The 72,089-nt window shown below is 35.2% G+C and overlaps 1 protein-coding gene and 1 long non-coding RNA gene across 4 annotated transcripts in view; one reads left to right on the plus strand and one right to left on the minus strand.

Moving 5' to 3' along the window:
* The window catches only part of LOC127148527 (uncharacterized), a 737-nt gene extending 675 nt beyond the window's left edge, over positions 1-62 (minus strand). The window contains exon 1 of the long non-coding RNA XR_007819555.1: positions 1-62. This exon is cut by the window's left edge and continues 137 nt beyond it. This is a non-coding gene — a long non-coding RNA (uncharacterized LOC127148527).
* An 8,442-nt stretch (positions 63-8,504) lies between these two features.
* Positions 8,505-57,967, plus strand: LOC103502248 (signal peptide peptidase-like 5). Of its 3 annotated transcripts, none has more exons than XM_008466120.3 (14): positions 8,505-8,906; positions 13,349-13,507; positions 24,413-24,524; positions 29,441-29,560; positions 33,815-33,969; positions 34,412-34,591; positions 43,605-43,639; positions 43,735-43,891; positions 50,584-50,637; positions 50,707-50,799; positions 54,422-54,564; positions 55,749-55,819; positions 57,454-57,537; positions 57,675-57,967. In XM_008466120.3, the coding sequence occupies exons 1-14, from the start codon at positions 8,745-8,747 to the stop codon at positions 57,773-57,775; spliced, it is 1,626 nt and encodes a 541-aa protein (XP_008464342.2). In that variant the 5' UTR covers positions 8,505-8,744; the 3' UTR covers positions 57,776-57,967. The 3 variants fall into 3 exon arrangements, with proteins under 3 accessions (XP_008464342.2, XP_008464341.2, XP_050938540.1); XM_008466119.3 differs by having other exon boundaries at positions 8,611-8,906; positions 43,732-43,891; XM_051082583.1 differs by lacking the exon at positions 8,505-8,906 and adding an exon at positions 12,671-12,863 and having other exon boundaries at positions 43,732-43,891.
* Positions 57,968-72,089: the final 14,122 nt, after the last annotated feature.

A 72,089-nucleotide genomic window follows, 5' to 3' on the forward strand; every position in this document is an offset into this window, starting at 1 on the left:
CCTCGGATCCAGATTCTCCCGCAATACCACCTTCAAATGAACACTGGAAAAGAAACATAAGTAAAACATTCTGCAAGGAGCCATTGACCATGAATTCAGTCACGTAGCCAATGTCCCACCAGGGTCCATCCTGCACCACACCATAAAAGGCCACCACATTTGGATGGTGAAGCTTTGAAAGAATCTCAGTTTCATGTCAAAACTCTATCGTCTGAAATTTTCATATTCAATATGTGAAATTAGAAAAACATGATCATTCTGAAAATAATTATGACATAAATAGTAAAAAGAAAAATGATAATCTTATATGTTCTAAGATTAAAGAAAAAAGAAAAAAAGGAAGAAAGGAAGAAAGAAGAAAAGAAATTATCAGTAAGATTCCTGCCACTACTCTAACACACATAAGTTCCCCAGAATGCCAGTGAGGGGAATTGTTCATTGGTTCAACAGTTGGTAATGAAATTTTGAAACTGTAACTCGGTTTTCCCATCCTGCTTATTAGGAAATATTAAACCATCAAAGCATTGTCCAATTTACTACTAGAGATTAGAGAGATCAAATAACCTGTGAGAGATCATTCAAATTAACTCACCAATCTTTCTTGCTCCGAGGATCTACAAGTGAAACAACTTTTCTTTATCTGTTGCGGCTTCAACGAAGGCGGCGGGTTACGGTGGTCGGCATCCAGCGGCAGCGGTGAGATTGGATGGAGGCTTGAGATATTGAGATGGAGGTTTGAGATATTGAGATGGAGGCTTGAGATGGATTTGGAAGAGAAAGGGAGGAAGAGAAAGGGGGAAAATGAAATTACGGTTAGGAGGGAAATTTTATAAATTAATTTATTTTAATAAATTTTTTTATTAAAATAATTTTTAACAAACTAATTTTAATAAATTAATTATTACTACCAATGCCTTCACTTTTTATTTTTATTTTAATTGATTAAATAATTCATAAATATAACAATAAATTAAATAATTTTAAATTTAATTAATGACTACACCATTTGGTCTTTTGTATTTAATGGGTTTCCTTAAATAAATTTTAAATGTAAATGGATTTATTAATTTAATATTAGAAAAAAATTTGTTCAAGTTATGTACCTAACCATTTGACTTTACTTTAAAAAAAATAGAAATTAATAAGAAAAATGATAAAATTAGAGTAGTGTTAATTTAATTTGGGAATAGAGTGAATGGGATAAAAATGATGAATATCGTGTTTTAGTCCGTTAATGAGAGCCCGAATTTTGTGGTTAGTGAAAAATATTTTTTCTTGATGGACATTGTCAGTTTATTGATGGGCATTGCCCATGATCTTATCGCAAACCCAAAATTATAATTCTTTTTCTTGATGGGCATTGCCCATCAAGATATCATGTTTCTTGATGGACCTTGCCCATCGTTTTCTTTTATGTCCATCAAGAAACCTAACCCATCAAGAAAATTCTAAACCCATGAAGAAATCCAAAACAAATATGTTAATTTTTTTTTCGATGATGGCCATTGCAAATCAAGAAAATTCATCCCTTGATAGATCTTGTCCATCAAGAAAACCTAGCTATCTGGATGGGCATTGCCCGTCAACTAATATATTATCCATGATGTTTATTGTCAATCAAGAAATAGTTTTCTTGACGTTTTCGAACCATCAACGAAACTAAGGGAACTTTGCCCATCAAGGAAATTAATAATCCACATTTTTTTACGAATTTTCGTATTTCTTTAACAAAATATGGGAACTTTTCTTGACGTACATGACCGTCAAGATAAACATTGTATCAAGAAAAATATTTTTTTTATGGTCCTTTGCCATGACCATCAAGAAATCAAATTTTGCGTGTCATCAAGAAAGATCAAATTTGTAGTAGTGAATCCAGACATATTTGCAATTTGGAATAATCGATTAGATCATCCAAGATCTATAATGATGAGAACAATTATTCAAAATTCACATGGACATCCATTGAAGAACCAGAAGATTCTTCAACCAATGAATTATCATGTGATACCTGCTCTCAAGGAAAATTAATAATTAGACCATTATTAGCTAAAGTGGGAACTGAATCACATACATTTTTAGAAAGAATTCATGGTGATATTTGTTGACCTATTAACCCACCAAGTGGACCGTTTAAGTATTTTATGGTCTTAATATATACATCCAGCAGATGGTCGCATGTGTGCTTATTATTGAGTCGAAATCTTGCATTTGCAAAATTACTTCCTCAAATAATTAAGTTAAAGCAAAATTTTCTAATTATACAATTAAAAATATTTAATTTGATAATGGTGGTGAATTTACATCTTAAACATTTGATAATTATTGTATGTATATTGAGATTAGTGTTGAACATTCTCTAGCTCATGTTCATACACAAAATGGTTTAGCATAATCACGTTTGCACTTAATTGCTAGACCATTGCTTATGAGAGCTAAACTCCCTACATCTGTATGGGGACATGCTATTTTGCATGCTATGTCACTCATGCATATAATTAGGTTAGCAACTTATCACAAGTACTCACCATTACAATTAGCATATGACCATGAGCCAAATATTTCTCATTTGAGAATTTTTTTTTATGTTCAGTATATATTCTAATTGCTCCACCACGACATACTAAGATGGGTTCTCAAAAGAAGCTAGGAATATACGTTGGATTTGATTCTCCATCAATTATTAAATATCTATAACCTCTAACGGGTGATGTATTTACTACATAATTTGCTGATTGTCATTTTAATATGACAAATTTTTCAACATTAGGGGGAGGAATTAAGAAGTTAGAAAAAGAAATTACATGAAGTGTATTATTATTGTCTCATTTAGATCCTCGTACATTGAAGTTTAGAAATTTATTTATTTGCAAAATATAACAAATCAATTACCAGATGCATTTGTAGATGCAAAGAAAGTAATTAAATCACGTATAGCAACTGCAAATGTTCCACAACAAGTTGTCATTAATGAATTTGGAACACGCTAAAAGCGTGGTAGACCAGTAGGTTCCAAAGATAAAAATCATCGAAAAAGAAATCGAGTCAATAACTCAATTAGGGATGTGGATATTCTAGAAGAATCCAAAATTTGACTTCTGACAGAAATGTTGAAGAAAATAAAACAACTGAGAATAATAATGAGATTTCGATAAACTATGTCATAGCAAGAAAAAAGATGAAATCGAACTAATGTAGTTGTTGAAACATTTTTGCATATAATGTTGCTCTTGATATTATATCAGAAAATGAAGATCCTATACCAAAATCTGTGAAGAATGTTAACGAGAAAAGATTGATCTTTGTAGAAAGAAGCAATTGAAGCATAATTAAATTCACTCTCAAAACGACAAGTTTTTGGACCAATACTCCAAACACCAGAAGGTGTCAACCTTGTGAGATATAAATGGGTACGTATTTGTGAGAAAAAGAAATGAAAATAATGAGATCACAAGATATAAAACAATGGAAATAAACATATAAATCAAGTTCATGGGAAATATATTCAATAAAGTTACAATGATCATTATATGGATTGAAACAATCAGGACGAATGTGGTACAATCGCTTGAGTGAATATTTGTTGAAAAAAGGATATCAAAATAATCCAATGTGTCCATGCGTTTTTATAAAGAAGTCATAGTCAGGATTTGCTATTATAACTATATATGTTGATGATTTAAATATAATTGAAACTCCTGAAGAGCTTTCAAAGCAATAGAGTATCTCAAAAAAGAATTCAATATGAAAGATCACAGAAAAACCAAATTTTGCCTTGGTTTGTAAATTGAGCATCTAACAAATGAGATATTTGTTCATTAATCAATTCATACAAGAAAATTTTTAAAAATATTTTATATGGACAAGGCACATCCATTGAACATCCCAATGCAAGTTCGTTCATTAGATGTGAAAAAAGATATATTTCGACATCGCGATGATAATAAAGAACTTCTTGGTCCAAAAGTATCATATCTTAGTGCAATTGGTGCACTGATATATCTTGTTAATAATACAAGACCATATATTGTATTTTCAGTAAATTTATTAGCTAGATAGCATTCTCTCTAACGAAAAAACATTGGAATGAAATTAAACATATACTTCATTATCTCCGAGGAACAATCGTATGAGATTATTTTATTCAAATAAATCAAATTTTAACCTAGTTGGTTTTGCAGATTCTAGATATCTATCTAATCCACATAAAGCTAGATCTCAAACAGGTGATCTATTCACATGTAGAGGAACTGCTATATTTTGACGATTAGTAAAACAAACCATAACAGTCACCTTCTTAAATCATGTCGAAATTCTTATCATCCTGTATCCATGAGGCTAGCGAGAATGTATATGGTTAAGATCGATGACTCAACACATTCAGAAATCATGTGGTTTATCTTTTAGTAAACTCTTTCCAACAACATTATATGAAGACAACACGACATGTATAACTCAAATAAAAGGAGGTTATATTAAAGGTGATAAAATAAAGCATCCCAACAAAGCTTTTCTACACTCATGATCTTGAAGAAAATGATGATATCACAGTACAAAAAATTTGTTCAAAGGATAACCTAGCGAACTTATTTACAAAATTATTACCTACCGCAACCTTTGAAAAATTGGTGCACAATATTGAAATGTGGCAACTCCGAGATCTCAAATGATGTGTAATTACAAGAAACAGGGCCTTTTCCGACTTGTTAAAGCGTTAACATATATACCAAAAGGCATTGAGAAAGGATTTCTCGATGTTTATAGCAATGTTGAGAAGAAAGTCAGAAGTACTATGTAGGGGAGTAATTCCCGACACACAAACGTGAAGCCATTAGGAGTTCCTTTCTCCCGATGCCAGACATCGACAAAAGGTAACACCCAACGTTCCCATCTAGCATCGAGAGAAAGGAACTTTCAATGTGGCATCGGCAATGGCTTCCCCAATGATGTGCTTACAACATCGAGAGAAGGGTTCTTTATGCGTCGAGAGATAATTTTAATTTTTTTTCCAATTATTATGTTCAATTTTTTTATCATGAAATACTTTTTAAGTTTTGATCCGATTTAAATTCAATAACAACAAACACAAAACTAATAGAATCATTAAAATACGAAATTTTCATTTATATAATTAGAAACTAAATCTAATTTTTTGAACAATTACATGAAAAAGAAAAAAAGTACATCATCTTTCATCGCCCAAGACACCATCTTCAAAGAAGTCCACACCTACAATGACATGAAAGTAAATTTATATTCCTCATCTCAAATGCTCAAAATTACTCCATGAATAAGCTACATCTCATAAGTACCCAAACTCCCAACTTTCACTAAAACTAAGTTTAAACTAAAGAGTACCATAATTGTAGGATAGCCAGAACAAACTAACCACAAATTACTTCAATCTTTACGAGCTACCTACCACTTCCAACAAACAAAACTACCAACAAATTAAAAACTAATTTTAAATTAAATGCTACCACATAATAGCTAGAACAAATCAATCACAATGATCAATCTTTACAATTTAACTAACACTTCCAACAAACAAAACATAATAACAAATTAAAAACTAAAGGCTACAATAATTGCAGGATAGCCAGAACAAATCAATCAAAATGCTTCAATATTTACAATCTAACACTTCCAACAAACAAAAACATAATAACAAATCGACCACAAAGTCTAAATACTAAAGGCCTGCCTTTAATTCATTATACCCCATCCCCTAATTTCTCGATTTATTAAGTCTCTCAGTTTACCAAATTCAAAACCCCTAAACCTCTAAATCTTTATACCCCTAATAATTTCAACAATTTTCACCTCTAACAATTTTCAATATACATTTCAACCATTTTCAATATACATTCCAAAAAACATCAAACATTTCAATTATTTCAAAATCTAAATCTAAAACAATATATTTCTTTAACTTAAAAAAAAAAACCAAAACAACCAAAAAAGTTATCGGTATGATGAGCAATGGCGGCGAATAGGATGACGAGCAACAGGACAGTGAACGATGGTCCTTCTCTCTCGGTCTTTCTGTCTCTCTAACTCTTTAACTCTTTCTTTCTCTCTAACTTTTAAATTTGTGAACACATATTTGAAATTTTATAGGAGATCTCCTGATGCACAACGAAAATGTCGGGATCCCAACTATTCCTGACGCTGTAAGTAAAACGTCAGACATTGTACACATATTTTCGACGTCTTACTTATGACATTGATAATAGTGGCTCCACTGCCGATGCTATATGCATGGCGTCAGACAAAAGCAAACTAATTTTTAATTGTTTCCTTTTCCCCGGATGCGGTCAACATATACGTTTGGAGTAGTCACCTAATTCTCGAAAAATATACGCATGGCGTTGAAGAAAAGAAAACAATTAAATAATAATTTTATTTTCCTTGATGCCGTTCATGTATACGTCAGGAATAGCCATCTATTTACAGACATATATATGCATGGCATCGAGAAAAAGAAAATTGTTATTTAATTGTTTCCTTTTTCCTGACGTGTACGTGTACGTTGTTGTGGATTGAGTGGCCATTTCTGACGTCATGAAATCAACGTTAGGATAGATTGCGTCTACCAACACACGCCTTACAGTGTCAGCGAATGTGCTGTTACCCAACATTTCTTATTCCGACGGGATAAAATACTTTAGGATACCTTCGATTTCTTGTAGTGTGTCCATGGGCGGAATAAATTTTATTTATTGCAAGTATATATGAAATATGTACTATTTTTCCTTCACTAGGATTTTTTCTCATTGGGCTTTTCCCTAATAAGGTTTTGACGAGGTATGTTTCATATGTGTAATGGGCATCTAAGAGGGAGTACTATAAATATTAGATAAATATATAGATGCCCATTATCTATTGAAGCCATGTGTGTTAGTCTTATAGGCACTTAGTGTCCAAATAAAGGCACTTCGTTCATCCATGTGTCAAGTATCTATACACTCTTAGTGGCTAAGTAATCGACAACATACCTGCCACTTTTCCTATAAATACAAGGTTTTGGTGGATTTGTAAAGACACACCAATATTGGAGGATTTTTCCAAATTACTTGGAGAAAGTGGAAAATTATGAGATTTTAAATTTCTTAACTTTCTTATTTATATATTTATATATTATATTTTATTATTTTAATATTATATCTTCTCGGTTTCCGTATTCCGGTTGTGCATCGTTTTTACATCACTTGAACTTTTTGAATGTTTGTTTTTGTTTTTTTCTCTATTTTTTTGTTTCATTGTATGTTTTTTGTAGCTCCTTGAAGCATGAGTTTTCTACGTTTGTGTGATTTTTTTATCTTCTCATTTTAGTTTATCTGATCTCTTTATCCCTTGATTTTGTAAACAACCTATACAATTTCTTTTGAAGTATGTCTCTTACTTTTCTTTTGTATTTTGTTAACAATTTTGTCTGAGTAGACATTCACATTTTATCTAATTTATCTACTTTTTCTTATAATTAAGATGGATACATACTTTTAATTTAAAGGATATTTTAAAAAATAGCAAAATATTATAATTATTTACAAAATACTGCAAAATTCATTCAACTCTTTATTGCCAATTTGAAAATTTTGCTATAATATAAATATTTTTATTTTTTATGTTATTCATAATAATTTCCTTTTATCTTTCTATTTTCTTATTATAAATGCTAAATTTAAAGGGTTTTTTTTTCAAAAATAAAACAAAGTGCGAAAATATTTATACAGTATAGAACAATTTTTAAAAAAGAAAAACCCACAAGTTCACTAAGTGAAAAAATGATCTCGTACCCAGTCTAAATGAACTCTTAGTAACGATCTCTTAGCAACAATCCCTTAGCAACAATCTCGTAGCAAGTCTAAGCGATCTTGTACCCTTATACTAAGTCTAAACGATCTTGTAATATTCTACCTGGTCTAAACGACCTTATAGAAAGTTTAAACGATCCTATAGTTAGTCTAAATGATCTCATAGCAAGTCTAAACGATCTTGTACCCTTGTACCAAGTCTAAATGATCTGCTATCGTTCTACAAACGATTTGATCTTGTACCAAGAAGAAGAAGAATAAAAGATGGGAAATGAAGAAGAATATAGGACTTCTAGAAGAGGAAATGAATAAATTGATAAATATTTACCTAAATAACCATAATATTGTAAAATGAAGAAGTAATAGTATGAAGAAATTAATAATACGAGGAGGAGATGAATAAATCCTAAAAAAGAGGAAGAAAAAGAGTAAAAGAATGGACAACATTGTTAAAGGGCAAATCTGGAACTTTGGAAAATATTTTTTGATTTTGTTACCTGGGCCGTAAATATTTTGACATTTTGTTATATATTTTAAATTAACGAAATTTAAACTCATAAAAAAAAATCATTTTTTCTTGGAAAAGACATCATTTGACGTTTTCAAAATTTCAATCTTCTAAGTACTCAACTTGTTTCACTATATTTTATATTTACGTTAATTTTATTTGGACTTGCATATCTAGCGAGTATCCTCCACCGTAAACGTTCAAAAAGTCCCTCAAAACCATTCAAGAATAAAAAGACGAAGGGATGTGGGTCCCGCATATATATTGAACCACTTATGACGTCATTTCATCTTCGGCGGGTAAAAGATCCAGGGGAAGAATAAAAGCTCTCCGTTGCACTCTTCCCTCGTTCCCTCCCCTTCCCATTCGTTCGTTCATCCATTTCGTCCATCTGAATCTGAGGGAATCCGGGGGCTTACATGGCGTTCTCTTCTTCTCCGACGACACCTTCAATCATCCCTCTCTTATCACTCCTCTTTCTCATTTTTCTCTTACGCATCTCCTCTGTTTTTGCCGACGATGTCTCTCTCGATGACGATTCCGCTCCCAAGTCCGGAAATTGCAACAATCCCTTCGAATTGGTATTTTTTGTTATTGTAATTGTCATATTTCATATTTGCTTTTCTTCCGGTTTGATTGTTTTACTTCGCATTGGATTTACTCCATTTTTGTTTTCCTTTATTTTGGGTCGATCCAATTTTGGGATAGATGATCATGTTGTGAGGACTTGCCCATAATTTCTCAAAGGATTTAACTTAAACCATGAACAGCGAAATAAGGTTATCTTATGTGATTGAGATTACTGTCTTGAGTTTCATTCGCGTTTATTTTCAGGACTACAAATGGATTCCAAGTAATTGCTCTCGCTTGTTTTTTTTTGTTTGATTGTGATCTTCACAGTACTTTTCAATACCGATTCGCGCAAAAGTGGTTTGGATCAATATGCTTTGGAATCTCCTTTCTACTTGAAAGATATTAGGAGGGTGATTTTTGGGTTTGAAAGGAATGAAACTCCATGTCCAAGCGGTTTCACTAGTGCCTTCTGCTAGGATGACTTCTTGAAGGTCTTTTGTGAATTTTATGAGAGGGTTTCTCAACACCTCCTTAAATAAAATCTATGTTTGCTTATTCCTGGGGAGAAAAGGTGATGAAAGCCTAGCATTTCAAGTCCATTAGTCTGATTACGAGGGGTAAAGAAAATCATTTCTAAGGTCTTGGTTCAAACTCTTACTTCGAACTAGTAAGGACTTTCTTTTTCTCCGACAAGGAAGAGTCTTGGCCAATTTTTAATTCTTAAGGAGCCATACTAACATAATCAGCATACTCTTGGTGGATTTTGGGTGGGAAAGGATAGCATACATTTATTGGATAGTTTAAGGGTTGAGTGGCTGGAGTTTGGCTGGCCGACTTCTTGGAGAAAATCAAGGATGGTGGAAGAGATAGGTAGATGCATGAGCTTAACCCATGCCGATTGAACTTTACCAAAATGGGTCATCGGTGTGGCCCCGCGTCTCTCTAAAATGGCTGAATGGATGCGAGCTTTCTTGTACCCAAAAGTTGTTGTGAGAAGGTTCAGAAGGATATTGTAATGGGTTTGTGATGCAACTCAAAAGAGAATTTTATTAATGTTTAAAAGTTGTGAATACAAGAAGACAAATACTCTATTTATAACAAACTAATCCTAATCCTAATTAATAAAAGAAACTAATCCTTAATCCTAATTAATAAAAGAGAAGGAAAATTGGATGAATTGTGAAAATAATTGTGGAAGTGGGTATGGGAATGTGCCTTTGGGGATGGATCAGGAAGGAAAATTTGGGAACAAGTTTCATTGAAGGATTGCCCCTGTTTTAGTCTTTAATTTTGAGATTGTTTTTTTTTTGCCTCCCCATTTGTTTTTTGCTGTTTTTTCCGGTTCCATATTGTTTTCTGGACCTTTATAACAAGCTGAATGGTTTTGTTATTGTTTCTTTGTTGGTTCGTTTATGTTTGTATTCGGAATATGATGCTTGGCGCTAATGGGGTGTCAACCTAGTTGAGATGTCCGGGTGCTTCCTGATCCCTATAGGACTCCCTTGATTACTACTTCTTTATTGCTCTCTTTGTATCAATCTCTTGTACTTTGAGTTCTTATTCATAAAGAATTTTTTGTCTCCGTTTCCAAAAAATAAAAATGTTTCACGAAGTTGTTCATCTCGCACTGCTGCTTTGTCTTCTTTTATCTTGTGAACGATTGTGAATGGGTTGTCAGCTGTCTTCCGATTCTTTCCTTCGTCAACCAAGCAATTTTCTTCTTCTTTTTTTGTCGGGTGTTTATTTTCAGTCACCTTTGCCTTGTCGACAATTTCACCTAAGCACCCAAACGTAATTTTGCATGGGTTTCTTGATTTTTCCTCCAAATTAGGTCGCGCTCTCTCCATTTTGAAAATAGCTTCGTTTTCTTTTTCTTTATCTTTTTCTTCTTCCAAAGTGAGCTCTTTCTCGCACATTTTACCTTTTTTATTTAGGTCATCTTCTTCATTTTTTGTCCCTAAAGTGCTGTCAAATTGAGATGGCTTTCTAGCATCTTTCTTTTTGGATAATCGTTGAAAGGTTTTTCCCATGTTGTTTTTCTCTGTTTTTGTAGCCTTTTTTCTATTCTCTCATTATAGTTGGCCACAATCTGATTCTTTCACATATTTTTCTGATTTTGTTGATAAAACATTTGTTCATAATCTGGTGGTGAGCATCTCATTTTCATCATCTTCAACATTCGTTGCCAATTTCTTATTGGTCTTTTGCCCATCAACTTTGTATTCAACTGAATTTGATTCCACCAAACCAACGCCCTTGATTTCAACTTACAGACAATTAATTTTACTTTTTAACTTATGGTGTGTTCATATAATTGAAAAAGTTCTCAACATTCTTTATCCAATCTAGGAAAGTTTCTAAGTCCGAATTGCCACTGAATGAAGGTATGTGGATTTTATCTTCTTGTTTTTCTTCTTGAACTTGGTTATGATATATTATTAATATATCCTTCTTGCTTGAATTGGTCTATCACATTCTCTTTTGAATGAAAAAAATTCAGTCTTGAACTTGGATGGGTTCTTGGAATCTTGGAGTCCGAAAAACTATGTGGTCCCGCTCTTGTGAGTTTTCTGGTCTTCCACCGGTAGCAATCTTCGTTGGCCCAGACGGTTGCTCTGACACCAATTTGATGTAATTTAGATGTGAGAATTTTATTGATGTTTAAAAGTTGTGAATACAAGAAAACTATTTATAGCTAACTAATCATAATCCTAATTAATAAAAGAAATTAATCCTGAATTCTAATTAATAAAAGGAACTAATCCTATTCCTAATAAATAAAAGAAACTAATCCTAATCCTAATAGATTAAGAATTTGGCCATAATATTCTATTCCTACTACATCATAATGGGTTTTTATTGGTCAAATTGCTTGGCTTAACGCTTGTTGGTTGTAACATTCTGGGATTGTGGAGAAGATCCACACTCCTGTGGCAAGATTGACTTGTACTTTCATTTGGAAAAACGTATTAGTGAATATTTCGAATCTTTGGGTTGCGTGATAGAAGAAAGTATTATTCATCCATTTTTCAGTGTAAAGGGAAAGTTCCTTGAACATATGGTTTGAAGAGATTAGGTGTTTATTTATGGTTAAAGTAGGTCACGAGAGGAGGATTGAATCTGGATGTATGTTCGCGCCTCTCTTTCAACTTTTATGTTTAATTCTCAATGAAAGTTGTTGCTTTTATCAAAAATGAAAGAAGAATTTGTGTTTAATTCTCTCTTAACTGTAATGTTTAATTTTATTGTGGCATAAACATTACTTTTTGTGTTACTTCTTTGCTCTTTATTTCCTCATCTTTATCACTTATCATCGTTAAAAATTGTACAGTCTCGGATTGTCTGGTTAGCTTGGAGAATCTCGTGTCTTTTTCCTTTGGTTTTCGTCGTAATTTGACCAATAGAGAAGCGACGAAAGTGGCCTCTCTTCTTTCTTTGCTCGAGGGGTGAGACTTTAGGAGGGGAGTCGGGATATACGTTTTTGGTCTCCTAATCTTAGTAGGGGTTTCATGTGTAAATCATTGTTTAGCCTTTGGATTGATCCCTTCCCTCATATGGAGTTGGTTTTTGATGTGGTATGGAGGACCAAGGTTCCTAAGAAAATTAGGTTCTTTATTTGACAAGTCTTGCATTGTTGTAAACACTATGGATAGGCTTGTTAGGGAGAGGACTTCACTTATAGGGCCTTTTTGTTGCATTCTTTCTCGGAAGGCATAGGAAGATCTTGATCATCTTTTTTGAGACTGTTGTTATGAGATTTCTGTTTGGAGCTCTTTCCTGCAGGAGTTCGGTGTTAGTTTTGTTGGCACCAAGGAGTGTCAAAACAACGATTGAGGAGTTCCTCTTCCATTTGCCTTTCAAAGATAAAAGGTTTTTTATGGATGGCTGGGGTTTGTGCTATTTTTTGGGACTTTGGAGTGAGGAAGAAGTGGGTTTTTAGAAGTAGGATGCGGGAGCATAGCAAGGTGTGGTATTTGACTAGATTTCATGTTTCCTTTTGGGCTTTTGTTTCGAAGCACTTTTGTAATTACTCTATTGACAACATTTTACTTAGTTGGTCCCCCTTCTAGTAGGTGGGCTTTTCTTTTTTGTATGCCCTTGTATTCTTTCATTTTTTCTCAATGAAAGCAGTTTGATTCATAAAAAATAATAAAAAAGAGAATAAAGAAAATAAGCGTTACTTTTTGGTTTTCATTCCTTTACAGCTGGAGCTCCTTGTATGTCATGTATTTTTTTTCATGAAAAGGTTTTATTTGCTTCTCATGATGGACGCATTCTCTTATTTAAAAAAACTATGCTATAAGACAAGATTGACAAGAGTGCCACATTTCTGTGATGTTTTTCTAAGGCCCATGTATTTGCACTTCTGGAGGCTAAGCATTGTTGTGATATTGATTTCCCTTTGAGCATATAAGAACCTAATATTGTCTATTTGTTGCGCATTCTTCAGGTCAAAGTTAAGAGCTGGGTTAATGATGCTGAAGATGAAATCTTTGTGGGTTTAAGTGCAAGATTTGGGACTTTAGTGCCTTCTCAGGCTGAAGATGATCTCAAATTGCCAGCTGTTTATATGAATCCTACAAATGGCTGTTCTAGTTCTTCTTCAAAGGTAATGATTAACTATTCCTGCTGCTATGGTTGCTAATTTGACCGTTAGCTTAAGTGATGATATTTGACACATGTGATTATACTTTCCATCAGTTTAGATTGATTAAAATCATCTTATCACGCACTGCATACAATTGCCATTAGTCTTGCTGTCTCATAACCATGAAGATATATTTTAATTAAAATCGAACATTTAAATTCTCCATTTGAAGGGGTTTAGAGAGTGTGATAGAGAGAAAATGAGGGTTTTAGATAAGACGACTCTTAATGAGAATCTAACATCTTGTTCAACATCCAAAAAAGGAGCTGATTCAGCCAATGCATCCCTTCTTTCATTGATCTCTAATCAGATCATCCTCCTTCCTACTCTGGTTCTTTTGAAATACAGCAAACCACTCTTTCACAGCATCCTTCACCCTTTTCAATTTAATGCTGAGAAAAAAACCGGCCCAACCAACAGAATGGCTATTCTTTCAGGTGCTTTCAATGGCTTTGATGCATTCTTTGTTGAGCATCCAACTGTTGCAAAATCTAAAAGGGGAAGGCCCCCATTTGAAAGATCCAGCTTCAAGAAGAAGAGGAAAATGATAAGAAAACAGTCTTGCTGGTCTATTAACTCTCGTATTTTCAAAATCCTCATCCCAAGCCATATTGATGAAAAAACAGTCAATTAGAGGTCTTGCTAAAGAAGAGTCTTCCCTTGACCAAGTGAACCTCTAATTGCTAAGAGGAGCCTCCAAGAGTTTAGCTCAATCAATAACATTATTATAATTCCTCATGCATTTAGTGGTTCTTCCACAAGGAAAAACGTTCATGTGCCCATCTTGTGATGTTGAAGTCATCTCCTACGCACCATGCCCCATTACAATAATTCGGCAAGGAAAGGATCTCGGGCCAAATAAATTTTCTTTTCTTGTCATTCGGGCCATAAATGTTCGTAATCCAGTAAAGTCTTTTTACAAATTGTGATGCATTTAACTGATAATGAATAATCACTTTTCAATGTTTCAATAACCATCAATTTGCTCATGTCCCACGAAGTTAAAATTCTACCCGAAGTGTTCTGGGATTCCAAAAGTCCCACCCTATATCTTTGGAATGCCATACGACTTGATAAAGCTAATGCCAAACTCCTCTTTCTTGGATTCTAGAATGAGGACCACATCTGAGTTATGCTTTTTCTGAAATCTTCTCAAGGCCAATCTTTTGTTTGCATCCTTTAAACCTCTCGTGTTGCATGATACAGTTCTCATTGTTGACCAAATGAGCTAAAACTTATACAAGCATTGATAAAATACTTGCCATCAACAATGAGCAATAACGGAGAAAGGTAAGTTCTCTGCCCTCTCTCCTCCTCCTTCCTCCCCAGCAGCCAGTCTCCTTCGGCCACTTCCAAATCTCTCATAATAGAGGTTTTTGGTAGCAAAATCAACCAATCTCACTATTGCATTTGGAAGTAAACTAAAAGCTGTATCATTGAAGACGTGGAAGCCAATAGAACTCTATCACTTTCCGGTGATCAACGCCGATGGACTTGGGATGCCATTGATGAACTCCTCAATTCTCCAGTTGAATGCTTCTTCCAAAAGCAAGATGAGATTGTGATGTGAATCAAAGTTGGTAATTTCTCAAAAATGAATTCTCTGCTTTTTCTTGGCTAGAGAATGGTTATTTATTGATGAATTATAGTGGGTAGTTACAATCAGTTTGTTACAATTGGTTAGGTAGTTGGGGTTAGGATAACTAATAACAGACTAACTGCTATAACTATCTTATTACATCATTCCACTCTCGTAGGATAGAACTCGACCCGAGTGACTTAGCTGGCTAGGTTGAAATCATCCGGAGCATAGTACTGTTTTAGGTCTGCCACACTGAAAACTAGATGAATGTGCAAGTCAGCTGGTAGTTCTACTTTGTAGGCGTTGTCTCCAAACTTCTTGGGATACGGAATGACCCTAAATGTCTGTCCTTCAGTTTATTATATGTACCGGTTGTAAATTGATTTTTTCAGAGATGAATCATTACCAAATCTCCTTCAGTAAAGGCAGCTTATCTCCTCTTCTTGTCTGCTGCTTTTTTGTAGGATTGAGTTGTTTCTTTCATGTGATTGTGGACTTCTTTACGTAGGGCTTTCAATTTTCTCTATCATGTTTTCTGCTTCTGTGTTAGTGTCCACGATTGTAGGAAGTGATGCTAGATCAAAAGTGAGCCTTGGTTGCTTAGTATATACAACCTCGAATGGACATTTCCCGGTAGATCTATTTTTCAAGTTATTGAAGGCGAATTCTGCTTGAGCAAGAGCTAAGTCCCATTGCTTCGGTTTACTAGATCCACTGAGACAATGTATCAAGTTGCCTAGGGTTCTGTTTGGCCATCTGTTTGGGGATGTGCTGTTGTGCTATATTTTAAGGTTGTGTCAAGCTTTTTCCATAGTGTCCTCCAAAAGTGGCTTAGAAATTTGACATCCTGATTAGAAACAATGGTCTTTGGTACTCCAAGTAGTCGAATTATCTCTCTAAAGAAGAGATTAGCTATGTAGATGGCGTCGTTTGTCTTTTTGCAGGCTACAAAGTGTGTCATCTTGCTAAATCTGTTGACCACAACCATGACTGAGTCATATTGTTTTTGAGTTTTGGGTAGTCCAAGCCTGAAATCAATTGATAAATCTTCCCAAATGGAAGTTGGGGTGGGTAGTGGTGAGTATAGGCCTGCATTTGTACTTGAGCCAGGGCATCTCTTTACAAAGTTGTTGCAGTCCCTTCTTAGCTAAGACTAATAGTACATCTTAGAGATTATTTCAAAGGTTTTATCTTGCCCGAAGTGTCCAGTCAACCCTCTTGAATGAGCTTATTTTAGTAGGGCTTCTCGAAGTGATGTGTTGGGATACACAACTAATCTCTTTTGAACAAAAAACCTTCCATTATATGAAAGTTTTCGGCCTTGATATAGTTGCTGCATTTAAACCATATTTCCATGGATACTGAGTAAGGAACTTTTTCTAGATAGGGCATCTGCCACTTTATTCTCTTTACCACTTTGATGCCTGATGACAAAGTCAAATCTCTGTAGCAAGGAGATCCATCGTGCGTGCATCCAGCTGATGATCTTTTGTGACCGGAAATATTTTAAAGAGAAGTGATCTGTTAGGAGTATAAATTCCTTACATAGGAGATAGTGTTCCCACTGTTTGAGTGCTCGAATAAGGGCATAAAGCTCTTGTTCGTATGTGCTCCAAGACTGCCTTGATGCACTCAGTTGGGTGGTTTTGTTGGGATAATACAACTCCAATTTCAGTTCCGCAAGCATCAACAACCACTTCAAATGGTGATGCGAAATCTGGCAATTGTAGTATAAGACTAGAAGTTAGTCTTCTTTTAATCTCTTCGAAAACTCTGCTACTGTACTTGTTCCCACTAGAAGTTTCCTTTCTTTAAATAGTCAGCTAAAGGGGCCACTATTGAGCTAAAATTTCTGATGAATCTTCTGTAAAAAAGATGCCAAGCCAAGAAAAGTTTGTACTTCTTTGATGGAGGTTGGTGTTGGCCAAGATTGTATGACTTCATCTTTTTAGGTTCCATGCCTATCTTCCCTTCTTTGATCAAAAACCCAAGAAAGACAATTTCTTTGGGGAGAAATGTACACTTCTTTGGATTAATATATAACTCTGTTTCAGTTAAGACTTGAAACAGTTTCCTTAAGTGTAGAATATGATCTTCATTGCTATTGTTATATACAAGGATATTATTGAAAGCAATTAACAACAACCCGAGACTTACGTGGAAACCCGATAACCGGGAGAAAAACCACGATACTTTAGTTTTTATTATTTTTCTTATGAATACAATAGGTACAAAGAGAGAGAATAAATAGAGTACAATAGGAGTAAGAAAGGAAAAGATCTAGGAAATATTTAGGAAATAAAATCTTATATATTATTCTTTTCAAAAATACTCTAAGGGCAAAGCCCTACTAATTCTAACACTTCCCCTCAAGTTGGGACGTAAATATCAATGAGTCTTGAAGGAAAAGTCCCAACTTGCTAACACAAAGGTCGAAGTGTGGTCTGAGAAGCCCCTTGGTGAGAACATCAGCAACTTGTTGGCTTGAAGGAATGTACGAAATGCATATGCTTCAATTGTCAAGTCTTCTTTGATGAAATGCCGATCAATTTCAACATGTTTAGTTCTATCATGTTGAATTGGGTTGTTAGCAATACTAATAGCGGCTTTATTATCACAAAAAAGCTTCAATGGTGTCTCACATTCCTGATGAAGATCTGATGAGACTTTCTGGAGCCAAATTTCCTCACCTATTCCCAGACGCATAGCTCTGTATTCAGCCTCATCACTGCTCCTGGCCACAACACTTTGCTTCTTACTTCTCCAAGTTATAAGATTGCCCCAAACAAAGGTACAATACCCGGAGGTAGACTTTCTGTTAATAATAGATCCTGCCTAATCCGAGTCAGTATATGCCTCAATGGTCTTTCTATTTGTTTTTCTAAACATCAACCCTTTACCAGGTGTATTTTTCAAGTATCTCAGGATTCTGTTAACAACTTCCATATGTTTCTCATAGGGAGCCTGCATAAACTGCCTGACAACACTCACAGCAAAGGAAATATCAGGACGAGTATGAGATATGTAAATTAATTTACCTACAAGGCGCTGATATTATTTTTTATCAATTGGAACTTGATCATCAGAGTTTCCTAGTTTACAGTTGAATTCAATGGGAGTATCAGTAGGACGACATCCCAACATGTCTGTCTTGGTTAGCAGATCAAGGGTGTATTTTCTCTGAGACACGTAGATACCTTCTTTAGATCTGACCACCTCCATTCCAAGGAAATACTTCAGATTTCCCAAATCCTTGATTTCAAATTCATCACCCATTCTCTGTTTTAGTTGATTGATTTTTGTTTGATCATCTCCAGTCAAAACAATGTCATCCACATAAACTATTAGAATAGCAATCTTCCCTGTCTTGGAAACCTTTGTAAATAAAGTATGGTCAGAGTGCCCTTGACTGTACCCTTGGGACTTGACGAAGGTAGTGAATCTATCAAACCATGCTCTCGGAGATTGTTTCAGACCATATAGGGATTTCTGGAGTTTACACACCTGCTGACCAAATTGGACTTCAAATCTTGGCGGGGGCTCATGTAGACTTCCTCCACAAGGTCTCCATTCAAAAAAGCATTTTTAACATCCAACTGGTATAAAGGCCAATCTTTGTTCACAGCAAAAGATAGTAGGACTCTAACAGTATTCAACTTAGCAACTGGAGAAAAGGTTTCTGAATAGTCAATACCATAGGTCTGAGTAAATTCCTTTGCAACTAACCTTGCCTTGTGTCTACCAAGCGTACCATCTGCTTTGTATTTGAGAGAGAACACCCATTTGCATCCTACAGTTTTATGTCCCTTGGGTAGAGCACAGATCTCCCAAGTTTTATTCTTTTCAAAAGCCTTCATCTCTTCCATAACAACATTTTTCCATTCAGGATACTCTAGAGCAATGTAGATATTTTTTGGTATTATGGTAGAGTCAAGGTTTGCTGCAAACGCTCTAAACTGTGGAGAGAGATTATCATAGGAAACATAGTTGCAAATTGGATGTTTAGTGCAGGATCTGGTACCTTTTCTCAAAGCAATGAGAATGTCAAGAGAGAGATCATATTCATCAAGTTTCCTTGTATGACCCTGTTCTGCTTCATCATTACTGATTTTTATTCTAACCTCAGTCTCATCACCACGGTTCTTTTCTTCCATATTTTCAAAAACAGCAACATCAGACCTGTCATTCTCACTCATCGTATTATTAGTACACGGTTCTGTAGGGTTTTCCATACCTTGGTCTCGAGGAAGTTCGAAGTCTTGGACTGAAGCCGACGGTCGACTAGTAGGGGACTCGACTTCCTTTCTGAGATTCCTCCTGTAATATGTTTTCCAGGGAACTTGGTTTTTGGGTAAGATTATGGGATGAGGATCAACGTCAGATACAATACTAGGAGTAGGTTCAATAAATTCAAAGGTGGTGTTAGACTCTTCACTCACACTCTCCCCTTGAAGATGATGGCTAACAGGAAAGTAGGGTCGGTTCTCACAGAAAGTAACATCCATAGTGACAAAGTATTTTCTAGACGGCGGGTGAAAACATTTATACCCGCGTTGGTGAAGGGGATATCCAACAAACACACAAGCCTGAGCCCAAGAGATAAATTTGGTCTGATTAGGGCCAAAATTATGGACATAATCGATACACCCAAACACACGAAGAGGAACCTCAGACACAAGGCGAGTAAAGGGGTAAGACTCCTTAAGACAATCTAAGGGAGTCTGAAGGTGGAGGATACAAGAAGGAATTCGATTGATTAAGTGAGCGGCTGTAAGAATAGCATCTCCCCACAGGTATGATGGAAGAGAAGTGGAAAGTATAAGGGAACGAGCTACTTCCACAAGGTGACGATTTTTTCGTTCGGCTACTCCATTTTGTTGAGGAGTGTAGGCACATGAGGTTTGGTGAACAATCCCCTTGGAGACTAGAAATTCACTAAGGTTATGGTTTTGTAATTCTCGACCATTATCACTTCGAAGAATTGCAATTTTTGTATGAAATTGTGTTTCAATAGTATGATAGAAGTTTTGGGAAATGGATGAAACCTCGGATTTATCTGTGATAAGGTAGACCCAGGTAAGACGGGTATGGTCATTGATGAAAGTTACAAACCACCACTTTCCCAATGAGGTGGTGACCTTGGAAGGACCCCAAATGTCACTATGGATGAGGGTAAACGGTTGTGTAGGTTTATATGGTTGTGAGGGAAAAGAGACCCGATGTTGTTTAGCCCGGATACACACATCACAAGATAGAGAAGAGACATCAAGTTTAGAAAAAGGTGGGGAAATAAATATTGCATATATGTAAAATTTGGGTGGCTCAGTCAAAAATTCACAACATACAGTCTTGTTCAAAAGTGCTAAAGTAGGATGACAGTAAACCAACCCTAGACAAACTACTATAGGAGGTATCATCATCAAGGATGTAAAGTCCCCTGCTATGTCGAGCAGTGCCAATCGTCCTCCCCAAGCTCATGTTCTGAAAATAAACTGATTCAGGTAAGAAGATAGCTTTACAATGCAACTCACAAGTGATCTTGCTTATAGATAACAAATTGTAAAACAGTTTAGGGACATGCAAAACATTCTGGAGAGCAAAACCGTCAAAGGGAACTATTTGTCCTTTGCCAGTGATCGGAGCTAGAGAGCCATCGGCTATTCGGATTTTTTCATTACCGGTACGCGGGGAATACAAGATAAAGTGTTCCGAAGAAACTGTCAAGTGATCTGTAGCCCTCTAGTCTAAGATCCAGGGATTCTTTCCATCAACGCTAATAAGCCCGAGGGACTGAGGCATACCTGACTGAGCAATGACACCCAGAGTCGGAGTCTTGGTCTGGCTCGCAGTATGATCAGTAGATTGAGAAGTGCTGGTAGGGGTAGTCTCACTAATGTAGGCACGTCCTGAGTTCTGTTCTCGTTGGAGGATCGTTTCTTACCTTCTGGGGGACGACCGTGGAGTTTCCAACACTAATCCTTGGTGTGCCATTGTTTCTTGTAGTGCTTACACACAGGAATTGACTTTCCATTATTCTTGTCATTGTCATGATTTGAGGACCGAGTGCTAAAGGTAGCGGAGTCAATGGTAGGGGTAGTCAGTACACCCATGGCATTAGTGCGATCCTCTTCTAGGCGAACTTCAAAACAAACTTCCATTAGGGAGGGAAGATGTCTTTGTCCGAGTATACGACCACAAACAATATCAAATTTGGGATTAAGTCCTACAAAGAAGTCATAAACACGGTCAACTTCTTCAAGTTTAGCATATTGTGTACCGTTATTTGGTATGTCCCAAACTGTTTCTCTGCACAAATCCATCTCTTGCCAGAGGAGAGAGAGCTTGTTAAAATAGGTAGTCACGTCCAGGGTCCCTTGTTTGCAATTATGGACCTATTTTCGCAGTGTATACAACCAAGAGGCATTCTGTCGTTTCGAGTAAAGGGTCTAAGTTGTATCCCACAAATCTTTTGCTGTGGCTGCATATAGTAGAGGCTTGCCGATCTGTGGATCCATACTATTAATCAGCATGAACCGAATAAGTGAGTCCTCCCCTTTCCAGAGTCGTTCCAAGGCGTCTCTTGGTGGAGGACGTACAATCTCTCCAATTAAGAAGCCGAACTGGTGGCGACCTTCGAGGAACATCTTTATTGATTGGGACCAAGAAAAATAATTTTGCCCATTTAATTTTTCACCTGAAAAATTCCCTGTAGACGAACCCAAAGAGCCAGTTATATAATTTGACAGTAAATTAGGGAACGAAGTTACCGGGTTCTTGGAATACATCAGCAACTCGGTTGGTTTGGAATGCATCGAAGACTCGCCCGCTTCAATGTCCGATTTGTTTTGAGGTTGATCAATTCCGTTACCAGAAAACAACGGTTGTTGTAAAGAGTCAACGTACAACGGATGCTTACTGTATAGATTTGACAGATTTACGGTTGAGGGTTGCTGTCCGGAGCTCATAGGCAGCGCGTGAGGATGCGGATGGCCGGAAGGGTTTGATGGTTGGACATCCGACGGCGCGTAGAAGGGAATGGGCTGGGCTGTGAGCTGAAAAGGCGACGGCGCGTGGGCCCACGCGCCAGACGGGAGTGGCGCGTGAGGCATCTTCTGGTCAGACGGTGGTGCGTACGGCTGCGAAACCACTCCCGTTGGGTAGATCGGCGGTTTCTGTAGGTTCTGGAGCAGTTTCTCCATGGCGGCGGTGGCGGTGGCAGTGATGGGTTCAGTTTCGATATGGGTTTCTCCTAGGTTATTTTCTAGGGTTTCGTTATTGCTTTGCTCTAATATCATATTGAAAGCAATTAACAACAACCCGAGACTTATGTGGAAACCCGAGAACTGGGAGAAAAACCACGATACTTTAGTTTTTATTATTTTTTTATGAATATAATAGGTACAAAGGGAGAGAATAAGTAGAGTACAATAGGAGTAAGAAAGGAAATATTTAAGAAATAAAATCTTATATATTATTCTTTCCAAAAATACTCTAAGGGCAAAGCCCTACTAATTCTAACAGATATCGTCAAAGTAAACCACTATAAATTGGTTTAAGAATGGGTGTAGCACTTGATTCATCAATCTCATAAAGGTACTTGGTGCATTGGATAAGCCAAAAGGCATTACCAACTACTCAGATAACCCTTCATTCGTCTTGAATGCTATCTTCCATTCATCCCCTGGTCTAATTCTTATTTGATGGTAGCCGCTTTTTAAATCAATTTTTGAGAAGACAGTAGCCTTGCCTAGCTGGTCCAATATGTCTCCAATCCGAGGGATAGAAAAATGATATTTCAGAGTAATTTGATTAATAGCCCTGCTGTACACGCACATCCTCCAACTTCCATCCTTCTTTGGTATGAACAATGCAGGTACAACGCATGGACTTAGGCTTGACTTGATATGACCCTTCTTTAGCAAGTCTTCAATATGATCATGCAAGACTTGGTATTCTTCTAGGCTCATCCTATAGTGGGCTAGATTAGGCAATGATGCTCCTGGAATAAGATCAATTTGTTGGTGAATGTCACAAAGTGGTGGCAGTCCTTCTGGCTCCTTTTTTAAATGAGAGAATTCTGCAAACAATTTCTTTAGTCTCGGCTCAATAATTTCATGATCTTTCTCATAGGATTTTTCAGCAACTACTGGTCCCAAAAGATCTTCCCAAAAGATCTTGTTCCCTTTCTCTCAACAATTTCTTTCCACTTACTGTGATGAAAAGCTGCCCCCTATTCTTCTGCCTTATACCTTCTGTATTTTTCTTTGGCAATGGGAGTAGAATTATTTTCTTTCCCATCCATTGGAGTTCATAGGTATTTTCTCTCCCCTTATGTAGGGTTCGAGTATCATGCTGCCAAGGTCTGCCTAATAGTAAGTGGCACACATCCATTTCGATCACATTTCCACGACCCAATCTAGGTGAGGCTTTGCCAAAGAAATAGACTTTTTAAACTCCACGTCTTCCGCCATGAATTTACCATTTTCGAACCAAATTCACCAAATGCAGAAATAAGAACCATTAACTTTACAACTGTGGACTTCCATGATAAAATTAATTTTTGAGAATATCAAAAAGGTGCTTGGATCTGACTGGCCCGATCGCTGGAGACCGCTGGAGTGTCTGGTCAGAGGAGGAGGAAGGCGGGAAAAGGAGGAAAGGAAGGTGAAGGAGGATGGACGTAGAAAGGAGAAAGAGGAGAGAGGAGAGAGGAGAGAGCAAACCTTTGTATCGCTGTTTCTGATAAGAAATGTCCTTCCCTCCCAATGAAAGTGTCTTTATTAATAAAAAGCACTTTGAGCCATGTACATCATACATGTCTTCTAACTAGTATAAAAAAAGCAACACTACTATACTCCTATGAAATCATGATGATGTCAATTAGTGCTGTTGCATAACTTTCAAGCATCGTTGGAAGTCATCTTGATACTTTTAACCCATTTAGAAACCCTGTACATTCATTTCCATTGTTTCAAGGTTTCCATTGCAATTAAACTGGTCTATGGACTTATCTAGTTGGGAACCATAACTACTCATGTTTCCTGGTCATGGAAGATATTCTTTATTTCTGTTTTTCAATTTAAAACTGAACTTGTTACTGTGGTTGGATATATTTTCAGGAGTTCATATGTTGTTGAGGTTAGTTAATTGATTTTATCTGACCTTTTTGCCCTTTCAGTTTTTTGAGATGAACTGTTTTACTGCACTAACTTTAATTAATATCAGATCACTTTTTTGCCTTCTGAGCTACTAATGGTTATAGTTTACCATTTTTCTCTCTGCAGCTATCTGGGTCAATTGCCTTGTCTATACGTGGTGAATGTGACTTCACAATTAAGGCAGAAATTGCACAGGCTGGGGGTGCTGCAGCCCTGTTGGTGATAAATGACAAAGAAGGTTGACCCTTTACTACCACAATTATACAATTTTATCTTTGGAGCATATTTAACATTTTAGTCTCTAGATTTAACTAAGGGTAGAATGGGTCTTGGATCTAGAAGATGTTAGAAAATTTTCCAACAGATAGCAAGATATTAGAAAATGCAAGAGTTTGTGCATGTATGCTCTCGATTAAGTTTATTTTCATAGGAAAAACAATCTAGATATCCTGTTATATGCTGAATTGAGTTCTTGAATGCTTTGAATTAGGACGTTTTCAGTTAATTCCAACTCCAGACAGAAAAATGAGTAGAAAAGGAATAAAAATATAATAAAAGGAAAATTGAGAAGTGTGGGGAATCATATATATTTGTGTATGCATATTTGTTTTGGGTAAAAGAGACAATGCGGTGGCAGTGGGTAGGAAAGGCGTTCAATCAGTTGCGTATTTTACAAGTGACTCCTGGGCAGTGAAAGGTTGGATAGTGAATAAAGTAGCCACTTCACTTGTGTATTTATAATTGTCCTATGCAAAGAGTGAGAGAGAGATTTAGCTTAAACAAAACAAGTGGTCTTGAAGAAGGGAATACACCTGACACCTTATGTGGATTACACAAAAAGGACATCCAATTAGGGTACAAAGACTGTAATTGGAGACAAGCTTCTTTGTTAATGTAAGACGCAAAGTACAAGAGAATTATACAGTGAGAATAATAGAGAAGCCAAAAAAGAGGGATGGGGTGGGGGGAGAAGAGGAAAGGATTGGGAGGCACGTCCGTACATTTCAACTAGGTTGACACTTCCATAGTGCCAACAACTTATCCCAAAGAAAATCCAAAGACCATAAAAAGTCCAAGTACATCAATTGCAGCAGTGCAAAATAGCCAAAATAGTCAATAATAAAACTGAAGAAAAAACAATACAGGCAATGAACCAAAAAGAGAAAAGACTGATTTTCCAAAACCAGCAAACTGGCATATCTTGGGGATGTGGAAGGTGCAAGAGGCTCAGCAGCAGATTAATCATAAAACTTGGAGGAAGACAACCCAGATTAATCATAAAACTTGGAGGAAGACAACACAGTTTAAACATAGATCTTGAATGGAATAATCCTTAAATTTCTGACTTAAAGACCACCAGGCTGCTGCATTCCTTTTTGCATTGTCTACGGCGTCTGATCAAGCCCTTGCCTTTTCATGGAAGATACGGCTAATTGCACTCAAACCAAATTTCTGCCGGCAGTGCTTTAAACATGTTTTCCCATATTAAACACAGTCTCTTTGACAGAACCGGCCCCTCAATAACTGACGGATCGATTTTCCAGATTCTAATAACCTCCATTTTGGTCACCCTTTCTGTCCAATAAGGATTGAGAAGCAGTACCACCCTCTCTAGACTAGGTAAATCTGTTGTTTTGTAAAGGAATCTACATGAGAAAGACCGCCTCAATGAAGTTATAAAATAACTTCATTCCTCTTGTGTTTCTGCCTGAAGGAAAGCGTTCATGGGTCCATCTAATGATATTAAAGTCCTCTCCTAAACACCAAGCCTCAGTCGAACATGCTGCAAGGGATAATAGCTCCTACTACATTTGTAACCTAACAACACTTTTTGCAGATTGTGAAGCAAATGATTGAGAGAGAGAACCTCCCTTTAATGGTTTCCTCTGTCGAAAATCCTGCTTCTATCTCACATGGTAAGCAAACCCCAAAAAGTCCTACCTATTCCACAAAAACCTAGCCAATGTCCATAGAGCTCCACAATGTCTGTATAAAAGCATTACTAAATCTTTTCATTTTAGATTCCTGGATCATTACTGCATCCATATTAAATGCTTTAAGGAACTTCTCGAGAGCAATGCGCTTGGATGGAACCTTCGAGTCCCTTGTGTTCCTAGAGACTACCTTCATTGGTGACGGTAACTAAATTGTAGTGACGGAACAACTTGCTCAGACTAGAATAATACCACAAGCTTTGATTATGGACAACAAATCCTTCGGAAAATCTAAGGATTTTAGCGGGGAGGACCAAGGGGCGTCATCCAGCGGGGAACACTCAGCTTTGGATTGAATGTTTAAATCCATCCCTTCAATCGCCGCATCAACCTTATGATCTGAAGGACATGATCTGAAGGACATCTCAAGCTCACTGACTCTTCACTACTAACATTGAAGGGTGAGCCTATCTTCTTATCTGCTTGCTTCTTGATGGAGACAACAGAATGACAAGGGGAACCTCGTAATAATGTTACCTCTGTGTTACCTTTGTGGTATAGTTCGTGAAACATGAGTAATTGAAAATTTTGGAGCAGAAGAATCAGTTATTGACCTGTTGAATGAATCAGAGGCTTGGACTTTGGAACTACACACCTCCACGAGTTCCGGGTTATCTTCAGAAGGGGGTGGGGGGGGGGGGGGATTTTCACCATTTTAAGGCAGTACGTAGAGTGTTTACAATTGTAATGTCCTGAGGTAACTTCCCAAAAATTAAACGTGGGAAGAACTCAAAGTTTTCAATGCAGCGTCCGTAGACATTTCCTATCATTTGTCTGGTACATATCCAGCTACCGTGACTGGTGTACCCATTCCAAAGGTCTCAAGTATATGTATTGAAGGCATTTATCTGTCTAAGATCACGAAGGACTCCTATCTCAAATAGCTCAAAGTAATTTGTAGTTTAGGAAAACTTTGTTTTTTTAATTGCTCTTTGTATATTCCTCGTGTGCGTAGAGCTCCGTCTTTTATTTTCGATCTAATAAAGAGATGCGTATCTTTTTTTCAAAAAAAAAAAACGTTCTTTCCCATATCTTTTTTGCTCTGCGGCATTTAAAAAAAATGAAAATGTAAAAAATAGAGGAAGTTCGTCTAAGTTTAGTCATTTTCACTAGCTATGATGTGTCATGCTCTGCTTTACAAGCTTTTATTACATCCAGTTGCTTAGATTTAGTTGGTTTATTGCTCAGTGATGTGATCATCTCTCCATCTGATGTGTATAGACATTCTTATCCACCCAGACTTTAGAGATTATTTTTGTAGTTAAGTTCATGGCTTGCATGGACAAGATCTATTCATTTTGAGTGTTTCTATTTTATCAAATATTTTCGTTTCTGGTATTTCAATTGTTTAACCTCCTCTGGTTCAGTATTTCGTGTTTCTCTCGTATAATTTTTCATAAAAGAATGTAGTTTCCATGCCACAAAAAAGAACTCAAAGTTTTCAAAAAAGAAAAAAAAAACTCACTGATTTTAGAGATTCCAAATCCTCCATTTTCATAAATGTCTTCTCGAGGAAGAGTTTTAGCTTGCTTCTTGTGGCCTGAGGCTTGGAGACCCTTTCTTCTTTCCTGCTTCTACATTGTTAGTGGGGTTTTTTTGCTTAGTTAAGAAACATCTCATTGATAAAATGAAATAAGCACCTCTAGGTGATTACGAAAAAAAATTTGCAATTGTTATCCAATAAGAAAGACTAAAGTGTTTAAAAGTGTTCCTATTTTTGGACCAATAAAAAGCTGCAGACAAAACCAAGTCCATAAAACTAACAAAAACTGAAAAAGAGTCCTTAAAATGATGTTTCTCGCATCATTACATAAGTTGCTTGTTTGGACCGAACTTTCTGAACTGCAGTGTAAAATTTGAAGAGATTTTTAAGTTATGCAGTATGTTCAAATTATGAAAATTTATTTTTAAACTTGAATGTATGAACTTTTTTTATTGTATATTACTTTTATCTAGACTTTGCACATGTTGTTATCCACTTATGATAAATCTTTTTAATGCTAGTAGAAGCATTATGTCCGTCACCTTAATGAATAAGAGCTGTATGTGTGTGTTCTTTCATTTTTATTCGATAAAAGCTTTGTTTTTTATTTCATTAAAAAAAGAACTGTAGTTTGGCAGTGTTTTTTACTCTATCTTTGTTTATAATATGTTTTCAAGGCGTCCAAGGGGTGCACCTAAGGCGAGAGGTGAGGCGACCTTGGGTCACTGCGCCTCGATGGCAGCCAGGGCGAGCTCCTTCTACTAGGCGCTCACCTGGCATCGCCTTTTATTGCCCTGTTGCGCCTTCACGATCTGTGCAGGCGAGCGCCCCTCTATTTGTTCATGTTCAATTTTTTATTTTTTATTTTTTTTATAACAACTAAAAAATGGAGGAGTTGGGAGAAGAAAATGATGATATGAAGAAAAGATTAGAAAGATAAAGAAAATAGTGAAAAATAAGAAAGAGATACAGAAGAGAAGTAGAAGAAAAAGAGGAAGAAAAGTGAAAAATAGTAGAATGAAGAAAAATAAGAAGAGTCGGGAAAGATTAAGAGGAAGAAGTAGAAGATGAGAAGTCTGAATGAAAATAAGAGGAAGAAGTTAAAAAGTCTAAGGTTATGAAAAGAAGAGGAAAGAGAAGAAGATGAAAAGTTTGAACTGAAAATGCACCTTCATTTGCTATTAATGTTTGAAGTACGACACTAAGGAGAGGGGTTGCATGCTGCCTGCACTATCTCTCCTCCATGATTGACAGATGACCTTTATTTCTCTTTTTCTAACCAATGTCTTGGTAGCGTTACTTTTTAATTAAAGTTTTATCTGGTGGTATAAGAATAAAAGTCTACTGACCTTCTGTTTAAGTCTAATTTTACTTAAATATTAAGTATCCTAGACGATATTGTCATATTTTAAGAATCAATATTTTTTTCCTTTACCTATAATAGGTTTAAATAATATTAATTTATTATTTTATTCAATGTGCCTTTCTTCACACGGGCAATGCCTTTTTGTCGCCTTAAGGTGCACCTTGCACTTTGAAAACACTTGGTAAGTGGTTGAATAATCCAAAAATGTAGTTCAAATCCATAAAAAAGTTAACGGTCTATATGCTCTGATGGATTTATCAACTTAATTTTTGATAATGAATTTGGAAACCTTTTTTTTTCTGTTTATTTAGATCTTTACAAGATGGTCTGCTCTGAAAAAGACACTGCTCTCAATATTTCAATTCCTGTTGTAATGCTTCCCAAGTCCAGCGGAGATGCTCTTAACAAACTAATAACTGACGGAAAGAGTGGTGAGTCTTTATATTTATGAAGTTTCAAGGTTCACTGTAAAAAAACCGATCTGTGCATGTGCTTTTTTATTTATTTATTTATTTATAGAAAAGAAGAACAACAAGAAACAAACTATTAATGAAGAGAGACCATTGCTCAAAAAATACAAACTCTGAGAAACAGTGAAGAAAACTTAAAAGAAACATAAAAACTTCAAAAACAAGAATTAAGCATGAGAAATAAAGGCATTAAGGCAAAGGTCGTGAATAGAAAACCCTCAAATAATTTGGAACACCATGTAGATTTCTTCAAATGATCTAATTCAAAACGTTGAAATCCTGGTAGATGTTTTTCATGGAAGATACATTAGATTCCTTTCCGAACCAAAGTTATGATAGAATTGTTTTTTGTGGTTTTGGAAGAAAAGTATTATTATTCTCTATTTCTTAAAATGACCCATATACAAGATATTATACAATGAAAAAGTATAGAATAGGAAATAACGCATAACTCAAAAAGGGAAATAAAATATTTCAGACATAAAAACATAAAACTACAACTGTGTTAATCCAAAGTAACCTGGCTTTGGGATGTAGCAAGCTTCCATTGAGCTGAAACATTACTTCTGAGAGTTAAAGAAAACAAACTCAAGTATCATCATTTGGTCAAAAGAAATCTGTGTATGTGCTATTTCTTTGTTGTAATTTCATATTTAAGATTAAACATTTAGTTAAAAGATGGTTCCTTTTTTGTTAATATGGATAGATATTAATATACCAAAGTCATTACTTGAATCCTGCTTAATAAGAGGGTACCAAGCTCGTACTTGGAATGTTTGAATTTTCTCTGAGAGAGTGAGGTGACCTATAGGTGACACCATTATGCATGGAAGAACGGAAGAAGGGGTCTGCCTGTATAACACCTTAAAATTGTCGTATGAATGGATGTATGAAGTATGATTGGAGGCGGTATTTAATTGAATTCTGTTCAGGTATCTGTTAATTGTAATGTCTAGGATTTCTATTAGTTGGGATCTACCCTAGGTTTACTTTTCTTAAATTTTTTTTTTTTTTTTTTTTTTTTTTTTGTGATGGATAGATACCTTAGGTTTACTTATGGACGCGACCAAACACCATGAGAATTAAAGACCATGAGAAGTGAATCACTACTACTTTTCTTTCTTCTTTTCCTTCACCTTGAAAACACTGAGGAACTACTAGAGAATCTAACACAAGTAAATGAATAAATTTGTTTTTTATTAGTTTGTTTTTATAGTATTTTTCATTATTCTTTCGTGTTATAATTCGTTGCCTTAGTTGAGACTTCTCTTGCTTTATATTTACCAATTATTGGGTCCTCAGAGAATAAGACTAATTTCTCCACCTTATAAAAAAAGACAATTTCTCCAGAAATCCTACAGTAAACACCATGGTTACTAAAATCGCCTGGCCTTGTAATGCCTCAAGGCTTACACCCATGCATGATGAAAGGAGGCTTACATCTTTATTGATAGAGGCGTAAGCCTCTGGGCTTTTGCCTTTGAGGCGTGAAAGGCATAAGCCATAGTGAAAGGTGGTAACACGTATAAGAATTTAAATAACAAATTTGTTGAGGGTTAACAAATTTGTTTGGGATTCCATTTAATGGGATTTTTATTTTTTGAGAAGGAACAGACTCTTTTATTAATAAATTAATAATGAGACAAAAATTCTTAGTACAAGAGGATTATACAATGAGTAACCAAGGATCAGAAGGTGCACCCAAGCATCTCAATTAAGTTGGCACTACCTTAGCACCCGCATCATATCCAAAACAGATAAATGTTGTCCATGTGCAGGACTAACATGAGCCAATACAACTTGAAAAGATCATAAGAAACAAATCTTACAAGACAAGAAGTTAAATAGACAGGCAGACAAGAAAACAAAGAAACTTCTAAAACTATAAGGAGCACCAAAGGCTGGGAGCCAACTCTGAAGCTTCAACAAGGAGGGAAAATGAAGGCCTGCCAGTTTAGTAAGATATCTTGCATAGAAAAGTCTTTAATTTGGTTACTTAGGGAGCACCACGAAGAGGCATGCAGATGGGCCAACTCGTATCTGTCAGACCAAGAAGAGGCTTTATTTGGAAGACTCGCTGATTTCTCTCGAACCAGAATTCGATCAAAATTGCCTTTGACAGCAATGCACTGAAGCCAGGAAGCAGTTTTCATCAAAACCGAACCAATTAGAATCTGTGTTACATTATTCTTGCACTCTTTATCAATGACCCAACTGAGATTAAAGGTATAAAAGAGTTTACTCCAATGCCTGGCAGCATAAACACATTAAAAAAAAATGTGCTGGAGTTCCTCGTGATAATTGAGGCAGAATTGGCATACTTGTGGCAAAAGATAATAAGCGAGCAATTTCCTTTGCATAATGGATGCACAATTCAAACTCCCAAACAGCATAATTCATAGAGTTATACTCACCCTCGTTGGGCTTTTAGATTTCCAAAGGCATTTTTCTAGTTGTAGATCCATAGAAGAGGCTGGAGATAAATGCTTAGTTAATGATTTCACTGAAAAAACCCCATTAGCTTCCAGTGATCAGATTCTTTTATCAACAACATTGGATTATCTTTTTTTTTCTTAAGAAATAGTCTCTTTTATTAATATAATAAAGAGACAAAAGCTCAAAGTACAAGAGGATTATACAATGAGCAAAGGAACCTAAGATCAGGAGGTCCACCCGGATATCTCAACTAGGTTGATCCCCTTAACACCTTCATCATATTCAAAACAAACTAAGATACAAAGATAATGTCCACAATCTAGTCCAATCTTACAATTAAAATTACAAAAAGAGAAATACAGATAGAAAACTAGCCATCTAACTGAAGGAAGGACGTCCAATTTAGGCTTATATCTTGTACTGAATATTGCTTGAACTCCTTAGAGAAAGAGCACCAGTAGAAGCTGAATTTTTTACTGAGTTCCTCTATTGAAATGCTTTGCTCTGAAAAATTCTTTAATTTCGTTCCCCAGCCACAATTCCGAGAGTATTGCTTTTATCGCATTGATCCAAATATAATTAGAAGCAGATTTTAAGGAAGGACCTATGAGAAGTTGCAGCACATTTTCTTTAATAGAATTTCCAAAAGCCCAACTGTCGTTAAATTCTGCAAATAAACTGTGCCAGCATGAAGCTGATTAAGGACAGTCAAAGTTTGTTGTGAAGACTCACTTGCTGCGAGACATAAAGAGCAGATTGAGGGGGACAGACACTGACTAGGCAGCTTTCTTTGAAGCGTTTTTGTACTATATAGGCTTCCAAAAGCCACTATCCACATGAGGATAATGTTGTCCTCTCCAAAGAACTTAGGACTAGTTGAAAATCTGATATTTAAATCTCCTTCAACAATCTTCTGAAATTAAGAGACAGAGAGGAAGTGGAGTATTCAACAATCCATATGAAGATAATGTTGTCCTCTTCAGCAAGCACATCCGGACATCTCAACTTGGTTGATACCTTCTTAGCGCCCTCCTCATATCCATGAAGCGGAAATAAAATCTTTACTCTAGGCTGCTATTTTCCCAATACAGGAATAACAAAAAAGCCACAAATACAAGGCCAAAATTAATAATCTATCCATACAAAACATGAAAAACAGAACAGAAAGACAGCAGACAGAGAACAAATGAAGATTAATCCTCGATAAGCAGAAAACTGGTGGAAGCAGAGGGTGAGAGGAGAGAGAAGAGAGAGGGAAGAGAGAAGAGAGAGAAGTTACCTTTTTCCCCTTTCCAACTTTAAAAACTGCCAATGATTCTACTTTATGCCACTGTCTAGAAATATTTATCCAATGGCTTCTTATACTCGAATTTTCTTTGCCACTTGTGTGCCATTTAAAGAGGCTACTCCCATGGATACTTCGAATTACCTTAGACCATAAAGAATCCTGTTCGGCTGTCAGCTACTCCCATGGATACTTGGCAATAAGTGCCATGTTTCTAATTTTCAGGTTGTTCAACCCGAGACCCCCATCTCCTTGGGATTTGGTAATCAATTCCCATTTCACTAGATGATTCAACTTAAATCCATTATTCCCTTCCCAAAAGAAGCTCCACATGGATCTTTCAATGGAACTGTACAATGAGATGTCAATGGAATCGTATCTGCATTTCCTGACATTCAAATAATAATTTTGTTGATTAATTTTGTTTTTTAATAACGTGTTATGTTCTAATTACCTTTGTCCTTACCGTGAAACTATTACCTTTATCCTTACAGTGAAACTTCTATTATATGCTCCAAAACGTCCGGTTGTGGACTTCTCTGTTGTGTTTTTGTGGATGATGGCTGTTGGAACAGTTGCATGTGCTACACTTTGGTCAGAGATCACTGCCGTGCAGACTGAGGAGCGCTATAATGAATTATCACCAAAGGTACTCACTACTTAGAATACTTTGTAATGGGAGAACAAAACAATGCATTTAGGTGCAAAGCCATTTTTGAAAATTTGCTCACTGTTTTATCCACAATTAGGGCTCCGATTGACGTCAAGGTCATGCTTCTGAACAATTACTCAGTTTTTCTTTTCATGGTTTTCTGCAATTTGTGATTAGCTGCTATAGGCTGCTTTTCCATGAGGAATAGATATTTCTTTTCCCGTCACTCTAGATTGAAGAACCTACAGTCTGTATTTGTAGATTCCACAGCACCATGAAATGTGTAATTATGTGTGGATGTGAAGAATAATAATCCTTTTTCTCTAATATTCAATTTACCTTTCGCTTGGATAGATCCCTTTCCTATTCAATTTATACTTTGTTATGATTTTATGAATTTATTATTATTTTTTAAATTCTTGTGTTTTCTTTTCTCCAGGAATCTTCCAATCCTGGAGGAGCCAAAGATGACTCTGAGGATGAAACCCTTGATATTAATGTTAAGAGTGCCATTGTATTTGTCATTACGGCATCTAGTTTCTTGGTGCTGCTCTATTTCTTTATGTCTTCTTGGTTCGTTTGGCTGTTGATTGTAATGTTCTGCATCGGTGGTGTTGAGGTAATGACATTACTCTTGCATGTACATTTTGAGATTTGTGCTAAACTAGGATAGTAATTTCTTGTTCCAAGGAAAATGAACTAATTTTGGAGATATTGTTTCTTTTCCTACTTGATCCTCAGCCTTAGTTGCTAACATCACATTTTCTTCGGCAGGGATTATCCATAGTATATATAAATGCTTGGATGAGGAGAATTTTTTTTCCCTTTTTTAATCTTTCTTTAGAAGTAGCTTCTATAATTAGGTAGATGGGTATATGTTTGTGTTAGGCTGCTAACAATTATGAACTATTTTACCCAACTCTAATGGCAAAAACAGAGGCTGCCTCTGTACTTGTATATTTATAATGCCAAATGGATACATTCATAAGACTTAACAAGAAGGAAAAGAACAGTAACAAAGCAACAAGCAATAAAACATACCACCCTTGCACCCTACAAGCTAGGGTATGCCCTCGGCTACAGCAGCCACCCTACTCAAGAAATACCCAAAATAAAACCTACCTATCCCATTCCCAATAAGATGCTATATATAGGCTTTCCCCACAGTGCACGATCAATCCCTTTTCATTTCCTCATCATTGTTGTTATATTTGTTTACTATTCTACCCCTTCTTTTATATGTATGTAATATGGGGGGCCTCACAGTTTGTTGAGAAGGTAATTTTAGTTGTGAATATATTGTTCTGTAAATAAATCATATCTCTAATGTAGTGGAAAAAATCAGCGTGGGATTTTATGGACAAAAATCAACCATTGTTTTATAAATTGTTTCAAATTTAATAGTTTTATGAGGAACTTCAATAGGTTCATTGAGGGATTACAATAATTTTGATCCTCTAGTTAATGGTTAACGGGAGGTTTACTTGGACCAATTGTAAAGCGCAAAGTACGATAGATAGGTTTTTTGCTGTCGGAAGGCTGAGAGCTTCCTTCCATGATGTTAGATAATTCCTACGGCCAAAACTTGCTACCTGCAAATTAATTGGCCTTAACTCAGGGTCCACCGGATGGAGCTGTTGTCCCTTGAGGTTTGAAAACATTTGGTTGGAGCACTCGTTGATCAAGAATTCCTTCTCTAGCCAGTGGCAAGTTGAGGTGTTAGATACCTGGAGAGGGGTATCGGTCCATGGGAAAGTTGAGAGCCCTTGAGAGGTTCCTTGAATTCTTGGAATTAGGAGGTTGTTGGAGACCAGAGATTCTGAGTAAGCTTAAAGTGCTAAATGACCTAGAGGAGGACTGCGGAGGGGAATTAGAAAAATAGAAATAGCGGATGAAGATTGTGAAAATTCCTATGCAGATTCAAATCTAAGGCTGTCTCTAGAGGCTGATCTTCTGGAAATTCTCAGAACAAAGGAAAGAAATCTGTTACAAAAAAGCAAGCTCACGTGGCTAATGCTGGGGGATGAAAATACCAGTTTTCTTCATCGGTTTTTAGCAGCCAAAAAGAGGAGAAACTTGATTCCTGAGCTCATAAATGATCGATGCAATCCAACCAAAAAGCTTTCAAAGCCCTTAGAATGTTAGACAGAGCAAAAGATATAGATCAGGAAGTTTCTTTTCCATGTGGTTTGAGGGAGGACCTTCGTATTGGAGGTGATGAATGAGTCTCGAACCTCATAGGTTATTTGCAAGGCAGTCTCCAATGGTCTGTTCAAAAGAAGCTTCAATTTCTGAGCATTAATCTGTTTCATTTTATTGATAAAGAGGTTCGTTTCCGTTTAGAAAAAAAAGGACTTGGGAGAGAGAGTTAAGTGATGTTTTTAAGAAGAAGAACATCTCTTGGTTGACGGGGAGCATGTGAAAGAGGTGGCGAGATGGAGAAAAAGAAGCAAAGTTTGGTGGGATAAGGAGGGTGATGCAATTAGAACGTACTTTCATTGACTGGCTAGAGTTATTGTAGTTAGAACATTATTTTGAGCCCATGGAGAACGATTGTGGAGAGTGCTGACATGAGGATGGAGATCTTTTTTTTTATAACAAGAAACAAGCCTCTTCATTAGGATAATGAAAAGAGACTAATGCTCAAAGTATGTAGGAAACAAAATGAAAGTAATCACGGATCAGAAGGTGCATCTGCGCTTTCCAACTAGGTCGATACCCCCTAGCACCATCATCATCTCCAAAAGAACTTAAAGAGCTTAACGTACAGTACAAACCAGACCTTTAAGAACTTTCAACCAAAAACAAATAAAAAACTATGCAAACAAAGTACAAGCTTAAAACAAACTAGTACAAAGCATAATAATAGGCTAAAGAGACGTCAAACAGCCAGCTGGTATGATATTAAAAGGGAGATCCTTGCTTTGTGTTCTTTCTCTTCTCTCAGCCTATGGAGTCCATACTCTTTTTGGAAGGAGTGCACATGAATCCTATGCCTACTCAAGATTCCAGCTTTGGATGCTCCTTTCTCCCTGATGGGATCAGAAAGGCAGGCTTTGGTTTTGGTAGGACTAGAGCCGGGTCTGGGTGACTTTTCTATGGCCCTGTTGTAGGATAGTTAAGAGTGTATTAAGGAGGGGGACCTTTGGAATGTCTTCCATGAGTTTTATGAGAGAGATCCGAGGTGGTCATGCCACATTATATAAGTCTGTTCTTTCACATATCCCTACTTTTTATATATCAATTTTCTTGATGCCAGAAACGGTGATCCAATTAGTGGAACGTTTAAGAAGGAACTTCTGGAAAGGATATTCAGGGGAAAATTAAATCATCTAGTTAAATGGCACTTGGTTACCCGCATGAAAGAAGATGGTGGACTCGGGATTGGTGGTTTAAAAATAAAAAAAAATTAGCTCTTCCATCAAAGTGAGGGTGGAGTAACATACAGTACAAACCGGACCAGAACTTTCAACCAAAAACAAATGGAAAACTAAGCAAACAAAGTACAAGCTTAGAACAAAAATAGTATGAGGAGTCCTTTGTTAATTTGAATAATTACCTTAATGAAGAGGCTTGTTTCTTGTTCAATTGAAATGATATTGGGCCTAATGATGGGTAACTGTCAGTTTGAGGCTTCCTATATTGAATATGTATGAAAGAAGGAAGGGAAAGAAGGGATTTACTCAAGCAGAAAGGGGAGAGGGGACCAGCTGAGTCTTCTGTTAGTCCGTACATCGTAGAGGGGACCAGTGGAAGGGGTTTTGGTAAGGTTTGGAGAATCAATGCAGGGGTGGGAATGTTTTTGGGAGCAAGTGCTCATTAAGGGGAGGGGGCTCTCTCAAGTAGCCGAGGGTTATCTTGACTTCTTTGCTTATAAAAATTTCTTTTTTTGCATGTCCTTGTATTCTTTCATTTTTTTTTCTCGATGAATGTTGAATAGCTCAAAGCTTCACTTAGATTTTTGTTTTGTTTTGCTTTGCTTTTGAATTTTCCTTTTTACTCTCCTTTCCGAGTTTCTGTCTTGAACTTTTTATCATTTTCACTAGTCAATGAAAATTTCATTTCTTGTTTTAAAAAAGTTTCAATAGTACAACTTTTCCTGAAAGCACAATAATCACAGTACCCCAAATTTATGAAAAGAAAACCAACCTATAATCTAGGATGTTTCCTCAATCAGAAAAATATCGATTAGGAAAGGAAAGGTTGACTACTGACTGAAAGTTAAAAATTAGGCTAAATTCTATCAAAGACAATCCTATTTAGTTAAGCAAAGTCTTCACTGCAAATGTCCGATTACTGGACTTCTCTGATACTTACACTTCACATTTGTTATTACACGATTTATGCTATTCAGTTGAATTTTGATACTTTACAGGGCTTTGCCATGGATTAGTTAAGTCTTTTTTATCAGACGAGTGTCCATTCCATGCAAATATGTTAGACCTCCCATTAGATATGTCTATAGTAGAAGGAAGAATAAAGAACACGTGCAGTAAGCATGGTTAGTTAAGTCGGTTAGTTACCAGTATAAATAGCTGGTTGTTAGGCGGGAAGATCATCTGTCATTTTTGTATGAAGTTAGTTGTTGAATCTTAAGAAAAAGATCAACAAGAGAGTCTTCTTGAATTGATTTCTTATCAATTTCGTTTGTAACACTTTTGGTAAATAAATAAAAGATCCATATCAAGATAGAGTTCTATCAGCAACGATCTTGGAAGAAAAATGGTTCAAACGAGGATTGAGGAAAGATTAGAGTTGATTGATCAAGAAATTACCGGAATGAAGAAAGTGATCGGGAAAATGCCTGCGATTGAATTGAGTTTGAGCGATACGTGAAGAATCTGGAAAAACAGCAGCAAATGTTAACGATGATGATGGAAACAATCGCGAAGGATAGAACGGCAGTAGGTGAACAAACGACGGAGTCCGCTGCGCGAGAGTCTGCGATAGGCAAAGGAAAGGAAAGTGAGGCGACATCGAGTAAAGCCGCCGAATCGAACCGAAATATTGGAGATGGCTGATATGAGAAGAAAACAGAGATCGAAGAAACATCAGCTGATTGGAGCAAATTTAAAAAGGTCGAAATGCCGGTGTTCGTCGGAGATGATCCAGATTCATGGCTATTCCGAGCAGAAAGGTATTTCCAAATCCATAAGCTTAATGAATTGGAAAAAATGCTAGTTTCGACGACAAATTTTGACGGACCAGCGTTAAACTGGTACTGATCTCAAGAGGAAAGAGATAAATTCCTCAACTAGATGAATTTAAAAGAAAGATTGCTAGTTAGATTCAGATCGAGTAAAGACGAAACAGTCTTAGGAAAGTTACTGCGAATTAAACAAGAGAATACGGTGGAGGAATATCACAATCTTTTTGATAAATTGGTTGCGCCATTGTTTGATATTCAAGAAAAAGTAGTCGAAGACACCTTATGAACGGACTATTTCCGTGGATAAGAGTCGAAGTCGCCTTTTGTAGGCGAAGGGATTAGCGGAAATGATGCAGGTTGGGCAATTAGTCGAAAATAGAGAGTTGATCAGAAACGAAGCAAATTTAAATAGTTTGATGAGCGGGAAATATCCTCCACAACCAACGTTCAGTAATAAAGCGACAACGGCTATTGCATCGGTAGAGAACAAGGGAAATACTACGTTTCCTATTCGAACCATTACACTTAGAAGTTCGAATGTCAATGAAGTTCGCAGAGAAACTAACACCAGAAGATTGCCGGATGCTGATTTTCAAGCTCGGAAGGAGAAGGGACTCTGTTTTCAATGCAATGAAAAATATTCTGATGATCACAAATGTAAGATGAAGGACTTGCGCGAGTTACGAATGTTTGTGGTGGTGAATGAGAATGAAGAATACGAGATAATCGAAGAGAAGGAACCTAAGGAGAAAGAGCTGGCTGTGATGGAAGTAAAAGAGAATAACAAGGCGTATGTCGAACTGTCCATCAATTCTGTTGTTGGGTTAAATGACCCGAGCATAATGAAAGTTAGAGGGAAGCTACATGATGAGGACATAATCATATTAATTGATTGTGGGGCTACTCATAACTTCCTATTGGAAAAATTAGTTAAAAAACTGCAAATACCGATCAAGGAGACAACTCACTATGGAGTTATCTTAGGATCGGGCACAGCCATTCAAGGGAAGGGAGTCTGTGAAGGTGTAGAAATTCAGTTAGAAAACTGGAAATTGAAGGAGGAGTTTCTACCTCTTGAGTTGGGAGGAGTCGATGTCATACTAGGTATGCAGTGGCTGCATTCATTTGGCATAATAGTGGTAGATTGGAAGAATTTGATGCTTACTTTCGTTGATGAAGGAAAACAAGTAAGTGCCAAGGGAGATCCTAGCTTAACTAAAGCTCGGATTAGTTTGAAAAGTATGATCAAAACGTAGGGAGAACAGGATGAAGGTTATTTAGTTGAATGTAGTGTAATGGAAGTTATGAATAATGAAAAAAAGAGCAGCAGTGCACTGATGCTTTAGTGGTTGAAACAAATCCGATGCATATGATGCTAAAGCAGTTTGAGGATGTATTTGAATGGCCTGAGAAACTGCCTCTAAGGAGGGAAATTGAACATCACATCCATTTGAAAGATAGTACGGATCCAATTAATGTGAGGCCGTAAAGATATGGATATCATCTGAAAGAAGAGATGGAAAAGCTGGTTGAAGAGATGTTGATCTCTGGGGTAATTCGGCCAAGTAAAAGTCCTTTCTCAAGTCCTGTTCTTCTAGTTAAAAAGAAGGATGGAAGTTGGCGTTTTTGCGTCGATTACCGAGCGGTCAATAATGCTACTATACCCGATAAGTTTCCGATACCGGTTGTGGAAGAGTTGTTTGATGAGCTGAATGGAGCCACCTTATTTTCCAAGATTGACTTGAAGTCTGACTACCATCAAATAAGAATGACAGAAGAAGATATTCAAAAAACGGCTTTTAGAACTCACGAGGGTCACTACGAGTTCCTTGTAATGCCGTTTGGATTAACAAATGCGTCAGCCACCTTTCAAGCGTTGATGAATACCATTTTCAAACCTTATCTTAGAAAGTTTGTTTTGGTATTCTTCGACGACATCTTGATTTAAGTAGAGATGAAAAAGAACATGTGCAGCACATGGAGAAAGTGTTTTCCATCTTAAGAAGTCATACCCTCTATGCTAATAAAAAGAAGTGCGTTTTTGCCCAGCTGAAAATAGAATACTTGGGACATGTGATATCAGGAGAGGGGGTTGAAGCGGATCTGGAAAAGATTAAATCAGTTGCTGATTGGCCAAAGCCTACCACTGTTAGAGAAGTCCGAGGCTTCCTCGGTTTGATTGGTTACTACCGGAGATTCGTTCAGCATTATGGGTCAATAGCAGCCCCGTTAACACAATTGTTGAAGAAAGGCGGATTTAAGTGGAATGAGGAAGCTGAAGAAGCTTTTGAGAAATTAGAAAAAGCTATGATGGCGTTACCGTTGCTGGCTGGCACTACCAAGCTTTAACCTTCCTTTTGAAATTGAAACTGATGCATCGGGGTACGGCGTTGGGGCGGTTCTAATTCAGTCTAAGCGTCCTATAGCATTCTGCAGCCATACTTTGGTGGTACGGGACAGAGCCAGACCTATCTACGAAAGAGAATTGATGGTCGTTGTTATGGCTGTGCAGAGATGGCGTCCCTACTTGTTAGGAGCCAAATTCGTTGTTAAAACGGATCAAAAATCGCTTAAGTTTCTTTTGGAACAGAGGGTTGTTCAACCTCAATATCAGAAATGGGTAGCTAAACTTCTTGGTTACTTCTTTGAAGTTTACAAACAGGGACTGGAGAACAAAGCTGCTGATGCGTTGTCACGGAAACCACCAGAAATACAGTTGTGTGGGATATCTGCACTAGTGCTGATTGATCATAAAACCATTAAAGAAGAGGTAGAGAAGGATGAGAAATCTCAAAAGTTGATTTCTGAATTAAGCAGTGGTATTGGACTGCAGAACAGTAAGTTTCAGGTGAAAAATGGGATGCTGCACTACAAGGGTAGATTGGTTCTGTCTAGAATGTCGAAACGAATCCCAGCCTTATTAAACACTTTCCATGACTCAGTTATTGGGGGTCATTCTGGATTCCTAAGAACGTATAAAAGAATAGCAAGCGAACTGTTTGGGAAGGTATGAAATCAGATGTGAAGAAACATTGTGAGGAATGTTTGACATGCCAACGTAATAAGGTTTTGGCATTATCTTCGGCTGGTCTGTTGACACCATTCGAAGTTCCACAGCAAATCTGGAGCGACATCTCTATGGATTTTGTGGAGGGATTACCAAAAGTCAAGGGGTTTGAAGTGGTACTGGTTGTGGTTGATCACTTGAGTAAATACAGTCACTTTCTTCCTAGCAGACTTATTTGTAAAGGAGGTAGTTCGATTACATGGATTTCCTTCATCCATTGTTTCAGACAGGGACAAAGTTTTTCTTAGCCACTTTTGGAAGGAGTTGTTTCGACTGGCCGACACAAAGTTACATAGGAGCACTGCCTATCACCCTCAGTCGGATGGCCAAATGGAAGTGGTAAACAGGGGGTTGGAGACTTATCTACAATGCTTCTACAATGAGAGACTGAAGGTATGGGTGGAGTGGCTCCCATGGGATGAGTATTGGTATAATACAACCTTCCAAAAGGCACTCGGGGTCTCCCCTTTCCAAGTGGTCTATGGCCGAAAACCTCCTTCATTGTTATCTTATAGAGATTGTGGGACAACTAATGCAACGGTGGATGAGCAATTACGGGAAAGGGATGTAGCATTGTCAGCAGTGAGCATCTCCTTTTGGCCCAACAACAGATGAAACAGTATGCGGATCGCAAAAGGAGACATGTGGAGTTCAATGTTGGTGATTTAGTTTTCTTAAAGATCCGCCCTTATCGACAACGCACGTTAAGGAGAAAACGAAATGAGAAACTTTCTCCTAAATATTTTGGACCTTATGAGATTTTGGAAAAAATTGGTGAAGTAGCGTATAAGCTGGATTTACCAGCCAACACAGCTATTCACCTAGTTTTTCCATGTTTCTCAGTTAAAGAAAAATGCTTGGGAATTCGTATGGAATACAGTCAACAATAGTGTGTTAATGAGAATTTTGAATGGCAAGCTCAGCCGGCGGAAGCTGTCGAGTATCGGAAGAATCAAGCTGGCAGCTGGGAAGTGTTGATCTGTTGGCAGGGTCTACCTACACATGAGGCTTCGTGGGAATATTATGATGAGATACTTCAGCTTTATCCTAGTTTTCACCTTGAGGACAAGGTGAGTTTTGAAGGGGGGATTAATGTTAGACCTCCCATTAGATATGTCTATAGTAGAAGGAAGAATAAAGAACACGTGCAGTAAGCATGGTAGTTAAGTCGGTTAGTTACCAGTATAAATAGCTGGTTGTTAGGTGGGAAGATCATCTGTCAATTTTGTATGAAGTTAGTTGTTGAATCTTGAGAGAAAGATCAACAAGAGAGTCTTCCTGAATTGATTTCTTATCAATTCCGTTTGTAACACTTTTGGTAAATAAATAAAAGATCCATATCAAGATAGAGTTCTATCCAAATATTCTCTGGTCTCTTGAATGTTATTTGATAACCTGTCAATGTTTACCTTTCAGGGTATGCATTCCTGTATATTAGGACTGATATTAAGGTATGCTTGCTTGCATATATTTTACTGCTAAACTTATGATGGGCCGTTTATATATATGATTTCTTTCTACACTTGTTCTTATAATTTATAAGCAGAAAAGGCCAAAGTTGCGGGAAGAGGACTCTGGATTTGCCTGTAGTAGGGGAGGTCTCCATTCTTTCACTTGTTGTGCTGCTTTGTTGTATAACTTTTGCGGTCTTCTGGGCTCTAAATCGACGTGCATCATATTCTTGGATTGGGCAAAATATTCTTGTAAGCATCCTTTCTACTTTCCTTTTTTTTTTAATTTTTTTTATCGTTTATTTTGGACTCATTTCTTTTAATTTATCAATGATGGAGATGTGAGAATTCTGTCATGGGTCTTTCTAGAAACAAAAAGGCTATGTATATCTACCTTTCTCCTCGGAGATAAGAAATAGTTTGAATTCAAATTGGTTGGTTCATGATGAAGGTTGATAAAATTAAATTTATCATAACCGATCAACTTAAGCTTTTAAATTAAGTAGTCAAGAGGTTTTTTTTTTCAATTTTTTTATTTTTTTTAATTTTAATTTTAGGAAATGAACTTCTTTATTAATGCAAATAAATGAGACTAATGGTCAAAGTACAAGAGGATTGTACAAAGAGCAAAAAAAAACCAAAAAAACTAAAGGATCAAAAGGCACACTCGGGTATCTCAACTAGGTCGACACCTCTTTAGCGCTCTTGTCATATCCGGTACAAGATACTCACAAAGAAAATCCAAACAAAAGAGACTAAAAGAAATCAAGCGATACAAAGCAGAACAACCAAAACAAAAAGGAAAAAAAATTCATTACAAAGTCTTGGACAAACAAGAATGTAAAGAAACTCAAACAATGACTAGGAATGAGTAGATAGAAGGGTCTCGGACAAGGAAAACAAGAAGGTAAAGAAACTCAAATAATGACTAAGAATGAGTAGATAGAAGGGGTTTCTACTATCCGAATGGTAAGAAAAGCTTGCCAATTCAAGCAAATCTCCTGGATTGAATAAACTTTCAAATCCTTACTCAAATTGCACCAGGAAGAGTATTACTTGCTGTTTCGAAATGGTCAAACCAGCTCGACTCTTTGTCATGAAAAATTCTTTGATTCCGTTCAAACCACAATTTCGCAAGCAAGGCCTTGGTCATGTTTTCCCAGATTAATCTAGACCCCTTCTTTAATAAAGGACCCAATAAAACCTGCTGAGTATTCGAACTGAAAGAGTCACCAAATGCCCAAGCAGCATTGAAAAGTGAGAAGAATTTTCCCCAAAAATTGTTTTTTTAAAGGACAATAACCAATAAGACAAAAAGCTTATAGTACAAGAGGATTATACAATGAGCAAAAAACGCAAAACCAAACAAGGATCAAGAGGTGCACCCGGACATCTCAACTAGGTTGACACTCCCATAGCATCCTTATAATATCCAACAAAATAAAGGACAAAAAAAAAAAAAGAGTCCAATTTGGGGCTAAACACAGCCAATACAAACCAATAAGAAACATAGAAACAAATCTAACAAGACTAGGAATAAAAGACAGTCAATAAAGGAGCTGCAATTGGAAGAAGCATCAGAGGTCATTGCCCAAAGCTGGATCATCAATCAAGTAGGAAAGATGAAGGTCTGGTTGAGTAAGTACATATGAAAAAATGATGCTGCAACCTTCCCCTTCCTTCTTACACAGAGGACAAATAGATGGTTAAAGGCAACTATTAGAGAGCTTTCTTTGCATTACCGATGAACAATTTAAAAGCCCAAAGATCATAACCCATATAAGTATATTAACTCTCCTCTGACTTTTGTCTTCCATAAGGCTTTATACAAACTTCTTTCCAACGGTGATGAAGGAGAAAGATGAGCTGTGAGAGATTTAACAGGAAAATTTGCTGGATGATTCCATAAGGCTTTATATCTCTTACTACATGTCAATCTTCTTGATGCCAGAAAAGGTGATACAATGAGTTGAACGTTTAATGAGGAATTTCTTCGGGGAAGGTCATTCAGGAGGTAAATTAAATTGCCTAGTAAAATGTGATTTGGCTACATGATTTTAAGAAGATGGTGGTCTCGAGATTGGTGGATTAAAAATAAAAGAGTTAGCACTTTATCCAAGAGGGATGGAGATTCTCCAATGAAGAGAATTCATTATGGGTTCAAGTTAAAAGCATCCATGGAGAAAGTTCTTTCGGCTGGCACACTGATGGAAAAGTATCTTGCAGCCTTCACAGCCCGTGGATTAGTATATCAAGAATTTGGCTTCAAGTGGAGCCATTGGCCACTTTCAAACTTGGTGTGGGTACAATAATAGCTTTCTGGCTTGACCCTTGGGCGGACTTTGTTCCCTTAAAAGGACATTTTTCTAAGGCTGTTTAGAATTTCTTTAAATTCAAATGGAGCTATTCATGAGTTTTGAAATTCTACACTTTCCTCTTGGTCTTGCTGATTTTCAAACTCTCATTGGTCTTACTTGAGCAAAACAAATATGTGCATGCCGTGACAAAAGAAGCTGGAAAGTAGAATGGAATGGAAAGTTCTTGGTGAAATCTTTGGTCATTCATCTTCCATAGCCTCCCCTATGGGCAAAAGCTTATATTCAGCATTATGGAAGACTTAAAGCCCTTCTAGGGTTAATATTATGTTAGGATTCCTTCCCTGAAAGTCAGTAAAATCCCAACAAAAATAGAGAAATAGAGACAATATTCTACTATGATTCTATTGATGATAAATTCCAGATGAGTTCATGAAATATCCACAAAATACACTAAAGGAAAGCATGGTAAAATAAGAAAGAAAAGACAGAAAGAAATGCCAAGGTTATTCTCCAGCTCCTTCAAGAAGACTGGAATATTCTCCTTGAAAGCCTCAACAATCTTTACCCAAAATATGACCTGATTTACTAATCCCCAAAAAATTCCTTTTATACCTCGTCAGAAGTGGGTTCCCCTAAGAACCTCCCCACCCTTGGTCTTCTGTGAAATTCCCATCATACCCTTCTCTGACTTCTTCCTTTTGTAGGTGTAATTAATCATTGGAGGTCTAACAATACAGCTCAGCTCGAACTGCACCTTGTCCTCAAGGTGGAACAAGGGAAACTATTGATTTATTAAATAAGCCGATTCCCACATAGTCTCACTTTCTGAACATCCTTTCCACTTAACTAGCCTCTCATTGGCCCCAGTTCACTTGTGGAGGAATAGCTGTGGGGAAGTCTTCTTTTATGTTGCCTGCAATTACAAGATCCAGAATGTCAGATTCTTTTTCTTTATCAAATTGTTTTGCCACTTACAGTGATAAAGAGATGGTTGCTAGTGTGCTTTGGATTGATGCCTCCTTCTTGTTTACTGGGAATAAAACTATCTTCTTGTGCATCCACTCGAATTCATATTCATTCTCCCTGCCTCTATGTACTGATTGGCCATCGTATTGCCATGGCCTTCCTAGCAGAATGTGGCAGACATCCATGTCGAGAAAGTCACAAATAATTTGGTCTTTGTAGCTTCAACCGATTGACAAGGGGACGGAGCAGATTTCATTCACTTGAGTTTCTCCTCCCTTCTTGATCCAGCCAATCTTGTATGGATTGGGATGCGGTCCAACTTTGAGATTCAGTGCGGTAATCAGTTTCTTGGCCAAAAAGTTCTTGCTACTGCCACTACCAATGATTACATTGCAGACTTTATTTTGAATTGTGCATCTAGTTTTGAACAAACTATGCCTTTGCTGGTGGTTTGATTCTCCTTTGGGAGTTATTAGGACTCTCTTTTGAAGAACACACGAAAGCCTCTCTCCATCATCTGTTCAATCACTTCTTCTTCTCAGTCAAACAATTCCTTTCGTTCTCTGTTTGACTCTTCTTCTTCCTCCATAAAGCTATGGTCTTTCGTTGAGGGCATGAATTAGACAGATGCCCAGTTTGTCCACATCTAAAACGCTTACTTAGATTGGGACGTTGATAAGGATTTTCAACTCATTTCAGGCTTTTTCCCATTTTGTTCGAGAGGCTTTTCCTTATCTTTGTCTTTCAAGGATTGAGGTTGGTTGTTTCTATTAGCAGTTGTGGTTGATTTTCGGTTGTTCAGGTTTTCCCACAGACTCTGCCTTGCTGTCCTTGAATTTGCTTCTATTAACTCCTCGCTAACTTTGCATAAGTAATGGCTTCTGATAATATCAGAAACGGCTGGAGTTTAACTCTCTTTAATGTCATAACATAAACCTCCAATGAATCGGGCTGCTAAGTGTTGTTCATTTTCCATTAAATTCATATGTGCACCCAATTGGTGGAATTCCTCTATGTACTCGACTATTGCTCGACCTCACTGTCGACAGGTTTGATACTGATTATAGAAAGTTTGCTCATAGTCCGGTGGTAGAAATCGTGCTTTCATCAATTTCTTCATTTTCTCCTAGGAGATAATAGGTCTTTTATCGTTTCTTCTCCTATTGATTTCCCCTGATCCTACCAAGCTGATGGACCAGTCTTTAGTTTCAATGCTACTAGGTAGATTTTCTTTCTTTCAGGTGTGTTCATGTAGTTAAAAAAATTCTCAGTATTCTTTAACCAATCCAGAAAAAGTTCAATGTTCCTCCTATCGTCGCAGCTTTGTAAGTCGATCTTCCTCTTTCTTCATAATGAGGTTGATGACCTCTTCTGTAGCCACCAAACGTTTCTCCTTGTTCCTCCTCATTCGAGGAACTTTAATCTTGGAATTCTTAGTTGCAATCTTGAAATCGATGGTGTGGTTCTTGGAATTCTTGGTTGATTCTCCTATGATCGTTAATACCGATTCCTCTTTCTTGATGATTTTGTCCCAGTCTTTGACACCCAACTCCTTGAATGCCTTGTCGCCCCCACTGTTGAACATTCGTTGGACCTTTGTCACAATTTTCTCGGCGCGGGACTGCTGCTTCTAATCTCTGAAGGATTTCGTTAAATGTCTTCTCAATTCTCTCCATAGAAGCTTCGACGGGTTGCAAGCGCCTTGACGAAGTCCTTGGAGAGAGGATGGTGATTTCCTCCGCCTCTTGCTCTTGTTCGTTCCAGTCGCAGCCTACTTGATCGACTGGTCGACGATTGGCCATTGGTCCCAAGGATTCTTGGGCGCTCTGATACTAAATGGTGCAAACCACTAATGGTATCTTGGATGAATGAATGAAGTCTGCCTCCTCATGAAGGAGATGATGTTTATTTATATGAAAGGAATATTACAAGGGGAAGTTTAAAGTCTAACATTTATAGCTTTGAAGTACACCGAAAGTTTTCATTCCGATTCTGAACTAAAGTTTTCATTCCGATTCTGAACTAAAGTTTTCATTTAATTTGGGTGAAAGTTCATTTTATTTTTCTCTCAAGGATTGTCTAAATTTTCACTTGTATCGGCTGATGGTCAACTTGGTTACCTGTAAACTAGATTATCTGCCTTTAAGGTTATAACGTTTACTTCTAGGGGTTGTTTGGATCGTGTGTCTTGTTTAGTATATGATATTAAATATCTAGGATTTGAATGCCTAGGTTTTCAATATCTTGGATAATTAATGTTTGTGTTTGGATGTGCAGGATAATTAATGTCCGAAAGTTAAATATTTCTGTTCAATTCAACAATTTTTATTAAGTAAAATTAAATAGTTACTTAACTAAATGCTAGAGATCAATTAAATTTAATATAAATTAATTTGTTGTTATATTAATTAATTATTTAGCTAATAAAATAAATAAAATAAAAAGTAAGACTGCTTTTTAACCAAAAATAATTAAATTAGTTACTAAAAATAATTAAATTAATATAAATTAATGAGAATGTTGATAATTAATGCAATAATTTATGTTAATTAGTTAAGATAGCATAAAATATTAATGGTAAAGATCTTAGTTGAAATTTATGAAGTCTAAATAATATATTTATATTAAAAAATTAATTAAAATTACCAGTAATAAATAATTGATATTAACTTGTAAATAAATTAAGCTATATTTCTACTATTCATCTACCAGACATAAAAATCCCACATTTTTCTAGGGTATTAACCCATGTCAGATGGGTTTTAAAGTTCTTTGGATAATCCTGGGTTTTAAAAAGTGGAGTTTTGTGAAACAAACATAAATGTTAAATGTCTGTCTGAAGTCCCATGAAAAAACCTGTTAAACAAACAGGGCCTTAGTTATTTTCTATTCAGGATATTACTAATGTTGGGTTTTTCTAGATCATATCAATTTCTGTAGGGTTAGTTCATGTGTAATGTTATTCAAGTTTGTGTATCTTTTTGGTTGTAACGCTCTCAGTTGAACTTGTTTTCGTTGTTTCATTTTTCATCCCTTTTCCGCCTCACTCTCTCGGAGCTTGGGAGTTTGTTTCTTGAACGTTTTCTTTTCATATTATCAATTATTAGTTGTTTCTTGTTAAACAAAACATCCAAATCTTGTAGAGTTAGTTCTCACATATAAGGTTAATCAAGTTATACCTACGATTATAAAATTAAGTGAGTTTACCTTTGGTTTGTTTGTTGTCACAATTGTCACAATGCTGTCTAGGATCTTAAAGAAAAGAATATGGGTAATAACAAAAATGAAATAAAGAAAGATAATAGTCTCATATATATGATGGAGTACTTGCATTTAATGAAGAATGGGATAATGTTATATATGCGCCTAAGATCAGATAATGAGGGAATTTGTGCCTTGCTTCCCCGAAATCCAAGGACTAATGGAAGAGACCCATTTTTGTGGATTTTATCATTTATGATGCCATAAAGTTCTAGAAATGTTGGATGGAATAGCTCAGCAGCTAGCTGTCCAATTGTGATATCAATGGCAGAACCACATTTACCAGGGGCGCTGCCCTCATATTACTTGTTCTACTCTTCAGTGTTTTATTAACTGTGCTGCTCCGCTCTTTATGTGCTCAAGTATATAGATTTTAATTTGTCAAATTCTTCTTAATAGGGTATTTGCCTGATGATAACAGTCTTGCAGATGGCCCGATTACCTAATATTAAGGTATTCCAAGAAGTTCATCCATTTGGTTCATATACTGCTTCAACGCCCTTACAATCTTAATTATCTCAGGTAGCAACAGTACTTCTTTGCTGTGCATTTATCTATGACATCTTCTGGGTGTTCATATCACCTGTAATATTCCACGAGAGTGTAATGATTGCGGTAAGCTTTATTCTTTTTTCTGTACATTTACTTAGAATTAATTTGAATAAAGTTCAAGCAATGTAATGATATATATTCGTTAGAAACTACGAAATGAACTGGTTTTGAGTATTATGTTCTGGATGTCGCCTGTATTTTAAGCCAGGTTTCGCATTCTCTTGTTGTCTTGTGAAGTACTTTCTTTTTTGGCTTTTCCATTCTTTTTTTATGGCCCTATATTTGGAAAATTGTTGGTTATATCTTCCTAAGATGCCTATCCGGGTATGAGATAAACATGACCAAAATTGCACGGGATAGCTTCCTTAATTGAATACGAAATAGATTTTTCCTCCTCATATTAGGCTTCTGAGAGAATTTTTTTCCTTGCTATCTATGCATCTCAGAAGTAGTCTGTTTCTTTCGTCAGGTGATGCAACCAAAGTGTTGATTCCATTCCCTGAAAATGACATTTCAGTCTTTGAGTTTCTTATACAAAATTAAAAGTTTAATGACTTATTACCTAATTAAAAAACACAGAAGCCTTTTAAATTGGTTAGAACTTATGGAAAACATGTACTATCTTTGCAGAAAAACAAAGAAGGAACAAAAAAAAGAGAATGACAAAGAAAAATGAATGAGAAAAAAAAAAGAAAAAAGAAAACGTGGGAAATAAAAGAAAAAAAGAAAACTTTGAGGCTTGCTTCCTTATAATACATGGGGTAGAGGTTAGGAAAGAGCTAAATGCGCTGCGGAAAGATGTGATTACTAGCAAATATCCCTTTAAGGAGGAAGATTGGATTTCAAGCTGCAAAGTTTGGACCAAATGGGACTAAAAAAGGGTGCGAAGATCTATTCACGAGGCTGCTGCATAGCTGAAAATTGGCACACAATTATTCTTGGTAAAGGCGATAAGATTTGACTTAATTTAGCCTTCCCAAGAATTTAGAAAGTGGCTTCTATGAAGTTTCACTAATCAACATTGGTCGACCTCATCCAACGGCTGGGTTATACCGTAAAGAAGGTATTTGACCAGTGATGAAGCTACCAATTGGTGTACCTTCACAATCTTCTTGAGATCATTGGACATTCAAGTCATGAGAATTAAGACTTGGACCTTAGCAAAGACGGTCGGGCCACTTTTCAATGAGCTCATTGATGACTAAGTTGAACAATTACAGGATTTAATGCTGACTGAGACTATATGGTGGGCTTAAATCTCGAAAAATTGGAGGTGTTTATGTGTATATTTATTCAAGGAAAGCTAAATACGAGTAACGTGCTTTGAAGAAGGTAGCTGAACAACTCTTTATCCCCCTTATGGTGTGTAGTGTATAGAAAAAGGTTGTGAAATCAGTATCCTTTATCGCTCATTTGCCCTTAGGCTGCTTCATTATGGGCTAAGCTGAGTTGGTGCTTTCCTAGATTGATTGATGATTCTTTCTTTTTGAACAAGAGACAAGAGTTATCATTGATGAAATGAAAAGAGAGATTAATGCTCAATAGATACATAACTCCACATAGGTGAGAGAAAAGTAAACAATAGGCAAAATATCAAGTAAAACGTAATTGGAACAATTCCATAGTTAAAATCATATTAACAATGAATAAAAGCCGAAAGGCTGGCCAATTGAGATTGATGTCCTGTGAAGAGTAGCCACTAGCCAGCAAAGGATGCAGAATGAGAGCACCAAAGAGAGCATTGAGGTGAGCTGAGGCAGGGACAACTGAGCTAGATCAATACTTTCCTACAAAATCTCTCACATTTCTTTCCGACCACAATTCCAACAGGAAGGCTTTCACAGTCTATCCAAATAATAAGGTGTGGCCTTACTGATAAAGAACCCTCAAGCAGCTGAATTACATTAATTTTAACACTTGAATAAAAAACCCATGATAATCCTAATAAATTAAGAAAAGCTTGCACCAACATTTAAAAGTGAAAGGGAAAATGAAAAGAACATTGTTGCAGCTTTCTACATTCAAATGACATAAAAAACACATTGATGGATGAAGGCAAGAATTATTTCTTTTGTAGAACATCAACTGTGTTGAGGCCAATGTTCAATAGAAATCAAGATAAAATGGAAACTCTCAAAGGACTACCAGATTGACTCATTATTGCCATAATGCCAAGTAAATCCCTTTGATAAAGGTAACTTGCAGGAGAGGGATTTAACTGAAAATGAACGTGATGCCTCCAAATTCCAAATTCCAAATTCTTGAATCAGACACAACACTAAGTGTATTCTTGGAGAAAACTTCCACGAGAGTTGCAAAATCTAAAATTCAGAATTTTCTTAAAGTCTCCTTGAGACAATTTGCCACGCTTAACAAGAAGCATCCTAAAAGTCACTAACAGCCCCATTTGGCAAAGATGAGAGAGACGAAGAGGAAATTTATTCTTCAAAACCTTCGTACCAACCCAAAGATGATGCCAGAAAAAGGATATTGAACCACAAATTTAAAAAGAATGGAGCGAACTATTCCACAGATTTCAAAGTTCTAGAAATATTAATCCATGGGCTTCGAAGACTTGAATGATGTTTATCTATTGTATGACAATCAAAAACATCTGATCCTTGAATACTAGATATCACCAATTTCCTCCGAGGAAGTTCCATAAGTAGCGTCAACCCCATTTTGAAGCAAAGATGAGTTTTGAATGGATAAACCACCAATACCCAATGCTTCATTCTGCTGTGAAGTGATAACCGACTTCCCGTACACAAGATGAGAAATCTTACCTCTATTGTTCTCTTCCTGAAAGAAGTTGTGTAAGGTGGATTCACGTGGATTCCATTTCCAAGCTTGCGGCGGATGGCAGGGGCGCTCCTTCTAAGGTTCACAGTGTAGACAAATGGCCACTCGAACTTGATGGCCCAAACTATAAACCCTCACCCCAACCTTGTGAGTAGCTGTCAAATGAATAAACAAAGAAACAAATATTCTAAACCCTAGATGGGCTTTGGTACCGTGTAATTTGTAATCTGGAGAATAATCTCTTATTATTTAATTAGGCTAAAGATACTATACATATAGGCACGTAAGAAATCCTAATCTAGGGAATATAAAATTACAATAAATGAAATCTATGTATAATAATATATATACATTATAACACAGATCACTAACCAAATATGGCCTGATTGTAACATTTGGAGCCAACTTTAACTAGTACGCAGTGCACCAGACTTATGTAATGGAAAGGATTGTGTATTGGTCAAATGTCTTTTTTTTTCTTTTTTAATTTTGCTTAGTTACTTGTAGCAGGTTCTGTTCTATCTCTTAGTTACTTGTAGCAGCTCCCGTTCTATCTCCTTACTCTGAAAAGTAAAATGGAGCATTTCATTGTGTAATTTATTCTGGTTTCACCACAAATATTGTTCAAAGGATATTAAATGGACAAGATAAGTGGGTTTAGTGTGTATTGTCATGCAATTTCTTTCTAATTCAAAAGTTTTTTTTGGTAATTCTAGTCATTTCTCTGGGGCATGTTCAGCTGGTCCACTTTATAATCTCAAGATGCATGGAATGAAAATACGGTCCACTTAATTTCTTTCATTCTTTCTCAAAGAAATTTGTTTCTGTAAAAAGAATTCATGGATGAAAATTTTCATTTTGGATTTGTTTGCAACTTTTTCAGGTTGCCCGAGGAGACAATAGTGGTGGAGAATCCATTCCAATGCTCTTAAGGGTTCCTCGAACTTTTGATCCTTGGGGTGGTTTTGACATGATTGGATTTGGGGATATACTCTTCCCTGGTCTGCTTGTTTCGTTTACTCACAGGTACTGATGCCACGAACAGTGTTGTGTCTCTGGTATCACAAAGGACTGTTTGTTATCTCTTGTATTGTTTAAAAAATTATAGACTCCAAATCATATGATTTGTTTCTCTCACAGGATTTACTATTATTTCGAGTACAATTGATATCTACTAAACTAAAACATTCAAATTACTTGGGTATTTGGAGTTACCAGCTTTTTTCCAAAGATTTGGCCACATCTCTTCCACTCAGTCTGTTGTGGCCACTCAATGAAAGAGAAAAATGAACCCCCCAAAAAAGAAAAACTAAATCCATTTATTTGATGCTCTTAAACCAGCTAGCTCCCATATTAAGTAAAATAGAACAAAGTTTTCCGGCTACACTACCATCATCCTTTTCTTTTGCTTGTAGCTCATGTCTTCCATAAAAAACCCATTCTCCTAATACTAAAAATAGGTAGTTTGAAAAACCACATCATAATTGGAAAAACCACATTAGAACTGCACAGAAAATGAAAATAGAGGATGCAAAACCCACAAAAATGGCATTAGTCAGTGAGCTGGATGGTAGAGGCAGCAGGAACAGTGGAACACGAATGTGGTGAAGAAGAGAGAGAAATCTGGTGAAATAAAATGGGAATGGGCTAGGGTTTAAGGCACGAATGACTACCAATAAAAGAGATGCTTGCCCTGACAATAAGATTGACAACAGTCGAAGGCATTGGGGGCAGGTGGTCGGAGATTTCTGCAATTGTAGACCCTGGAGGACAGCTCAAAATTCGAATGATATTGGTGCACTCAAGCTTGTGTTTGTTTTCATTGAAATGGAAATAAGCCTTAAATATTATTTAAAAGGGGCTGTTTTTTTGCATGAAAGGGAGATTTGATAACCAATTATTAGCCCAACTAACCAACTAATCAGTCTAAAAAATAAGTTTCTGGCCAACAAACAACCATAACGAACTAAAATAATGGCCCAAAAGAACTACAAGAAGAGAATAAAAACAAGGGTAACCATAAAAAGATAAGAGGACTAAGATACTGAATACCCCACCAGCTGTGCAGGATTTGCATGTTGAAACAGAATGATGAAACCTTAACCACGTTCAGCACATTTTGAACTGTTAATAATAATATTCTGTATTTACGTCTGTTTTTGGGGCGCAATTCTGTTTGTTCATTCTTTTATGTTGGTTTGTTGTCCCAGATTTGACAAAGCGCAAAAGAAAAGCAAGTGTAATGCATATTTTCCGTGGTTGCTTGTTGGTTACGCCACTGGTGAGTACCTTTTGAGAATGTTTTTTTATTTATTATCTTGTTAACGTCATAGAAAATATCATCTTAGCTTGTCTAACTTTTCATATTGGTTGGACCATGCACTTTTGTTCATTATATCTTTCTCTTGTACTTTGAACATTAGTCTCATTTCATTATTTCAGTGAAGAGACTTGTTTTCGTTAAAAACAAATATTTGTTGTTGGACTGCACACCATTAATGTTATTAAGGTGACTAATCTGTCAATGTCGCCCTCAATTACTAAGTTTGTTGTCTTGCTGTCATGACGTTAACTGAAAGGCAATCACTGTTTTCAAAAAGTTTCTATGTATCATTGCAATGTGGGATACGTCTGCAGGTTTTGACTTGGATCTTTGAGGCTAGAAGGGTAGGGACTAAGATTGCTTCCATATTTCTCTGTGATCTTATATGACACCTAGGGCTGAAGAGGGTAGAGAGTGGTCGTATGTGCACTAAGTATGGACAGGGAATGACTTTTGGTAAAATAACATGGTAAAAAAAATGCTTAACAGAACGGTTAGCTCCCAATATACAGACAAGGTATACTTTTCCTTTTGTTTGTTCATTGACTAGGAACTTCATGATTAAACGTGTTTGGAGGCTCATTCACTACGAACTCAATTAATGTGTTCGGCATGAAGCTATGTTAGATTGGTGATCTCATAGGAAACTTTTAGAAACCTACTCAAGACAGCAACAGGCACTTCTCAGTTGTCGTAGGTAATGTTGGTGCTATTAGATGTCGAAATTCAAGGCTTAAGGTGTTGCATTTGATGTTGGCAAGAGAATAATATTTCATTTAAAAGAATCTACTCCTAGGGTCCGGTTCTTGACTTCTTATATATGGAGAGTGATCTGGACTTATTACTTCGAAGGGATAGTGGAAAGGTCTATCAACTTTAAGACCTTGTCTTTGTATGGGTTAAAAAAATAATTACTCATTTGTATGGTTTAAAAAATTTAGTCAAGATGCTGAGAACTTTTGAGTGAAGGAGGTTTGGACCACTCTGTCATTTATTAATGATTTGACTTTACCCTTGGTTTGGTAGTTGGGAAATTGATGCTTTTGACATAAATTATGTTGTTAGATAGAGAATACAAACAAGAACGTTAGGCATAAAAAATGCATAGTTGATTATGCTTGATCTACAGCTCAGGAAGGAGGGAGAATTTCTTAAATAAGAGATAGAGGAGGTTAGTTGGAAGACTAAATGATCTTGTACTGACTCGATCAAGCGTTATTCATTCAATGGTTATCACGAGTGATGAGCCAGTTGACATTTTCAGTTCTAGTTTGATCATTAGGCTGCCCTACCGTGGGACAAATCTAGTGTTATTTGAAAGTTGTGTGGGCTGGCTTTTGTTGCCCTTGTATTCTTTGGCTTTATTATCAAATTATGGTGTGACAATGAAACAAGAAATTTTAGTTCACTGGATACTTAAACTCTCTTTATAATAAGTTGATTAACCTGTAGATACTTTTTATTTACTTATTATTTTTATAACTGACTTGAAATATAGTGGTCTTTATATTATGTAACTTTTCCTGGGTAGTTTAAAATGACTGCTCATTGGTCCTATTTTTTTTCAATGATATTGGAATAAACTTTTTCAGGTCTCTTCTTAACATATTTGGGCTTATATTTTATGAATGGACATGGTCAACCTGCACTCCTTTATCTTGTCCCATGCACCTTAGGTAACACTGCTCTGTTTATTTAGTCGGGTTTCATAACTCCAACTGTGGATCAAGTCTTATTTTGTATCAATTTTCCGTTTGATAATATTCTAATTCTTAAATTTACCTCTCCCCCATTGTTTTTTATTTACTTGCAGGTGTTACCGTTGTTTTGGGTTTGATCCGAGGGGAGCTTAAGCTACTTTGGAGTTATGGGACAGAAAATCCGGTGCATAGGGAACCTTCTGGAGAAGCTTAAAGTTGTAGGTCCTTTCGAAATGTAACTGTAAAAAAAAATTGTTTTCTTTTCTTATCATTTTTTTTCTCATTATGTGGGGAGAAGGCCATTTGTTATAATGGTAAGGGCGTCTTCTTACACTTGTAGCATCGTTTTGCTGTATTGTCAACGCTTTGATGTATTTAAGAGTAATATATTTCTATATTTTCCATCCGTCTTGAAGCTGTGGATATGACTTTCAATTTTTTAAACGCAATGGATATCACACGCATATATAATCATTATTATTATTATAATTTTTTAAAAAAATTCAATTTTATAATTTATACTGTTTCAGATTAATGCCATTCGTCATCATTTTTAACCATTTGAGAGTTTATTTATTTATTTCTTACTATTAAGTGAGTTTGAAGGTCCCTCATTCTTTCCAATTTTATTCAAAAGTGGAGTAAAACTTGAAGGGTGAATGAACTTTTGGCTCAAAATATGTCGTACAGGACATGGTAATTGACGATGTTCACAGTTCCTTGTTATGGAATAAACAATTTTAACACAGGGTAAGATAAGAGAGGTAGTTGTAAATATAGTAATTAAATCTATAGTGTTAACAAATGTAGTACAAAAATTTATAAACGTAGCAAAGCTTTAGATCTAGCTCTCGGATCAAAATTAGTTTGCTATATATTTTTTCCAAAGTTTTATAAAAATGTTAACATACTCATTAGTAACGGTGCTATCTATCAAAATTACTTTTAAGATAAGGTATCAATTATCATTTCCAAGATTGAGATCTAACCTTAGAATTACTAAATTTGGTCCCGAAATTGAATTTGAATTACTGTACTTATTATTAAATAAAAGTTTTCTTTTTCTTTCTTCTAAGTACTTGACATTAACATCACAAGGATCATTAACATCACAAGGATTTTATGAAATGTTTGGATATGGGGTGGAGGTAGAGTGAGCTGTAATAATCCACTCTTTGTTTGGGGTAAGATCTTATTTTAGTTGAGGGTTATGATAGAGATTCCAAATAACTCGTTACTATTCTTCAATCCTAGGCGGGTGTTTGTTTCAAGGGTTGAAAAATTCGTTGGTCAATTTTCATACACCACTTTTGGTGACCATTGCTAGCAGATCTTCAACCACTACATTTGGTAATTCCATTGACAAACTTTTGGCAACCAACCTTGGCGGCTGCTCCCAACCAACTTAGTTTGACAGTGGAAGAGAATCGTAACGAAATACTCTAATTTCTTTTCATTAACATGAAATTAAAAATTAAGCAAAAAATGTAAATTCAAGAATACTTCCTTGAATTTTGAAATTGTCCTTCAATTCTTGATCATTTTCGTGGATTCTAATAATTCGTAGACGACCACAAGAGTGTTCTTTACTATTCTCTAGCTTTAGAATGCAATTGTGGTATAAAATTGTTGATTGATTTAATGTGTTTTTGAGTGAACGAAAAGTATGAACTCTTCGCACTTTTCTCCAAAGTTTTTTTTCTCCTTTTCAATTACTCAATTAATTAAGCATATTGATGGAAAACAATAGACAAGCACAACGAATAAATTGATCGAATTTTTCTAATTACAACTAAACTATTTTAGTAATTAGCATGCATATAAAATCCTAATTAAATGAAATTAAGGTTAAGCAAACTTACCTTTGTAGATTCTCGTTCTTCGTAATTTCCTCACGAACTCGAATTGGGAACCACCACTAGAGTTTATCCGCTATTCTTCAAATTTAGAATTGGGTTGTGTATCCGTTAAGTGAAGAAAATAGGAAGAGCAATATGAAATTTGGAAGGTGATATTTTAGAGTTGAGATTTGAAAGTGAAAAGAATTCGTAAAAGTTTTGTAAAAAAAAAATTCAATTTTTGCCTAAAGTCTTTTTAAAAAATGGGAAAGAAGCCTTTAAATAAGCTAATTACATCTAATTGGTTTATTAAATCTCAACACCTGATAATATCTTAATCATTAGTGGAACTGAATGGGCTAGGTGCTTACATCTCATGTAGCCATTAACTTTAATCCAAGGACAGCATGGTCAATTAACCATTCAAGTCAAAGACAAACTTTGACTTTTTCAATTTAAAAGTCACATTTTGCCAAAAATACCAAAAATACGCATTCATTTTTCTAAAATTCAAATTACATTTAAATATAAAGTCGATCAAAGTTTTACATTTTAAAGTAAAAAATCAACATTTTAACTTTTCACAACTTTGACAATTTCCATCCATTTCGAACTTTCGAATATGAATTCGTATTCATATTTTAAATGTTTGAATCACATTTAAACATACAACTCTATCTCAAACTGATAATGGACGACTATATCACATATATTCACTGATTTCTCTCTTTATACCTAATTCGAACAATTTGAATTATTCCAACATATTGTTCTAAGTTAATTCCATTCGAGCTAGTAGAGGAACCTAATGGATCTATAAATCATGGGCTCCAACAATTCGAGATTAACTAGCTAAACCGTTTTAGACTAAGCTAATCAACATTTATTAATTAACGGGTCATTCCACTAATGTCTTGCAGTTGCACTCCTCTCATTATAGATATATTTTTGTCCATTTGATATATCCATGATCAGTAAGTTGATCCTTTACAGGTTGTTCGTAACCTCGACATAGTTAAAATATCATTTAACCCTTGAGATTACATCTTACTCCTTAAGTCCCACTGATCCACTATTAAATAATTGATTTAATGTTCAACCTATAAACCGAATCTCTCTAGGGACAATCCACCCAAATTTGGATTACAGGTTGGGCCCCTTGTTCAAGACTTGGATTCAGTTCTTAAGGGAATAACCTATCTACTAACTTTAAAGCGGGTAGGAGATAATTACGTCTTGCACCCTATGTCCCTAGCCATCCATCTAGTCTTACCCCTGAAATGGGAGGCTTATTGGGCCAACACCGATGAACTGCCCTCACTTATGAATATATAAGGATAATTTCATTTGAACAGAAGTTCATAGTTAGCTCACGATTAAGATTAAGTTACTTAGGTCGTTAATAATCGAAATAGTTAGTTTTATATAGTCAACAGTGTTCTAACTTAAAAGTGACTATTTCATGGTTTCAATCTTATGTAAACAATTTACATAGGATGTCCCCACTCTTATGTCTCTACATGAACTATTCAAGATCACATCGTTTGTACTAACTACAAAGCGAGCAGCATCCATAGAGTTTTCAGATTAAGGCGCCCTACCTTATTCATACATTATATACCGTTTGGGTTATATACTCGAACTTGATCCACATTTATGTCTCTACGTAAAGTTCAAGTCTAAACTAGATAGCCTCGGAACATTAGTTTATTGGATTCAAGAGTATGGTATTCAATTTTCACTTATAAGTCTTCAATAACCATTTTATTGAATAAAATACAATTTTAAACTATAAACTACGAGTTTTAGGATAGAAATTCAACCACATATATACAGAATTCTTATGCAAAAAGCAATTTACACTTAATTGTTGAAATCGGTGGAAGAGGTGGAAATTTTGATTTTTAAAAAGGTATTTTTTAAAGGGGTATTTTCAAAAATATAAAAAAGTGGCAAAATATTTACACCATATAGAACAATTCCAAAATGGAAAAAGCCGAAAGGCCCACCGTGTAAAATATCAAAATACCCCGTCAACCACGCTATCAACAATGCGCGCCTAATATATTTGCGATCGTTTACATTTGGTTATTGTTTGATACACGATCATTTAGATATGACTATAATTTATACGCGATCGTTTATATATGACTATAATTTATATGCGATCGTTTAGATATGACTACAATTTCTACGAGATTGTTTAGATATGGTTCCAATTTATCTTTTCAATTCTATCGTTTAATTTTGTTACACGATCGTTTAGATTTTTTTAGACGATCGTTTACTTTTTTTTACACGATCTTTGACATTTGTCTACTCCAATCAAATGATTTTTTTTCAAGATTTTTTATATGCTATCTTTTATTTTCTTTTACAATCGTTTATGTTTTTTAAACGATCGTTTACATTTGGCTACTCCAATCTAAATGAATTTTTTTTCAAGATTCTTTATACACAATCTTTTATTTTTTTTACATGATCGTTTACTTTTTTACACGATCGTTTACATTTAGCTACTCTAATTTAAATGACTTTTTTCAAGATTCTTTATACACGATCTTTTACATTTGGCTACTCCAATCTAAATGATTTTTTTTCAAGATTCTTTATACACAATCTTTTATTTTTTTTTACATGATCGTTTACTTTTTTACACGATCGTTTACATTTGGCTACTCCAATTTAAATGATTTTTTTTCAAGATTCTTCATACACGATCGTTTACATTTGGCTACTCCAATCTAAATAATTTTTTTCAAGATTCTTTATACACGATCTTTTAGATTTTGCTATTTTTTGTACACAGTCGTTTAGATTTGGTTACCCAAATGTAAACGACGTAAAAAAAGAAAAAGAAGAAAGACGATGAAACGAAATCGTAAAAAGAAGAGGAAAGGTAGAAAGACGATGGAAAGAAATCGAAGCGAAAGAAAAAAGAGTAAAAGAAGAAAAACGATGGAAAGACTAAACGACGTAAATAAAGAATTGAAAAATAAGAAAAATGATGGAAAGACATCACAGAAAAAAAAAGGAAAGAAGAAAGACGAAATCGCAGGGAAAGACGGGGAAGACGAAATAGTAGGAGGAAGACGAATCGCGAGGAAGAAAAGAAAGATGGAAGGACAAACCTAAAATATTTAAAAAATTGCTAATTTTATGGGCTTTGTTACACTGGCCGTCGTAAATACTTTGGTGTTTTGTTACATTTACACAAGTTTCCCTTTTTTAAATGGGATTTTTCAATAAATAGAAAATTTCGAAAAACTATTTATACTCCATTAAACAAAACTACTTATAGACAAAATTTTGTACGCTTATATTTCTATGAAGTATAAATATTTTGTCAAAATGTTCTATTTTTTTACAATTTTCTTTTTTTCAAAAATATAAAAATTGACAAACTATTTATAGTATATAGGAAAAAACCACTAAAAGATAAAATTAGTTACACAAAACCCAAAAAATATTTATGACCCTCGTAGCAAAAAACAAAAACCCACGAAGCCGGGCAAAATATTTTCATAATTCTAGGTTTGCTCTTGTGTCACTATCTATCTTCTTCTTTCTTGTTTGCGATTTCTTCTCTTCTAGATTTTTTCATCTTCTCTTCTAGATTTTCTTTCTTCTATTTTTAAACAATTTATTCTCTTGTTTAAATCTCCTATTTCATTTTCACCATTTCTGGCAAGATTTTGTGATGCTACTTCATCTTCCTCATATTCGAGAATATCAAGATCATTTAAATATCATTTTAACATGATCTAAATGATGTTCACTATTGTCAACACGATCATTTAAATTTGAAGCCTTTTCTTATCGTTTAAAAAGAACTACACGATCGTGTTGATATGATCTAAATGATCGCTTACCGTAGTTAACACAATCGTTTAGCATGGTCAACAGTACGATCATTTAGATTTAAAGCACTTTTTCCATCGTTTAAAAAGAACTACAGGATCATATGGATATTATATAAACGTTTGTTTACCATAGTCAATACGATCATTTAGCATGGCCATAACGATTGTTTAAAATTAAAGCCTTTTTCTCATTGTTAAAAAGAACTACTTGATCGTGTATCGGGACCTAAACGATTGTAGACCATTTGCTTAGACTGTAGTACAAGATCATTTAGAAGAAGATAATTCAAGCGTACATGTGGTTGATTAATTACGTGTTGATTGAAGTATTTTGCGTATTTCCCATTGTGGACTTGAACTTTTTTCGTTTTCGAAATTGTTCTATAGAGTGTAAATATTTTACCGCTTTGTTATATTTTTTAAAAAACCATTTCTAAAATTCAAATTTCTAATTATTTTAGGATTTAATATTAATTAATCTAATCTAATTAATAATAATATTAATAATAAATCAAATCTCGATCAATCCAATTAAATTAATTCGAATCTCTATTCAATTTTTTGTTTTTAAAAAACTGGTTAATTAAAATAATTCAAACTATTCAAATTTTCGATTACCCTCTACGAAATCTTATTACAATAATGAGCTAGTGAAGAGATCTAGTAGACCTATAGATCATAGGCTCCAACAATCTGAGACTAACTTACAAAATTGTTTTAGACTAAACTAATCAATATTCGTTAACTAACGGGTCATTCCACTAAAATCTCGTAGTTCCCGTTGTTGCAATCTCCTCACTAAAGATATATTTATGTTCACCTGATAAAACCATGATTAGTAAGTTAACACTTCACAATTTGTTTGTAATCTCAACTGGGTCAATTGACCATTTTACCATTAAGATTACTTCTTGTTCCTTAAGTACCACTGATCCTTTAATGAACAACTGGTTTAAGGTCTAACTTATAAACCGAGTCCTTTGTGGGCCAATAAGAGGGTAGGGCCCTTTGTTCAAGACCTGGATATAGTGCATAAGAGATCAACCTATCCATTGACTCTAAAGAGGCAAGAGAGAATTTGAACTTGCACTCTATGTTCTCAGCTTTCTACTCGATCTTACCCCTAAAATAGGAGGTATATTGGGTCAGTGCTGATGAGCTACCCTCACCTATGCAGATTTATGGATAATTCTGTGTGAATAAGAGTTCATAATTAGTTTAAGATTAAGGTTAGATTACCTAGGTCATCAAATTAAAAGAAATAGTCCGTTTTAAAATGATTGTAGTATTCTATTTCATTCATAATTAAATAATTAGATTATTGAATGTAATTTACAAATTACGAATTTTAGGACATAAATTCGAACACAGTTGCCACCTGTCAAACTTGAAATTTTTTAATAAAAACACTTTTAGTGAAGAGTTGTCCACTTTTAAGAAGTATTTGTTAAGATAGTTTAAATAAAAATGAAGTTTTAAAAAACCTTTTTTATAAATCATTCCAAATACATTTTTAGTTAATTATAATAATATATATATATTTTAAAGATACACTTACTCATTTATCTATCGTTTTCTTTTGGATTTTTTAAAACTTATTATTATTATTATTATTAGATTATCTTTTTAAAATTATCTATATTCCCTTATTTGTTTAAATTGATGTCTCTTTCATTTTAGAATATAGCGCTAGTATGTGTATAATATTATATATATATATATATAGATGAAAAAGTAAATTAGACCACATTTTGTATAAAATAATAGCTCATCAAACTGTAACTGTGTCATTAATTATATTTATTTAGACCGAGTGTCTAGAAAGTTCTAATTAGTTTAATAACATTTTCATTTTCTTTTGTTTATCAATTTAACTGGCTTGAAGACGTAAAATTATCTTTCAAACTTAAAGATTACAATGTTGAAAAAAATAGAAATTAAAATTCGAACTTTCTAATTTTTTTATTCGTCAGATATATTTTAATAAAAAAGTTATAATTTTTCAATGATTGAATTTAGGAATAAAATACTAGTTTATTTAAAATTGAAGTTAGCACATTATGATTAAAAAAAGAGAACAATAATTTTTTTAAGGGGGTTTTTAAAGAATATAACAAATCAACAAACTATACATTGTATACAACAATTTTGAAAACGGAAAAAGCCCATAGACCCTTGATGGGAAATAATAATAATGCCTCAGTCAACACTCGATTAATTGGCCACACACGCACGTGTAATTCTTCTAATTATGAACAATCATGATATATAATTGTGTAGGAAATAGTACACGATTGTCTAGGCAATAATACACGATTATGTAGTTCTTTTTAACGATGAAAAAAATGCTTCATGTATTACTTCTTCTAAATGATCATGATATGCGATCTTGTATGAAAAAATATATGATAGTGTAGTTCTTTTTAACGATGGGAATGATGATTCGTGTAATTCTTCTTCCAAAACGATCATGATATGTGATCGTGCAGGAAACGATACACGATCGTGTAGTTTTTTTAATGAAGAAAAAAATATTGCGTGTAATTCTTCTTCTAAATGATCATGATACACGATCGTGTATGAAATTATACACAATCGTGTAATTCTTTTAAATGATGGAAAAAATGCTTTGTGTAATTCTTCTTATAAACCATCATGATACATGATCGTGTAGGAAATTATACATGATCATGTAGGAAATTATACATGATCATGTAGGAGATGATGCAAGATCATGTAGTTCTTTTTAACGATGAAAAAAATGCTAATTTGTATAATTCTTCTTCTAAACGATCATGATATGTAATCGTGTAGGAAATGCTTCAAATCTAAATGATTGTTTAGATCATATCAAAGTGATAATATCAAAGTGATATTTAAACAATCTCGATATTCTAGAAGAGAAGCTGTGAGAAAGAAAGAGAAGATGAAGAATGAAAGAAAGAAAAAGAAGATGAATAAAAGTAGAAAAAAGAAAATCTTGGAAAAAATCTGTATTTTATTTATCCAAAAGAAGATGAATGGAGGAGCTAAAAAATCTGAAATAAAAATAAAAATAGAAGAAGAAAGAGGTGAAGAAATCTGGAAAAGAATAAATCGCAAAGAAGAAGAAGAAAGAGAAGTGACGAATTGTCCGCAATATCAAAAGCAAATCTAAAATTTATGAAAATTTTCTACTAGCTTCATGAATTTTTTTATTTTGTTACATGGACTATAAATATTTTGGTGTTCTGTTATATTTATAAAACTGAATATTTTTTTTAAAAAAAAATTAGTTAAAGTGACAAAAGCCTATGGAATTTTATTCCAAAATTTGTAAAAAAAAAAAAAAAAGAAATCAAAATATTAAATAAATTAACTAGAGAGGTAATTATGAGTTGTATCTTTTATTTTAGAACCAATTTTATACCTCCAAAAAGGAGCTTTAGGAATGAAAGACATGAATTGCATCCATATAGTACATTTTTAACAAATTCATGTTAACTAAGGTATATTCGAAAATGACAACAAAGTATATAGTTTTTTTAACATAAATCAAAAGACAAACTACACATTGGGTCTCTTGAGGTGTGGGATTAGTCTCTATTTGGTCTCTGAAATTTGAAAATGAGGACTTTAGTCCCTCAAGTTTGGAAAATTCTTCTATATGATCACTCCATCCATTTTACCGTTAGTTAACCAACGAAAAAGTGACATGGTAGTTGAATTGACAAATTTTAATTGAGGTGACAGTTTTTATTAATTTTATATAGTTTTTTTTCCTTGATTTGGTGAATTTTTATATTTATTTTTTTCTTATTGCTTTCCTTTCACTTTACCTCACTCCTTTCTCCCTATGCGATTCCCTTTCTCATTCCCCTCTCCCTCTCTTAATGTATATCATCAACATGTGAAAGTTGTCATGTCAAGCACCAAAGATGAAAAAAGAAATTCTTTAGAAAAAGCATTTTTATTTTCCGAAAAAAAGAAACCCCATTTTACTGGTCATTATTCCCTCTGCAATTACTAATTATCTGAAAACCATACGAATGATAACTCTCATCTTAACCCTCCAAATTTGCATCCTCCAACAGCAAAATTATAATTTTTTTTTGACTTCATTTGTACACATAGATTCACAATCAAACATACAAAGATTTACATTTTTTCTTTTTAAAAGATAAACTAAAGAGATGAGGCAAAAGAAAAATAGAAGGAACTACTTTATTTATTTATTTATTATTTTGCATTGAGGTTATTCTACTGTATATTTAAGTTTCAATCTAGATTCAAGAATTTATGCTTTTTCGTTTCTTCCTTTTTCAAGTGATATTTAATGTCGATTTCTATATGTTACTTCCTTCATTTCCTTTATTTCTTAAGGCTTTACTTGTTCATTTATGTAATTTGCTTCTTTTTGTCTCTTTTTGTTCCTATCATTTATTTATTTTTAATAGATTTTTCTAAATATTTTATTTTTTAAGGATTATTTTGATTTATAGAAGAATCTCCATTTACTTATTAGGTTCAATTTCTTCATTTACTCTTCCAATTCACAGATATATTTCTTCTCCTTGATCTTTTGAATCACATCTGATGTTTGAACACTCGGTTCCTTGATTTCTTGTATGTATTTTTTTTCGCTTATGTTGTTTGATCAAATTCCCAATAGTAGGCATTATGCATAAGTTGATCGATCAAAATCCCAACAACAAATGTTTGGGTATCGTGTAGGTAGTTTTGATTAGTGAATGAGTCTATTGCCATCTCAATCTTAAAATCTTTTTGTTTGTCATATACATTTTCAAAACTTCGTACTAACCCTCCTGAATTTTGCTAAAGATGGAGAATGCACATCAACTATTAGATTTTGCTACTGATGTTTGACTTTGCTTTCCAAATGTGATAACTTATAATAACTCTCCTGAGAATGACATCCATACCATGACTAAGACATTAAGTTGATCTTGTTTTTTAAAAGTTGGATGGAAAACTGTAGAGAAGAAGCTTCATGTACCAACTGAAGACCAAAGACAGTAAGTACCATTGTACATGGCATTATAGTCTATGATTTCTAGTCATATCATTCTTATACAATTTCTGTATGATACTAAATTAGGAACTAGAGAAGCGCATGTCAATTGTTTAAGGGAGCATAGAGAGTTAAATATGGTCACATGATTCATATCTAATTTCTATTTAATAATCATTTCATTGTTATCTAAATTCTATCTAATTTTCATATAATTTTCGTTCAATCTAACTATTTTATGATTTTTATGATTTGATTTTCATGTAATTCTATCAAATTGTTATGTGATTGTCATATGATTTTCATTAGATATTAGGTATTTAATGGTATCTATTTGATGGTCATATAATCGTTGTATGATTGAAATCTCATATTTATCAAATTGTCACATGGTTCTCACTATATATGAAGTACTTTGTGATTGCTAGTTGATTATTTTCTAATTGATATATATGATTGTCAAGTAATGTCTATTTGATTGTTCTGGAATTGTTATTTGATTATTATGTGATTTTCATTAGATATTAGTACCTTCTTGATTTCTATTTGATTGTCGTATGATTGATATTTGATCGATAATTGATTGTCATGTTGATGGATAAATGAGCATGACAGCAAAAGTAGAATAAAAAAGAACACTTTAATTCCATCACATTAACATGAAACTAAAAAACGACAAAATTATAAAATTCGAAACATTAACGTTTTGAATTCGAAATTCTTCCTCAATCCTTGACCATATTCGTCGATTTCAAGCCTTCGACCACTACTAGAGTCTTCTCAACTATTCATCAAAAGTGTCATAACATAAAAAGTGACTATTTAATTGTTTAGTTTTATGCAAACTCTTTGCATGGGCTATCCCCACTTTCATATCTATATATGAACGATTTATGATCACATCGTTTGTACTAACTACAAAGCGGATTGCATCCATAGTGTTACCAGAATAAGGTGCCCAACCTTATTGGTACACTATAGACCATCTAGGCTATTGTTGACTTTCCATGACAATTGTCATAATACGTGAAAATGCGCTTTTTTGGTGGGAAAAGACGTTGTTTTCGGATATTGTTTTCCGTGACAGTTATTTGGTGTCATAAAATGGGAGGATTTTTTAATATAATTTATTGAAATAAAAAAACCCAATTTTATTAAAAAAACATAAAATCCCTAATTTTTCTCTTCATCCTCAATCTCATTCGCGCGTCCACCCAACTCCTTCGATTCTTCTGCCGACGCCGACGCCCAGTCTTCCCATTCCTTCCGCAGACGCCCATCCGCTGACGGCCGACCACTACTCTTCTGATTCTTCCGCAGACGCAAAGCCGCCGATGCCGACCACTACTCTTCTGATTCTTACGCAGACGCAAAGTCGCCGACGCCGACCAGTACTCTTCTGATTCTTCTGCGGACGTCAAGCCGCCGACGCCGACCAGTAGTCTTTCGATTCTTTCGCGGACGTGAAGCCATCGACGCCCGATTCTTCTACAGACGCGAAGCCGCTGATGCTTGATTCTTCCGCGGACGCCAAGATGCCGACGCCCGACTAGTCTTCTGATTCTTTCGTCGCACATACCAGCCAAGTGTTCCGATTGTTCCGCCGACGCGAAGCCCAGTCTTCCGCCAACGGTCGACCAGCCCAGTGTTCCGCCGATGCCCGACCAACCCAATCCTTCACTGCGTACCCAGGTTCTAATTCATTTCTTTTTATACCGATACATATTTCTCTCTATAATAGACATTTTTATTGTGTTACAACTCTATTTCATTGTTACAATGTTTTTCTGTTGTATTTTCTTTTGGAAAATTTTTGCTTTGGCTAAACAAATAAATTTTATTAAAAGAACAACATATAAAATTTAAATAAGAAAAAAACAATAATTATCAAACAATACCTAATTTGAATGAAAATGAAGATCGTATTCTTATACTAAATTGCTAAAACCATTCTAACTCTTTCTATAGAACAAAGTATAATAATGTAAAATGTCAAACTAAGTTATAGTAAAAACATTGACATATAACAACAATTTAAGAAAAATATCAATATTTACAATCTTTACAATTTTTTAAAAATGTTTTCATATACTTTGTCATTACTAAAATAATATTTGGAAAGATGAGAAATGAGAGGAAGATGGGAATTATGCAAACTTTTTAAAAGCTAATACTCCATTTGATAACCATTAAAATTTTCATTTTACGCAAACTTCTACCTATAAATATTATTTTGTATAGTTATATACTTTTAACAAAATTTTCTAAATTTTTCCAAGTTCTGAAAACTGAGAATTTGAAAATTTGTATAGTTATTTTAAAAAAAAGCTTGTTAGAATATGATTAGACAGACATTGTGATGTGAAATTTGTGAATCCTATGTATCACTAATATTGATTACGAATTAGTTAAGAGGCATAGGGTGAAAATAGAGAAGACACCGAAGAACGTATGTCCTAATGTTAGTTTCATGAGTGTGGAGTTTATCGATGTTTATATTTTATGGTGTTGGGTTATTTTAATTTGGAGTCGATAGCGGGAAACGTTATTAGTGCCCTAAATTGACGATCTAGTAGTTTACTCAAAGAATAGATACATTAGTTTAAAGTTTGTTTTGAAGATCACATGCTTTCTTGAATTGCAACTATAAAAGGAGTTGTATGTTTTCCTGATAAAAAGGAAGATTGCACCAAAGATATATTGGATCTTTATAGATATCAAATACTATAGTTAAGTTGCTTATTGGTTGACATGATCATCACCAGTTTTATTTGAGGTGTGCATTGTGTTTGGTGCATTATTGTTAAGAAATGTTGTTTAGATTTATTATTTCCTTATTTGTTTTAATATTTATGTATATTTATCCTTGTCATACATTAATAAATCTTTCACTTAGACATTCGTCTACAATTGTCATCCATCTCTTTTGTAACCCAGGTTTGTGTAAAGGGCAATTATAGAAGATTTGGTGTTTGTAACATCTACAGAATGGACAAATCATGGATGATGGAAAATAGGATGTCTAGAGAATATGATGTAGAAGTTAAAAGTTTTATTCAATTTGGTTTGTCTCATGCCAAAGGTTCTAATTAGATAAGATGTCCATGTCTGAAATGTGGGAATCGTTTACTTAAGGATGTCTCAATAGTTCGATATCATTTGTATGCCAATGGAATTGATAAAAGTTACAAGATATGGTTCTGGCATAGTGAAGATTTGAACTTAAAGACCGTTAGCAGTAAAATGGAAAATACAGTCGATGAAAAATATGAACACGACGATTTATTTTATACAGTAAACATATTTCAATCCGCTCATGACGAATCTTGTAATACATCCAATACATTTGATACTATATTTGGTGATGCAAAGAAACCCTTATATCCAGGATGTATGAAATTCACGAAGTTGTCAGCCCTCGTGAGATTGTACAACTTAAAGGTTAGATATGGTTGGAGTAACACTAGCTTCTCTGAATTGTTGTCCATAATAAGTGATCTCCTACCTGACAACAACGAAATACCAACTTCTTTATACGAAGCGAAGAAAACACTAGGTGCCTTAGGACTGAGTTACCAAAAAATTGATGCATGTCCTAATGATTGTTGTTTGTATAGAAAAGAGTATGCAAACTCGACAAAGTGTCCTAAGTGTGGTTTGTTAAGGTGGAAGATCAATAAAAACTCAACAAAAGAAAACAGTGGAGAGGATGCCAAGCAGATGTGGTATTTTCCAATAGTTCCAAAATTTATAAGAATGTTTAAGAACTTAGAGAATGCTAAGAACTTGCGTTGGCATGCCATGGATAGAAAAGTC

Source organism: Cucumis melo, chromosome 3, assembly GCF_025177605.1.
Source record: "Cucumis melo cultivar AY chromosome 3, USDA_Cmelo_AY_1.0, whole genome shotgun sequence".
Classification (NCBI taxonomy): Eukaryota; Viridiplantae; Streptophyta; class Magnoliopsida; order Cucurbitales; family Cucurbitaceae; genus Cucumis; species Cucumis melo.

What these genes read in the sequence shown, in the direction of transcription:
- LOC103502248 (XM_008466119.3), top strand. Translation starts at nt 8,745, where the DNA reads ATGGCGTTCTCTTCTTCTCCGACGACACCTTCAATCATCCCTCTCTTA. An exon ending in ATAATGAATTATCACCAAAG is followed by an intron (nt 33,970 to 34,411) that starts GTACTCACTACT and finishes TCTTTTCTCCAG; the next exon opens with GAATCTTCCAATCCTGGAGG. An exon ending in TCTGCATCGGTGGTGTTGAG is followed by an intron (nt 34,592 to 43,604) that starts GTAATGACATTA and finishes TTTACCTTTCAG; the next exon opens with GGTATGCATTCCTGTATATT.